Source organism: Podarcis bocagei (assembly GCF_964188305.1).
Source record: "Podarcis bocagei genome assembly, chromosome: 6".
Taxonomy (NCBI): domain Eukaryota; kingdom Metazoa; phylum Chordata; class Lepidosauria; order Squamata; family Lacertidae; genus Podarcis; species Podarcis bocagei.
Window position 1 is genome coordinate 4,295,639 of NC_138130.1, and position 72,089 is coordinate 4,367,727.

At 44.2% G+C, this 72,089-nt stretch overlaps 1 protein-coding gene and 2 long non-coding RNA genes across 3 annotated transcripts; 2 read left to right on the plus strand and 1 right to left on the minus strand.

Annotated features, from left to right (window-relative positions):
• Window positions 1–15,639: 15,639 nt before the first annotated feature.
• On the plus strand, window positions 15,640–24,110 carry LOC308589520. Its single transcript, XR_014009347.1, has 3 exons — window positions 15,640–16,074; window positions 16,347–16,487; window positions 23,789–24,110. It is a non-coding gene; the product is annotated as an uncharacterized lncRNA (long non-coding RNA).
• A 5,845-nt stretch (window positions 24,111–29,955) lies between these two features.
• On the plus strand, window positions 29,956–33,000 carry LOC308589928. Its single transcript, XR_014009562.1, has 2 exons — window positions 29,956–32,145; window positions 32,204–33,000. It is a non-coding gene; the product is annotated as an uncharacterized lncRNA (long non-coding RNA).
• On the minus strand, window positions 32,537–39,501 carry PCDH20 (protocadherin 20; the record flags this gene model as incomplete). The annotated part of the gene is made up of 2 exons (XM_081199480.1): window positions 32,537–37,468; window positions 39,337–39,501. The coding sequence occupies 2 exons, from the start codon at window positions 39,499–39,501 to the stop codon at window positions 34,739–34,741; spliced, it is 2,895 nt and encodes a 964-aa protein (XP_081055606.1). The 3' UTR covers window positions 32,537–34,738.
• Between the last annotated feature and the right edge of the window lie 32,588 nt (window positions 39,502–72,089).

The following is a 72,089-nucleotide window of genomic DNA, read 5'->3' on the forward strand; positions in this document are numbered from 1 at the left end:
TGTGTGTGTGAGTGTGTGTGTGTGTGTGTGAGAGAGAGAGAGAGAGAGAGAGAGAGAGAGAGAGGGGGGGGGGAGAGAGAGAGAGAGAGAGAGAGCGCCATCTTTAATCCCAGACCTGGTCATTGTGCTGACATGCATTTTTGATGTGATTAACTTTCCCCTTTTTCTTTATTAAACCATTTCTTCACACTTAGTCAATGCATATGTATCCTGTACTTTGTTGTAAAACACGACTGTTTGGTGGGTTGTTTCTCAAACCAGCTTCACCCAGACTGGAGTCCTCAAGCCATTCCTAATTCATCCCCAACAAGGTGTGGACAGCTATGCACAGTTTACCTTCCCTGCCCCCTCATTAATGCCCCCTGGTGTGTACACAAACAGAAACAAATCTTACACTAATGAAGCTATTATGAACAGCTAGGGAGTGGAGGGGTGGGGGGGATGGGGGGAGCAGTGAAATACACCAGGGGGGAACACACCCATAGACAAAAAATTGTAGGAAGCTCTTTGTATTGGTCTTGTCTTACACAAGATTGGGTCCTTGACCAGAGCCAGCTGCGCTCCTTGCTCAAATCAAAATATATTTTTTTATAAATTTTTTTATTGGTTTTAGAAATTTTTTATAAACAATACAAACAAATAAAAAGACATACAAACATGTATAATTTCATAATCTTTTTTTCATATCCCTCACTTCTCAGACTCCCCCAAACCTCCCCTTTCTACATCCCAATTTCCAAAATTAATTCAGCAAATCCTAAATAATTATATCAAATATATTTCTTCTTATTCTTTTCTTTAACTTAATCTTTTGTCGCTGTAATCTCCTTTTCTTTCTCAAAACCTCGACATTTTAGCATTCATCAATTTTATAATAGTTCTTAAGATAAATTTTAAATTTCTTCCAATCTTCTTCCGCCGTCTCTTTCCCCTGATCACGGATTCTGCCAGTCATTTCGGCCAGTGTCATGTAGTCCATCACCTTCATCTGCCATTCTTCCAGAGTGGGTAGATCTTGTGTCTTCCAATACTTTGCGATGAGTATTCTTGCTGCTGTCGTAGCATACATAAAAAAAGTTCTGTCTTTCTTTGGCACCAATTGGCCGACAATGCCCAAGAGAAAGGCCTCTGGTTTCTTATGGAAGGTACATTTAAGTACCTTTTTCATTTCATTATATATCATCTCCCAGAAAGCCTTGATCTTTGGGCACGTCCACCAAAGGTGGTAAAAAGTACCTTCAGTTTCTTTACATTTCCAACACTTATTGTCAGGCAAATGGTAGATTTTTGCTAGCTTGACTGGGGTCATGTACCACCTATATATCATTTTCATAATATTTTCCTTTAGGGCATTACATGCCGTAAATTTTATCCCGGTGTTCCACAACCATTCCCAGTCAGCAAACATAATGTTATGACCAATGTCTTGTGCCCACTTTATCATAGCTCAAATCAAAATAAAACTCCTCTTTATAAATGATTATTTTTAAGTTTCTGTTCAGGACATGAGAGCACTACATCTCCCAGCAGTGATAACTCTATCATTTCAATCCGTGCATCCAGCAAGTATAGAGGAATAAACAAACAAGGCTGTTTTCAGCTTTAAAAAGAATGCTTTCCTCCAAGGAGACCCTTCTTGTTCTTCTTGTATTTAACAATCAGAAACTATTGATATCTGAATTAACTAGAACAACAAGAACAAAAATAGATTTTAAAAAAAATATTCCCAGAAGAACAAGCTATGGAAAGCTCTGTCTTAATCAATGAGTGTGCTTTTGTGATAGCAGAGATGGGCAGGTTTGTGCTATTTAAAAACAAGATCATGAGAGAGGGAGGGAGGGAGGGAGACAGAATTTGTAGCATAACCAGGTCATTGGCCTCATCAGGATTTCAGTCCCATGCAACTTGACCTACTGCTTTATTAGCTCGGTTATTGTTTCTGTTCATGCCAGGGATAGAACAACAAAGTCAATGTAGAAATGTGATCTTCCTAAGAATGATACTAACAACTTGCTGTCCACACAATTAAATAATTCAGTGTAATTTCAGATACTCTAGTTTCCAGAATGCTTTGTCTGAGGTAAACTAATATTAACCCTGGGGTTGGTGGGGCAAAAATCCTCCAGAATTTGTTCTCTAAAAGTGAGATACTTTAATTATGTTGTCCCTGCCAGGGCAGTTTTCTCAAGCATAAACTCTGCAATGGCAAGGAAAGTATAACTCTGTATGTGTGTTTTAAAGCAGCAGCCTTAAAAAATCTGCTAGTTTTCCCACTGAAAATATAACACAGTCCATCCACAGCAGGAGCCGTAGCTTGTTAGCTGTAGTGTGGTCTAGGCAGGCAGGATAAGAATGGACTTGGTCAGGGAGAGGAAGCCAAGGAAGGCAAAGTCACAAGCCTCTTTAGGCTGACCTAGGGAGGAATTCGATCTTTGCAAAATACTGATTTCATACTTCTTCAAATGTTGCATTTCTTGCAGATTTAAATACCCGTTTTGAGAGAAAAGACACATTTAAATATGTGTTAAAATATATAATTACATATTTTGGAATGAAAAAGCTGAGGACAACATCTACCCTTGCATTTTATTTACAGTGATTTGATCCTTGCAAATTCTCTTAGACGCTGCCTGCCTTAATGCCCAGGCCCCCTCCGCTACACATTCTTTATATTCTTGTCAGTATCTGCACTTGCTGATATTACCATACTACTTAAATAAGACTGGATAATATACTTATCTATGTAGTGCTGTTTAATGAATTCTGCCTCCCCGCTCCCCTTGCATTTATTTTCACCTTTTAGCTGTTCAGACATATTCTCCAAAAGCGAGGATGAGACAGTGCCGCTATATCTGAACCACATGATGATAGGAAAGCGCTCGTGCAGACATATTTTGAGAGGGATGTAAAAATAATGTAGAGGTTATTGGAGAAATGTAATGCAATGGAAGTTTGAATTTAAAAGATGTGTGATTGACGTGGGCTGGAAGCAGACATATCCAACTTTCCATAGGGTGCCTGCAGCACAGCTGCCTTTTGGCCAGTGCACTTTTTAAAACCCTCTTTCACCCAGCCTTTGGAAGTGAGCTATCAACTTGGACTGCTTAATCTCAGGGGTTGTGGGTTCAAGCCCCACGTTGGGCAAAAAGATTCCTGCACTGCAGGGGGTTGGACTAGATGGCCCTTGTGATCCCTTCCAACTCTATGACTCTGTCTGTTTTGCACATTGCATGGAGGGCACTGGATGGGCCCACAGAACTGGCTTTCCTATTGGTTTGCTTTTGCTACTGTAGCTCATCCCTCATTCAAAGAATTCTGTAGTCAGAAAATTGGGAAACTGTCTGGGAAAATGTCGGCAGTATCAACAAGTTTTGTGTCCAGATTTTGACTTTTGAAATACGGCAACGCTATTGTAATAAGTCAGTACAATTGTGAGAGTCATACATTCATACTGAAGTTAAGGAGTTTCTTGAAAGTCATTTTTGGTTTGAATGAAATGTAGAAAACATTCTGGGGTTCTTTCTTTTTTTTTTAGTTCTAAATCATGTTTTAACTTTACAGATGAAAGTCATATGCATTAAAAGTCATATAACCTGGGGTGCTCAATGTCATAAATCAATGCATATTTAATCAAAACGAATTTGCTTTTGTTTTCACATTGCTGCATTATACTCCATCAATGTAATGAGGTCACTCTTGCACTTAATTAATTGTGCATGCTTATGCTCCCCCCGCCCCCCCTTTGCCTTCTGGTTATACCCGAGATTTCATATAACATTGATGGATGATCAGTACCTACTTTCCAAATGGGCCAAGCAATAAAGTTCAGTTGTAAATTGATTTTTTAAAGAGCAATTTAATTATTCTAAAATTTCAGATTACTTGCAAGCTTTCCTCATAAAAGAACATGGATATCCTTAGGGCTAAGATTGTAAAGGTAAAGACTTTCTATGATGTTCAACACGGCCAGGAATGGCCAGTTTAAGAACCACATTATAAGCTTCACAGATCAAACTGCATCCTGCCACTTTAAAGCTCAGACGCTCTAAACATTAACAGAATCTAGAAGATTTGTCAAAACTTTTCTGGAACTTATTGTATGGGATAAGAGCCTGTTGAGCTCCACTAGCTGGTCAAATATCAGCTAAAAAATGCCTGAGATATAGCAGATCAAAATGTTTGTGTGGGTCTTTGCAACCCCCAACTGCCACTCTAATTCACAGCAACTGATATTTGCCCAGGCATAACATGGTGCCATGAGTTTGGAGTGAGTTGTGGAGTTAAGACCCTTTTAATTCCTGGATCCAGCCTGGATTCAATTGCTGGACCAGCCAGGCCAGTCTGGCTCAATGATCCATAGGGGAACAAAGGGAGTGGCTCTGTGCCAGAGGGCAAATGGGTGGGCCTCCCTCCCCCAACTGTCTGTTAATTAGAAAGACTAAAGTCCAGAGTTGATGACTTATGTGAATTAGAAGCTGGAGGCAAAAGCTGCAGGTTTGAAAAGCAGAAAGAGACAGCCATGGATGATTTCTGCTGGGATCAAAGGCTGCAGCTATGGGAGAAGCAAGATCCTGCTGGGGTGCTGGTGCTATGAACCTCTCCATTGCAGGCTCAGGATGTATATATGTGTAAATAAGCCATTTATCATAAAGACGCCATGTTCTCCGCGGTGCCTCATTCACAAAAGGACACACGGACCCTGGGTAAGCGCACCTGGAACCCCTGGGATCTCTCACCGCTCGGCAATTGGGGTGGAGTGCAACAATATAGACACGTGTTTTTCGTGCTCATTTTAGCTGTGTTTAAAAATATATTATGTGGTTCTTAAACAGACCAAAAATGACAGAAATTCTTATCCTTCACAGTCTTGACCTTGTTCATCTATGATGAAATCTTGCCAAATTGCTAAGTATCTAGTGTGCTAAGTAACTAGTGATAATTTTACCAGTGCAACCCAACAAACAAATTATTTAAATCCTAACCCTTTAATTTTCTTTTAAAAATACTGTTAAGTCGTGGGTTGACATAGCAGCCGGCACAGCGATTTCTTCAAGTAGCTCTTTATTAAGATAAGCTGGAATAGAACTCACTGCGAACAGCTCAGCCGGCCTGTATTTATAGGCAGCCGGCTGTCAACATTGTAACCACAACAGCCCAGAGTTCCCGCCTAAACTAACTGCCGCGGACCTGAGTGAAAACTATCTACAGACCTGAGTGAAAACTATATACAGTATCCCCCTGTTGGCCCAGGGTGAAACTACACTACATAACACCCCTCCCCACCGAGATAAGGCGTTAGTTACAAATCGTAATGGTTTCCTTATATACAGCACTACGCGTAATGGTTCAATTAGGCACAAAAGCATATCGGTTACATTTCCCATACTTAGACCAACAGTGATACCTGTCCAACAACGTAGTCCTTTAAATAAGTTGGGCGCTTGGAAACTCTGCCAGACCGCCGGGGACTGGTAGCCAAGTCCGGAGGGCCACACAGTTCTCGCTGAGGCTGTGGTGCGACCCTAGGTGGCGTTGGAACCAACTCCCCTGGATCCGCTGCTGTGGGTGGAGCCTCCGCAAATGGAGTGGTCTGAGTCTGTTCTGAGACGGCTTGGTTCGGCTCCACGCTGGCAGTTTGCGAGGGAGGTGTAGGTGGGGCCTCGCCATCTGTACGTGTCTCTTCTGTAGCCGCAAGCGCAGTTGGGGGCACCTCGGTAGTGTCTAAGTCGCCAACCCTGCGCCTAAGCTGGTCTATGTGCCGTCGCCACAAACGTCCGTCTTCGAGTGCCACCTGGTACGAGCGAGGTCCAGTGACTCCCACTACTGTGGCTGGCACCCAAGGGATGTCCCCCACATAGTTCCGGGCAAAGACCTGGTTTCCTGGGACAAATGACCGTGGTGCGTTGGCACAGCCTGGGGGTTCAGCCACGGCAAAGTCTGGGTGTAGCCGGTCGAGCGGTGACCTGAGGCGGCGGCCCATAAGCAGTTCAGCAGGACTCCTCCCTGTGGCCGCATGAGGAGTGATGTGTTGCACGAACAAGTATTCGGCGACCCGCTCATGCCAGTCTCCCCGGTCCAGGCGCGCCAGTGCCTCTTTTGTCGAGCGCACCATTCTTTCCGCTTGCCCGTTGCTGGATGGATGAAAAGGTGCCGTTAGGGCATGGCGGATGCCCAGTCCCAAAAGATACCGCTCAAACGTGCCTGACGTGAACTGCGGTCCGTTGTCAGAGACAAGGACATCAGGACACCCATGCGTTGCAAACAGGCCTCGCAGCACCCGGATGACAGCTTCGGTAGTGGTGGAGGGCATCAGGGCGACCTCCAGCCATTTGGAATAGGCGTCCACCACTACCATAAAGGTCCGGCCGTGAAAGGGGCCAGCCAGATCGATGTGCACCCTCGACCAGGGTGTCTTTGGCGTCTCCCAGGTGTGTCCCTTAGCTGCCGGTGGTGCAGGCCTCGACTCTTGGCACGCTTGACAGGCGGACACCCAGGCAGTGATGGCATCGTCCATATTAGGCCACCAGACGTAACACCGAGCCAACGCCTTCATTTTGACAATTCCCGGGTGGCCAACGTGCAGAGCCTCCAGGACGCGCTGACGGAGTCCCTGGGGAATCACGACGCGGTCTCCCCACAGCAGACAGCCGCGATGAGCTGAGAGTTCATGTTGTCTGGTTGCGAAGGGCTGGAACTCCGATGCAAAAGGCCCTTGTGGCCACCCCCTCCACACCCAGTTGAGCACCCGGCTGATGGTGCGATCCTGGGCAGACGCAGAGGCCACAGTGGCAGCCGATACAGGCGCTGCCGGAAGATCCTCAATCAGAAGGAGCGATGAAGCTGGAGCCGGGTCTTCCACAAATGCTGGAAGAGGGCAACGGCTGAGGGCGTCGGCATGGCCCATCGATTTCCCCGGGCGATGGATGAGCCGGTAGTGGTAGGCAGCCAGGAAAACAGTCCATCGCAGCATGCGTGGTGAGAGGACCGGTGGAGTTGGACGATCACCGGCGAGGAGGCCCAGGAGTGGCTTGTGGTCAGTGATGAGGTCAAAAGTCCTGCCATAGAGGTATTCATGGAACCTCTTCACTCCAGCCACAAGTGCCAATGCCTCCTTGTCGAGCTGGCTGTAATTCCGTTCCGTCGGAGATAGTGTCCTGGAAAAGTAGGCGAGCGGTGCTTCTCTTCCATCTGGAAAACGGTGACTAAGGACAGCACCGATGCCAAAAGGTGAGGCGTCGCAGGCAAGGACCAGCGGCCTGGATTCACTGTACTGTACCAGCACACTGTCTGAAGAAAGGAGAGCCTTGACTGCGTTGAAGGCCGCCGTCTCTCGATGACCCCAGGCCCAAGGCGTCTTAGTGCTAAGGAGTCGGTGAAGAGGCTCAGCCACTGTGGCTTTGTGGGGCAGGAACATGTTATAAAAGTTCAGCAGCCCCAGGAATGCCTGCAACTCCGTTTTGTCCTTTGGGGTGGGGGCCTGCTGGATAGCGCGGATCTTGGATGTGGTTGGATGAAGGCCGGAGGCATCGATAAGATAGCCCAGGAACTCTACCTGTGGAACGGCAATCAGGCACTTCTCCCTCTTTACCTTGAGCCCGGCCTCCTGGAACCTGGTCAGCACGGCACGGAGGCGCTCGAACAGCTGCTGGTGTGAGTCTGCAGACACCAAGACGTCATCAAAATATGGTACCACGCCCGGAAACCCTTGCAGGAGACGCTCCATAAGGCTTTGGAAGATGCCAGGAGCCACACTCACCCCGAACTGCAACCGGCGGCAACGGAATGCCCCCCGGTGGGTGACGATCGTCTGGGCTTCAGCAGTGGCATCATCGACTGGCAGTTGTTGATAGGCTTGGGCAAGGTCCAGCTTAGCGAAGACCTTACCCTCACCCAGGGAATGCAGCAGGTGTTGGACAACAGGAACCGGATAAGCGTGCTGCTGAAGTGCCTTGTTGATTGTGCACTTGTAGTCAGCGCAGATTCTCACTGACCCATCTGGCTTGACAGGCGTGACGATGGGGGTTTCCCACTTTGCGTGGTCAACGGGCTCCAAAACTCCTTGGGCGATCAGTTTGTCCAGTTGTTCGTCCACCTTAGCCTTGAGAGCAAAGGGAACCCGGCGTGGCTTAAGCTTGATGGGGGCGACTTGTGGATCAAGGCTAAAGGAGATGGGCGTACCAGTATATTGTCCCAAGGTGCCGTCAAAAACCTCGGCAAAGTCTTTGACCAGACCCTCAGTCTCTGTGTTAGAGATGCAGTTGATGCCGGTGACTTCCAGGCCGAGGGCATCAAACCAGTCTAGCCCTAGGAGGCTTGGCCGCTGACCTTCGACCACCACCAACCGGAGCAGGCCCGAAAAATCCTTGAAGGCGATCCAGAACCGGCCAACGCCTACCACGGGAATGTCGTTTCCCTGGTAGTCTCTCAGGTGTACGCGGTGAGAGTCGAGTTGCCTTTTGGATACTCTGGGTACCAGTCTTTTGATGGTGCTCCATGACACGACGGACAGGGCAGACCCGGTGTCGATCTCCATGTCACATGGAGCTCCTTCAATGAGCACCGTGACGTTCAGCTTGCGTCGCGTAGACGAGTCGGCTTGGCCAATCGTGGTTCCAGACGGGCAGCGGCAGTTGGTGAGAGCGAAACAACTTTCCTTGGCAGACTGGAGTGAAGACTTGAACTTGCGAGTCGATGAAGGGGGGGTGTCAGACGGAGCCGATCGGCAGACCTTAGCGATGTGGCCCCTTCTGGAACACCTCCTACAGATGGCGTCTCTGAATCGACACTTGGCACGGGAATGGTCGCCTCCGCAGCCAGCACATTCCGGTTGGCCCTTGGACTTCTGTTGGAGCTTCCTGCGCTCCCGCTTTGTCTGGTGCACGTCATCGTCTTCACTGGAGGATGCCTCATCACTGCTGGCCTCTTCATGATGCACCGGAACTGGCCCCCTAGCAAGACGCGGGCTGCTGGACTTGCGGATCTCCTGGGCGGAGCGTTCAGCAGCTTCTGAGGCCACAGCCTCCTCAATGGCTTTCTGTAGCGTGAGGTCTGGCTTGGCTAGGAGACGCCGTTGCAGATGGATGTCCCGGACCCCGCAGACGATTCGATCCATCAGGGCATCGTCTAAGTCTCGGAACTCACAGTGCATTGCAGCCTGTCGCAGGGCGGTGGCGTAGTTGTTGATTGACTCCCCCTCTGCCTGGTTCCGGTGGTAGAACGCATGGCGGGCAGCAATCTTGGACGGCTTTGGTGCGTAGTGGTTGCGGAGCTTCTCTTGGATCGTGTCCCATGGTGTTGCCTGGACTGCTTCAGGCGCAACCAATGCTCGGGCCGTCTCAAACACCTCAGGCCCACAGAGGCTGAGGAATAGGCCCCGCTTCCGATCCACTGATACTGCTGTCAGCTCGTTGGCTTGGAGGTAGCAGTCGAACCGAGCGAGGTAGGAGTCCCATGACTCAGAGGCTGGCGCAAACGGCGGTAGAGGCACAAGTGAAGCCATGATTCCGATGCCGGCGTGAAGGGCGATGGATGGAACACAGTGCTCTAGCCAGAACAGTCAGCTCTGAATTGGTTCTGCCCAGTGATTTCGCTCAGTGATTTCGCTCAGTGATTTCGCTCAGTTCAGAGGCTGGCCGCATCTGGCTGTGCTCTGATGTCCATCAATCCCATCCTCGTCGCCAGTGTTAAGTCGTGGGTTGACATAGCAGCCGGCACAGCGATTTCTTCAAGTAGCTCTTTATTAAGATAAGCTGGAATAGAACTCACTGCGAACAGCTCAGCCGGCCTGTATTTATAGGCAGCCGGCTGTCAACATTGTAACCACAACAGCCCAGAGTTCCCGCCTAAACTAACTGCCGCGGACCTGAGTGAAAACTATCTACAGACCTGAGTGAAAACTATATACAGTATCCCCCTGTTGGCCCAGGGTGAAACTACACTACATAACAAATACAAATATGTAATTTGCAGTATGCTATCTTACGATGAACTGTGGCCAGGGATTACTCCTCACTAATGACAGACAAGCTATTAAGCAGAGCTGATGTTTTGTGATTTTAAAAGGGCAGTTTATTCAGTCCTACAGCTTAGTAGCCAAATCTGTCCAAAATATCTAAAGCTACATATCACAAAAACACATAAGATGACATATCAAGGTAACAACAGCAAAATTGTAAATTCAAACTCTGCCTCTATTTGCCCACAACTCTCCCTCAAAAGTCTTCCTAAATGAAAGTGTTTCAGCTTGTTGGCAACAGTAGAAAGATGGAGCCCAATGTACCTCTCAGGAGTCCCCAAGGACAGTGGCATAACTGTATAAAAGCAGCAGCAGCAAGCCCAAAACAAAGGTTCTCAGAGTATAGAGAGGTTTGTTTTTCCTTTTTTGAAAAAGGCTAAAACACAAGCTAATGAAAGGTCTGCTCATGCATTTAAGCTCTAAAATGAATTTGGGGGCTTTGGAACAACCCTCCATTCTGAGGTGCCATGTGGTGGTCTGGAAGTTCCTTTAGGCAATGCAGCTTTTGCTATTCAGAGCAAGACAAAACACAGCGTGTGGAGTCTATGTTGAAAGGCAGCTGCAATCTGTTTCCCTGCAAACAGATGAGATAGGCTCTGGCACACTGTCAGTATAATTCCTGGACTGATAGTTCTCCTTACCAGGAGACCAACTAGTACCGTATTTTTCGCACTATAGGACGCACTTTTTCCCCTCCAAAAATGAAGGGGAAATGTGTGTGCGTCCTATGGTGCGAATGCAGGCTTTCGCTGAAGCCTGGAGAGCGAGAGGGGTCGGTGCGCACCGACCCCTCTCGCTCTCCAGGCTTCAGGAGAGCCCCACCGCCAGCCCCACAAGCTCGGGGGACAGCGGGAGAGGCGCAGTGCGCCCTTCCCGCTGTCCCCCGACTTGGTTAGAAGGCTGGCGGGGGGGGGAGCCTGCTCCTCCCCCTCGCCAGCCCCGCAAACTCGGGAGACAGCGGGAGAGGCGCAGCGCGCCATTCCCGCTGTCCCCCGACTTGGCTAGAAGGCTGGCGGGGGGAGAAGCCTGCTCCTCCCCGTCGCCAGCCCCGCAAACTCGGGAGACAGCGGCAGGGGCGCAGCGCGCCTTTGCCGCTGTCCCCCGACTTGGCTAGAAGGCTGGCGGGGGGAGAAGCCTGCTCCTCCCCGTCGCCAGCCCCGCAAACTCGGGAGACAGCGGCAGGGGCGCAGCGCGCCTTTGCCGCTGTCCCCCGACTTGTCTAGAAGGCTGGCGGGGGGAGAAGCCTGCTCCTCCCCGTCGCCAGCCCCGCAAACTCGGGGGACAGCGGCAGGGGCGCAGCGCGCCTTTGCCGCTGTCCCCCGACTTGGTTAGAAGGCTGGCGGGGGGAGAAGCCTGCTCCTCCCCGTCGCCAGCCCCGCAAACTCGGGGGACAGCGGCAGGGGCGCAGCGCGCCTTTGCCGCTGTCCCCCGACTTGGCTAGAAGGCTGGCGGGGGGAGAAGCCTGCTCCTCCCCGTCGCCAGCCCCGCAAACTCGGGGGACAGCGGCAGGGGCGCAGCGCGCCTTTGCCGCTGTCCCCCGACTTGGCTAGAAGGCTGGCGGGGGGAGAAGCCTGCTCCTCCCCGTCGCCGGCCCCGCAAACTCGGGAGACAGCGGCAGGGGCGCAGCGCGCCTTTGCCGCTGTCCCCCGACTTGTCTAGAAGGCTGGCGGGGGGAGAAGCCTGCTCCTCCCCGTCGCCAGCCCCGCAAACTCGGGGGACAGCGGCAGGGGCGCAGCGCGCCTTTGCCGCTGTCCCCCGACTTGGCTAGAAGGCTGGCGGGGGGAGAAGCCTGGTCCTCCCCGTCGCCAGCCCCGCAAACTCGGGGGACAGCGGCAGGGGCGCAGCGCGCCTTTGCCGCTGTCCCCCGACTTGGTTAGAAGGCTGGGGGGGGAGCCTGGTTTTGCGGGAGGCGGGGGAATCCCCCGCCTCCCAGGAAAGCCAGGAGAAGCCGTGCAGCCCTTTTAAAAGGCGCGTGGCTTCTGCCGGTTTTGCGGGAGGCGGGGGAATCCCCCCGCCTCCCAGGAAAGCCAGGAGAAGCCGTGCAGCCCTTTTAAAAGGTGCGTGGCTTCTGCCGGTTTTGCGGGAGGCGGGGGAATCCCCCCGCCTCCCAGGAAAGCCAGGAGAAGCCGTGCAGCCCTTTTAAAAGGCGCGCGGCTTCTGCCGGTTTTGCGGGAGGTGGGGGAATCCCCCGCCTCCCAGGAAAGCCAGGAGAAGCCGTGATCTCTTTAAAGGGTTTGCACGGCTTCTGCGGGCTTTGGGGAGAGGTGAGGGAATCCCCCCACCTCCCAGTAAAGCCAGGAAAGCCCTGTGCAGCCCCTCCGCCAAGGAGAGGCTGCACGGGGCTAAAGGGGAAGCCAAAACAGCGAGCGGGATCCATCCCGCTCGCTGCCTTGGCTTGATCCATAGCTGCACGCAACCCCTCCGGCAGGGAGAGGTTGTGTGCAGCCTGTACGCTGCTCTTTGGGGCTGCGGGGGGGGGGAAAGATTTTTTTTCTTGAATTCCCCCCCTAAAAACTGGGTGCGCCCTATGGTCCGGTGCGCCCTATGGTGCGAAAAATACGGTATATAGCATACTATCTAACCTGAATTGTATTACAGCACCTTCAAATTGGGATGTCTCCATTGGTTAGCTAGTTTTAGTGCACTTTAAAGTTCATAATACTTTGAGATTTACCCATTATGATTTCAGATTTGAAGGTTAGAATTGTACTTATTAGAACCACTTTTCTAGAACTGTCTCCTCTTCCCAAGCCATAGTCTATCCTAGTTAAAGAAACAAAGTTATAAAGCAGGGGTCAGCAAAAAAAAATTAGCCGCTGGCCGGTCCACTGTCCCTCAGACCTTGTGGTGGGCCAGAGAAGCTGCACTGGGGGGGGGGGGAGCTGGAATAAGAGGCAAGGGGGGCAAGTAGTCCTCCTCCCCACCCCCCAGCCTCAGCCACTGCACTTACCTTCCCAGGGGCTGCCACCACCGCTGCTGCTGCTTCTTGTGGGTAGGCAGAGCGAGCTTGTCTGCTCCGCTCTCTGGCCCACAGGAGCACCGGGCGGAGGAGGCGGGAAGATGAGCAGCGCGAAAGGGCTGGCTCCAGAGAGGGGCTGCTTAAAATGGGGCTCAGCCAGGTCAGCCCAGCCCCCATCCTCCTCTAGGCAGGGCGGGGAGAAGCCAGGAGGAGGGAGGGAGGAGGCACTGCCGCGGTGTGTGTGAGGGAGGGGGGGGAATGCAATGGCACAGGGAGGATTGGCACAGGGGACAGTCTGTGGAATGGAATGGCACAGGGGACAATCCGTGGGCAGGATCCTAAAGGCAATTGGGCCTGATCCGGCCCGCAGCCCTTAGTTTGCTGACCCCTGTTATAAAGGATTATTTCAATCGCATCTCTTTTCATCTCATTAATTAGATTTCTTTTTGTTCTCAAACATAATGATGAGGAAGCCAATGGTCATATTTATTTTTTAAAAAATCAGAGGCATTTTTAAAAATGTGGAGACAGCGGCCACCAGCAGTGCACAAGCAGCGCATGGAGGCAGCCACAGAGGCGATGCATGGAGGTGGCTGGTGTGGTGGCATGCATGGCAGAGGCTGCAGAGGTGGTGTGGTCAGCCGCAGCGGGTGGTGTGTGGAGGCAGCTGCGAAGGTGGTATGCAGCTACAACATGCAGCCACAGCGGGGGGGGGGGGGAGGCACTCACACAAAAAAAAGAAATGGAGCCTGGGCACCCAGGGCAGTGGGGAGATGGTGCCTATGAATCTCTCTGTGCCAGCCTTTTATCCAAAGTTCATCACAGCGCAAGAAACGGAACTGTCAGTTTTTCTCATGGTCAAGCTACATGCTGCAAGAAGCATACGCCTTGTCACCAACAATGGAGAACAAGAGATAACTCCGCACAGAGGGTCCTGTTAGGTCCTTATGGCAGGAATAGTGTTTTAAAAGATCAGTATTATTCCCATGGAACTTTAAGCATAGGTTACTTAGCTTGCAATTCTATACCACCTACTTACTTGGGAGTAAGCCTCATAAGTAGAACTTATTTCTATGCAGTTTGCCTCCTTTACTTGGTGGGATACAGCAAAAAACTTTAGCTTGGTACATTTTGATCAGATAAATGCAACACCTAACAACTACTTTACTTTAATGTGTCTTCTGAAGAGCTACTGCTAGCCATTTCATACAATCCTAGCCTGACACCCTTTAATTCTGTTGCATTAGATGTATGGCACTGATGTAGTAAGTGAAGGATGTCATTGTCCTGACAATGGAATAAAATGAGGGATTATTATAGCAGGAAGCATTACAAAGCAAATTCGGTTGTAAATTATTTCTGATTATCTTTATCAAGGTGTAGAGCTGACATACTTAAGGAGATATTTCAGTTCTTGTTATCTTATTACTAGCCCTTTGCGAAAATGAATCTAATGTTCATAGAAGATTAAGTTCTAAATGATAGTATTAGAATCCGCTTATCTTATTTTCCTTCAGTCACCTTCAGATCTCCTAAAAGGCAAGTGCTGCGTTGCTGCTGACTTTCAAACAGGCTTCAGGTGCCATTTTAAGTAGCCATGACATGTAAGCTGGTTTGTAAATTTAAATTATGTCTAATGTAAAAGATAGGAGGAATCTCTTAGAATGGTAGTCAAAGAATTCTGCAACAATTAAAGAGAAAGACATTTGTGACATTTGTGGAGTTGCTGTTATTTGGTTAACAATACTAGTCAAGCTGCTTAGAATTCATTGTCATAACTTCATTGGAAATTGGAACATGGAGTGAAGCAGTGAGCTGTTCATGCCCTTTGGAACTCAAAAAGAGAAGCTTCAGACAGAGCAAGAGAATGCTCAGCTGATTTTTGTGGCTCTATAATGCTGCACTTTTGTAATCTTTTTACTTTTATTTGTATTCTTTATATCACATCTTCATACTTCTCAAAATTTTGTGGGTGAAAATGGGGGGAGAGCATGTTTAATTATAAAATTTATGCTCAGGATTTGTTCCCACCAGCACCTTCCCATTGCTGAAAGTTGCTTCTTTTGCTGTCTACATAGCATGCATTTACTTTTCAACCATGTGTTCTGAACAGATTTAAAAGGCTGGAGAGGGTGGCATTCAACCAAGTTTTTCTCAGAGTAGACCCAAAGATACTCCCCAGTAATTTACTCACCCCAACTGAAGTTGGCTGAAGGGTTGTTCCAGAGGTGTAATATGGTGGGACCGGGGGGGGGGGGTAGGCTGGATCATGTGACCTGGCAACCTGACATAATACACAATTTTAAAGGCTTGTTTTCCCTCTGCCAGCTTTAGGCAGCAGTAGCCCCAGAACTGAATGGGGTTTAGATCCGGTTTCAGCTTACATTGCAACAACACCTGGAGGGCACCAGGTTGGGAAAGGATGACATTGGGCTTTTGCCTACAAGATAGTACTTTGACTTATGCTCAGTTTCTTTTCACCTTTAAGTTTACTTACCCATCAGCTTCCCCCTACCTTGTTCTTGCTAAATTTCACAGCCAACCCCTCCACTTATTTTTGGATTTTTAGCTTAGCCCAAAAACTGGCTACACCATCTGTGACATAGATAAATATGCCACCTGCTCTATGAAATCCTATTTGTTATGGCTCCATTCTGATCTTGGACCATTCAACATCTATCAGCATGGACTTCTTCAGCCAACTGGTGTCCACATTATTGTAGGGTTTTTCTTCCCTAGCTTCTTGGTTTTGTGTTTTAAAACTCATTACTCAGAAGTAAGCCCCTGTGGGTTCAGTGGTGTTGGCTTCCTAGCAAGTGTGCCCATGATTACAGCCCAAGTCAAATGTGGATTTGTCTCATCTTGAGAACACTGTATGGAATACATATCCTAATGTTATATGGTACTTTTCTGTCTCTATGTGTCCTTACTTCTGTTTCCTTCTCATCAACTATGTAATACTGCCCACTGGGAAATGAGAAATGAGACAAATATTGATCAGTTTCAAGGACAGAACTACGCAGTTCAAGGACTTTTGAAGGGAATGTCTTAGAACCGCAGTGTTGGACTGAATGGAAGTGACTCTCTTACAACTCACTGAGTAAGTTTTGCTTACCTTAACAATATAGAGGTAACAGCCTGTGACAGGGAGCAAATCAGGGATCAGCCATGACTGGCACTAAAGTTAATTTTAAAATAGACTTAGAAAATTAACTTATTAAATATTAAGGGTCAGTATTATAATGGCTTTAAAAGATCAGGATCTATTTCATGTCAATTCAAAGTGGTGATTTATTTGTGATGGCTGATGAAAGGTTAAAGCCACAGTAGTTTGAAAGATCGTTTCAACCTTTATTTCAATGTTGTCTCCAGGGAGATATAAAAATGTATGTAGGAGGAAGATTGCAGCAGAGCAGTGGAAAAATAGTCTGCCAGGAGGACTGGGGTTTCAAAGGCTTGCTAGTGAGACAGTTAACCTATCACCCCTGGGTTTTCTGTTCAAAACCCACTCAGGTCAATAGAAATCAGGCATTATTCTTCAGTTCTTTTCCATCATACCACACTCTCAAGGCAATCTGCCCTCCCATTTAAGTCCATTGGCTGCTTTTGTGTCCTGCTGGACACCCAGTGCCTCTGGAAAGTTCAAACAGCTACAACTTTTGCCTTTGTTAAAGTGACCCATGTGGTCCTGCCATCCATACCTGATAAGAACATATTTTTATACTTGAAAATATATCCATACCCACTGACACCTGAAAGTAACTGTTGTGACTGCTGTATGCATTGACAGTTCCAACTGAGACCCAGGGCCACTGACTCAAACTTCACACCAGTCTGTGGACTGGTCCAAATTACCACGGCAAGTTATGAACACAAAGCTATTCCTGTAAGTGCTTCCTGTCTAAGAAATGGTAACATGAGAAATAGAAATAGTTTAGGAAAGCTTTTAATGTTTGATGGATTACCGTATTTTAATATTTTGTTGGAAGCCGTCCAGAGTGGCTGGGGAAGTCCAGCCAGACAGGTGGGGTATAAATAATAATTTTTTTAATTATTATTATTATTATTATTATTATTATTATTATTATTATTTGCAAAAAAGTAGTTTGTAGGCATGGAGTCACTTTTCTGTGTGGATTAATACACAACAAACCCCACTTCCCTCATTGTAGTCAACAACAACAACAACAACAATTTATTTATACCCCACCCACCTTGCTGGGTTTCCCCAGCCACTCTGGGCAGCTTCCAACAAAATATTGAAAATACATTAAAATATCAGACATTAAAAACTTCCTTCAGATGTCTTCTAAAAGTCAGATAGCTGTTTAAAAGGTTGTGGCCTGTTTCAGCCACACTTGGGTCTTGTGTGTTATTCACTGCCTTCCTCAGCGCCTTCATGGGTGGTTTGGACAGTGCAAAAAGCCAACAAACAGGAAAACAGTTTCCTCCTTTGAACTAAGCCTAGTTCAACTTAACTCATTTCCCAGAATCATTATGCTGTATCTATTCCTTTTGTGTTTCATTTTCATTTTACTTTTAATTTGTATACCACCTTTCCATATTACTGTGCACAAGGCTGTTTACAAGCTGAAGAAACAACAAACAAAATATACAACAAAGATCACATATGTTATAACAATCTGATCCAATACAAAAAAGTCCTAATAAAAAAACTTTAAAATAAACAACTGATATCAAATAAAGGTATATTCAACAATCCATTAGAGTATAATATTACACAATAAAATTAAATATTGATAATTAATAATTAAACAGACAATTAGCAATTACTGTACAATAAATAATTACTAAACTATAATAAATAAAAATAACAGTAAGTCTCAATGCATAAAATACCACAATACATGCAAACCCATGTAAAAGGATCAAACTGAGAAACAAAGACACACAACTTATAAATTTATTATCTCCCCCCCCCCCCGATATCCCTGAACTCTTCTATCTTTCCAGCTGCTTCTGCTGTTCCTGAAGTCATGATCTGGGAAGTGTTCCTAGCTAGGGCTGCAAGGTGGAGCAAGGCAGGTGGAAAATGCCACGGCCTGATGACCAGCACAAAGTCTCTTTCCCCTCACCCCATTAGTGGCAGCTGCCATTACTCTGGAGAAAGAAGTAGGGCAAATTCTTACAGAACACAATGTGTGGTGAACTAGGCAATTGCACTGGCTGCAGTGAGGTCTCACTGTTAAGACACGTATTACTGGAGACGAAAAAGAATGCTTACTAATTGTAGATCATGTTTACATTCAACTATAATATTCCTTCCGAATTAGATTAGTTGCATTCATCTCAACACACATCCTTAGAGCATAAATTCTGTAATTGCTCATCATCAATTCTGTTTCCTTCTTTTAACACTTGGTGGGTGGTTTGCAGTGTACAAGCTGACAATTAAAGTCAGTTCTATTTCACAATTCACACCCTGTGTCAGTTCACTGCAACGCTGTGTGAATACTTTCGCTTGTGATTAAGTCAAAATGTTGTTGAACTTCCTTTGATCTATCAAGGTTATTTCAGTTCTTGTTTTCAAGTCTACAAATTACTGTTCCAGCCATGATGATCTTTTAGATTATCAACCCAGATTGTTTAGCCTGACTTGTCATAATGGCTTGCAGGAAAGCCAAAAGTTTTACTAACCAAGATGTAGAGAATGTGCAGTACTTCTTTGAGAAGGTTGCATTGATTTCAAATTTACAGAAGAGCACAGCGGAAAATACACTATTATGGATCTGGCTATATTCAGGTTATTAGGAGTTCTGGGTAATAGAGGCACAAAGAACTATAAATTCTTCCTTCCAAGAAATATATATATTTCTGGGACTTCCAAGCATGCCTTCCGCTTCTCCTTTGAGATTTATTTCTCACCTCCATTCATGGTGTTGGTATTTAGCCTTGGAGCCCTAAATGACTTTGGCCCAGGGAACACAAAGGGTCCCATCTGTCCATATAAGGGCTTAGATCAGGTTCAGGGGTCGTGCTCTGTGTTTACACCTGAGAAGTGACTGTGGCCTGGTTTGCTTGTCATGGGTAAGCTGAACTATGGCTTGCCAGGACCAAGTGCATGTGTAGCTCCTGGAGAGGAACTTATACCCGCTTTGATCCTCTCCTGTCCTTTTAGCTCAGTGTAGTGCAGCAGCTAAGCCCAAATTTTCTGTTGGCTACAGCTTGTGGTTAAGGAGGAGAGAGTTTAACTATGATTCTTCTTTTCATAGCCTGAAGCGCTGCGTCTGCGCACGCGCATGATGCAATTCAGTGCTTCTGCGCATGGTCATTTTGTGCTTCTGCGCATGTGCGAGCACCAAAACCTGGAAGTAACCTGTTCCGGTACTTCCAGGTTTGGCACGGTCCACAACCCGAAAACGCGCAACTTGCAGCGTTCGTAATCCGAGGTATGACTGTAATTTCAATTGATTTTATCTGCTATATGCTTTTGGTAATTTCTATGTACACTTCTTAGAAACTCGGATGCTTAACTAGCATATAAACAGCTGAAATAACAAATAACTGCTGATCATTGCAGTTAACATTGGCCAGGAGGTAACAAAGAACTGTAGCCAAAACACCAGATATGGAATCTGCAGACACACCTGTCATACAAATCTTTTGCCTCCATCCATATCGGATTCTAAGCATGAAGAGGGGAAATCATGCCAGATTAATATTCCATCACAACTGTGAAGTGACCATTGGCAGGAACAGCTGATCTGCAGGAAACGGTCTCTCCCAATGTGCTTGTGCCATCTAGGAGCTCTTTTGCTCTTGTCCTGAAAGTGAATATTAAAGTGCATGCTGAAGAGTTTGACACAGAACCATAGAGAAATCTCAAAATTGTGGACTAAGTAGATGCCTCTTGAGTTACAATAATTTTGTGTCCTTTTTGTCTTTCTGCGCATGCACAGATTTATCTATTTCATGCCAAGCAGTATTTGTGGCTGTTGATGAGAATGGCACTTGCAGCTGCCCATCCAGTTGGTAACTTGGTTAACCTGTCTGGAATATATTGGAGCTAGAAAAAACTCCCCCCAAATCTGCAAAATGAAATGTGAAAGCTTTCGATAATGTGGCCAGTGACGCATGACTGTGTGAACCAGCCATTTGCATGACAGTCATTGAAAAGAAAAAAAATGAATGTAGTATATAGCAGGCATGTCCAACTCCCTGAGATCTACTCCCAGTATAAAAAACTGACAATGATCTACCCACCCTTCCCCCCATTCCATCCAGCTGCAACATTTGAGTTATCAAAACCAAAAACCCACTTCATCCCTCCCTTATCATCATTGGGCCTCACTACAACAAGGGACACAGGTGGCACTGTGGTCTAAACCACTGAGCCTCTTGGGTTTGCCGATCAAAAGGTCGGCGGTTCGAATCCCCACAATGGGGTGAGTTCCCATTGCTCTGTCCCAGCTCCTGCCAACCTAGCAGTTCGAAAGCACGCCAAAAAGTGCAAGTAGATAAATAGGTACCGCTCTGGTGGGAAGGTAAACAGTGTTTCCATGCGCTGCTCTGGTTTTGCCAGAAGCGGCTTAGTCATGCTGGCCACATGACCCAGAAAAACTGTCTGCAGACAAAGGCCGGCTCCCTCAGCCAGTAAAGCGAGATGAGTGCCGCAACCCCAGAGTCGTCTGCAACTGGACTTAACTGGCAGGGGTCCTTTACCTTTACCTTTACCACAAGGGAAGATGGAATGGTGGGGGGGGGGGAGTTCACATGCCATTGGAACAAGTGGGTGAGCTGGTGTGAGGTAACTATCCACCACCTGGCAGGTAAAATTGTGGGTGCCACCCCCAGTGCCACAAGAACTTGGCAGAGATTGAGACCTCCTACCAAAGTGATTTCCCCCTTTGCAAGAAGATGTGAGATTTAAAGCTTCTAGTGTTCCTAGACATTTAAAGACTTTCTTCTCAGACAAGATGGCTCTATACAAACCTTTATCCACACAGTTCAAAAACAGGCACTGTTCTCCTTATTTTAACCTTTATTTATAAAATATATTCTTATATGATAATAAAACAGGATAAATCAAATGTCAGTAGTCCACGAAAATGTAGCACATTGCCTTCTGTGTTAAATCTCAATATCTATTTTGAAAGCCAGCAGAACATGGGGGGGGGGCTGAAGGAAATCTTCTCTTTATCCCCCCTCCCCACCTTTATAGAGCTCAAAGTCTTGGTTATTATCACACTTGGGAATCCAAGGTCAAGCTGAGCTGCTGTTTTTCAAAACAAGCTCTGAGATAACATCCAGATGGAAAAGTGTCTACAAAAAGCATTCCCATAAAATTCACACTCTCCACTTGTTCACAAATTGCCCTCCTTGCATGCTTTAGTTCTCTGCTAAGTGGCTAAATACAAGGTGGTCCCTCGTGCATCTGGGATCTATTTCAGCTGTTGATATCTCCACCATGATCCAACAGCCAGTCTAGAGGGAGTGCATTGAGTCCCATGGCTCACAGATTGGACAGATCTTTAGGTGAGATGGGGTTGTGATGCTCTTGTGCTAGCATTCCCAACTGGCATTGCAAGACATTGAAGACAGGTGCACCAGAACATGATAAGTCAGTGTGGAACTCTGAAAAAAGGGATATTATGTGAAGGACGCTCATAATTAGTGGCTCAAATAAAACTTGAGCATAGTGGGGTCCAATCATTACTATTTAATTAATTAATTAATTAATTAATTAATTTGTAAACTGCCCTTCATCCGTGGATCTCTGGGCAGTTAACAGCAGAAAAATACAAGATGAAAACAATATATATATATAATAGTGGCTCTTTCAGTCTGGAATCAATTTCAGAAAATAATGTCTACAATTCTGGAACTCTACAAGTATATATGTCCCTTGCCTCGTTTACCAAGTCTGCATACACACCATACATTTATAGCACATCTGCCTCCACCAAAGAATCTTCAGAACTGTAGTTATCCCTCACAGAACACTCTTAACAAAATACAATTCCCAGAAGTTTTTTTTTGGGGGGGGAGGAAGGGGTGCTTTAAATGAATGGAGTGTGTTGTAGACGTGCTCTGTCTTCCAGCCTAGAATGTGGTTGAGTTGTTGCAGAAATCTAAGTCACTGCATGAAACAGAGGCAACACTTTTTTAAAAAAGAAAACAAAAGGGGGGAAAGAACCAATTATCCACCTTGTCTTAAGGTAGGAGACCCTCAGAAAGGCCTGAATCAATCTTTGGGACATGGGTGTAGCCAAGGAGGGGCAGGGGGGCAGCTGCCCCCCCAATCAATAAAAATTAATAAAAATCTGAGGTTCTGCTTCCCCCTAACAAAAGCCTGCCCCCCAAAAAAGTCCTGTCTTCGCCCATGCTTTAGGAGGCATTTTAGCCCCACTTCAGCCCACCTTTCATCCATCAGCCTCTGCTTTAGCCAGCCATCTCCTGAGCTCCCTCTCACTCAGCTTCCTATAACATCCTTGTTCAGCTTTCCTGCTTTTCCTTCCCCTCTTGCCTCTGATCCCCTTGGCTTGCTGCCAGGAGCTGGTGGCATCCACAGCCCTCCATAAATCACACTTCGCTTCAGTCCTACCACACTGACCTCTCATTTCTGTCACAAAAGTTGCACTGTTAGCTGATTGTCTGACAGACCCTTCTCAATGAACCGCTAAGATGTTTGTGAACACACCATTAGATCCATGGCTGGCCCTGCCCCGAGGCAAAGTGCGGTGCCCACTGCACAAAGCAAACGTTAGGGGTGGCAAATTTTGTCCACAGGCTAAGGCTGAGTGTGATGATCTTGGAGCGGATGCACTCTTGAGAGGCTTGCAGGCAGCAGAGAGGTGATGGGGTCTCTAACACGACTCACTTGTTTTCCTTTCCTGCTTCATTAGTAGTAAAACTTGGGCAGGACACATCATTAGATTAGATTTACACTGATGATGCAGTTTATTTCATCCCTTTTATAAAAAATAAAATAAAAGAGAAACCAAACACATCAACATCAAGTCAGGAATACATAGTTCTCCATTTATAAGCTTTTCAAAAAAAGAAACAGGATAATATTCCCCTGGTGCTTGTATAATAAAATGCAACAGCACAAGGACACCAGACTGGTAACCATTGCATGTTTCTTTTAGTGCCACTGTTAAAGAGCTCCTTTCTTTCTTTGTTAAGCAGTTTCTTTGTGCCATGCTTGTGCCATGTCCATCCACTTGCTATTGTGGGTTTACAGGGATTTCTAATAAACTCAAAAGCCCCAACAAAGGAAGAGTGCTTGCTAGAGTGGCACGTGCTCAAATGCTTATGGCCTCTACTGCATATAACACAATAACTTCATTCAATGCCAAATCCTAGATCTCACTGAATTCTCATGTTTATTTCATATATCACCATCTACCTGAACTGCAAACGCCGCCACCTCCTCAGGATCAGAAATGAGAGACCGTTGCTTGAGCTTTTTTGTATATGTTTGCTCTAATTCAGAGACAGCTCCCAATAGTACTTAATAGACAATGGGGTGTGTGTGTAAGAGAGATAAACATGGTACAGAAGCTGCAAGGACAAATTTCTAGTGCCTGCATAATTCCATTGAGTTGAGTCTGAATTGTCTCATATTTTGCTCCAAATTTATGTCCAGCCCTGCTATTTTAATGATTCAGTTGTTCTGCCACTATTCAACTTTTCACAACCTTGGAAAATATATTTGTGCCTATTTGTTTATTTTCCCTTCTCTTGCTCTCAGTCTTAATTGATTTCACTTACTCTCAGCAACAACATAGTGTTGCCAAATCAGATTGGCTTTATAAAATAATGACTTTGGCACCTTGTTTTCCTATAAGATTCCAGATTGGCTGGGATTATGTAAGCAAATACTCCAGGAGGGTGAAAGAAGCATCAGTCAGGTGTGTGAGGTGCCACTCAAGCCAGAGGAGTTGGCAGGATTTAGCAGGATTTTTTTAAAAAGGTAAACATTCACATAAAGTATTTTTCAGAAACATTTCACCATTTTCTACATGCAGATAAAAACTGGGCAATATTCACTGCATTGCTTATTATCTCCTTTCACAAGGGTCTTGCAGTGGAATTCCATGCAGAAGAATTTTTTTTTTTTTTTTTGCATAATACAGAGTAGATAGCATATGTGACAAAGGAAGTTTAAAAAATAGATTACTTAAATGGTTATGTCAGAATTGAGGAAAAAGCTGTTTTCAACACTGATATTGTACCTGGCTTGCAAGAGATATTTCAGGAGCTATAAAAGATTTAAATAATGGATTCTTGGCACATTTAGTTCTAATGTATCAGTATAAAAAGCCCTTTAAGCTCTCAGCATCAACCAAGGAAGTGTTTCCTAATGGGATAAGTTTGTTTCAGCCAATTTCTGTTTCACCATATTGCAAAATATTTTGGTGAACTCTTCTAAACCTTTAAAAATACTCTTCAGCTTCTACTAAATACAAAACAGGGAGAGGAATGTGAAACCAAACATTTAGATATTCTACAGTTAGTGTCAGGTTGTTCCAAGGAAAAGGCAGGAAATTGACATTTATTAAAATAGTTATGAGAAATTATAAGTGACAGCCAGTGTTTGTCAGAGTAGGCCCATTGACTTGGATATAATCCTACAAGAGGGATATGCTGTGCATTAAGAAATAAGTATAATTTTCTCTCTGTGTACTAGAAGAACCAAGCCATATTGTATCACTTTATAATAAACTGGAATGGGATGATTATTTTAGGCTTATGGTATTTTGGGAGCTGCTAGTCTTTAACCACATATTTAAAATATTGCTGCTTCTGCAGAAACTCTCATAGAATCAGCATTTGATTGAGATTTTATATTTATATATATCTAAAAAGCCTTATATTAGAAAAAGCAAGCAAGGGCAATTTGAAGGAGCTATCAGTCATCAAAACATTGCCTCTGTTATAGCATATGAGATCATTAACATTTCAGATTTCCATCTTTTTACAGGCAACCTGTGTTCATTGAAACTATAAAGTTTAGTAAAGACTTTGACACCTGTAGGCAATCATCACTTGATAGCTGCCTGACTTCTTACCAGACAACTGTAAAACCAAAAACAACACCCATCTTATATATGATTGTGGGTTGGCAAAGTTCTTCTAGATAGCAATGGTTTGGCAAATTTATTCTACTGTGGTTTTGGAGAGGGAGAATGTAAGTAAAGGAGTGCTTGCTGAAGGCTGTATTGTCATTAAGTAAGTAAACGGCTCCCAAGGAACGACTTCCCACTCAATTAAGCCAAATAGTGTTTTCTTTTTGTAAATGTCTGATGACTGTATGCAGGTCAAACTTTTAGTCCTTACTTGCAGCTGGAGATCATTCAGATTGTTAGGTCAGCCTCTAAGACAATGCCTCTTGCACATGCATTGCTTAAGCACAGCTTAGCTATGTTAGCTAGAAAAAAACTCCATGTTTAAAGTTAGTACTGTATACCTCTGAATGTCAGACGCTGGGGACAAACAACAGAAATGGTGTTTTACCTTCATGTGCAGAGGCACCTGTCTGGCTATTAGGTGAGGGGAATGCTAGAATTGATGGTTATTTAGTCTGATCCAATAAGGTTTATGTTTTTATCCCAGTTAAATATTCAAAGGGCCATGGACTGGCTCAGCTGTATGCATACCAGGTATAAAGACATAATTCTTTATGCCTATGAAAGTCTTGGGCAATGTAGCTTGGACCCAACGGCCAAAACATGGGTAATGGTAGGCTTCGGGCATTCACTATGGAATGCACAAAGGTGCCTCTGGGAATGTGTGGGGCTGGGGGATGTCATGCATGCACATAGTGCTCCCAAGACAATGTGTGAGCCTGAAGAGGGGCTGGTTCATCATTGGAAAGGGGTTTCAACACAGGGATGGGAACCCTTAGCAATCAGAGTTCCTATAACGAGATTGGGCAGCCTTCACACAATGAACTGGGTAACTCTTCAGATTGACGCAGAAGTACTGCTGGCACATGTGATCTCAGATGTGGGGCAGCAGCTGGCTCCACATTTTCCAGTTGGCACTCTTGCATATTATTTGGTGGGTGCCTGAAGAAAATGTGTGGGAATCCAGGTTTTGAATTACCGGTATGTTGGTACAGTCATACCTCAAGTTGTGAACGCTGCGGGTTGCGAACGTGCCTCCTGCACGGATCACGTTCACAACCTGAGGTATGACTGTATATAAATGCCAGTGAGTTTTAGAAATTTTGATTCCATGGCCATTACAGGTCAGTTCTGATAACAGCCCAGCTTTGTCAAAGTATCATCACTGAAATAAAACCAGTGTTCTATCAGGCAGTGACCAATACCCTTAAAACACACAAGTGTGATTTATGTTCTGCTGTGTCAAAATTGCAGGCTGATTTTGTGATACATACCAGTGACAGCTACAATGAGGATAGATGAGAGCAAAACATATTCCTTTAGAATCACTTTGAATCTTGATTGTTCAGATGAAATGCTAGTTGCAATTTAACCTACCTTTCCATTGGCCTATTTTTCCTTGACAGCTATTTACCCTGATTTTCCCCATTTGATTCTTTCTTTCCCCTTCCTCCCTAATGTGCACTGTCTTTTCTTTAAAACGTATGACTGTGTCATTTCTAACTTTTGTGCCTAACAATTTTAAATGTATTTACTATTATTCGTATTGCTATCATCAGATCTCTCCATGTGAGTGACTACTTCTCAGCAGGTCTACCCAGGGGATTCTCAAAATTATGCCGCTGAGTCTTGGTAAGTACAGTAAGGAGAAAAGTTCTGCTTGAGTTTCTGTAAGTACAGTGGTACCTCAGGTTACATACGCTTCAGGTTACATACGCTTCAGGTTATGGACTCCGCTAACCCAGAAATAGTGCTTCAGATTAAGAACTTTGTTTCAGGATAAGAACAGAAATCGTGGTCCGGCAGCGCAGCGGCAGCAGAAGGCCCCATTAGCTAAAGTGGTGCTTCAGGTTAAGAACGGACCTCCGGAACGAATTAAGTACTTAACCTGAGGTACCACTGTACGTATCTTTAGGAAAATTTCTAGCTAGGTTGCATTCTGAAATATAGGTACTTTGCCACTATCATACCTGCTGCAGTAACTCCCAGTCATAAATGCTCAAGGAATTTGGTCTCCTGTGCTTGACCTATCTGCACTATCAAGCTTGACCTTGATGACACAGAGATCTTCATCATGGGTGTGTGCATGTGCATGTTCAGTTTTATCTGAGCACAGGTTCACTATATCTAGGACCTCTTACAATATATAAACCTCTCTGCACTTGCTTGTATGTGAGTCCATCACAATGACGAATACATTTCAGAATGTAACTCTTGTGTAAAGAGTTGGGGGCAGAAAACAACAATCCAGAGGATCTGAACTAAATTTCTGTTGTCCGCTATTACTTGGTTTACAGCCTACTGCTTGTTGTTTCTCTTATTTAATTAAAGATTCTGCTTCAGATAAATGTTGCATGGGAGTCCTATTGTGTGTTTTGCAGTGCAAAGATTGACTCAATCCCATTTTTTATTAAACGAGACAAAAAGCATGCTTGGTAGCTCTCAGGTTGCTAACTGGATATTGTGATATTTAATGTATGGTGTGCTTAGTTTTGCGTCAACTCAGCCAACAAAATTGCTTTGGCAGATGCACTTTCACAAGGCATCCTTGAAAGCAGGGAGTGGGAAGATTTTGAACTTACATTACCATATCTGTGCTCTTTTGACAATAACATTTGGACAATAATTTCTGTCAGGACACCCTGGACTTTATCAAAGTCCAGAGAAATGTGGTTTTTATTATTGCATTTCACAGGCAATTGAGAATGCCGGGGGGGGGGGGAGAGAGATAATAATTTGAGTTGAGTTTGAGCATCAACCTATTGTGAATTGCATGGCCCCACTTTATAAAGCATCTGAGCATGTATGGAATGCACCTCCCACATTGCTGTACTCATCCGGCCTCAATTGTAAATGTTCTGGTGACTACTGTAAAGTGTACAGTATTGGGGTGGCGGTGTGTGTGTGTGTGTGTGTGTGTGTGTGTGTGTGTGTGTGTCACCCTTGAAGATGGTCCTGAGGCTCCAACTAGAGCAGAATGTGGCTGCTAACCGAGGCAACCCATGTGACCACGTGTCGCAGGTCCTGAAAGCCCTGCACTGGCTGCCAGCCAGCTCCTCTGCCATTCATGGTATTAGTACTAGCATAGAAACACCTTAATGACTCAGGAGGACTCAAGCACCTAAAAGAGCACCTTCTCCAGAATAAACCATCTCAGCCCTAAAATCATTCAGAGAGGCGCAGTTGCCATTCGCCCATCAGAGAGCCTTCTCAGCTGCAGTTTCCCCATTTGTGGAATGCCCTCCTTAGTGAGGTGTGTCTGTTTTCCCCATTGTTAAATTTTGAGAGGAAGTTAAAAATATTCTTGTTTACTCAGGCATTTGATAGCTGAAAGTTTCTGTTCCTGGCATGGAAATCGATTGAAATTTTAAGCTGGGAGAGTGCATTATTATTTTACATGTCTTTTAGATGATTTAAATTGTTTTAAAGTCATTTTTAGATTATTTAAATTGTTTTGAAACAATTTTTAATTGTTTTATCACTGATGCATTTGCTGCCTTCAGCTCCTTTGGGAGGAAGGGGAGCATAGAATTCTAATAAATAAATACTTTTAAGGTGAAGGAGCAAGAATTCAGGATTTGAGGGTAGAGCTGCCGGGCAGTTTGAGCCCCAGGACCTCTCTTTTTCATTAGAAAAAAGGTCAGTTTATTTTTAGTAAGGTCAGAATAATAGATTTCCACATCAAAACAAAACAAAATGTTAAAGTACATTCAATGCAAGAGCTATACATGAGTAGGCAGACATAGTCACGATGACCTTCCTCTGTTAAAGATCACCATAACAACATGCTACATTTGATTTAACAACATTAACTTTGATCATTGCTGCAGCTGATGCAAACTGAGTAACTTTTATGGGGTTACAAATTTGCCAATACTGTTTAAAGGAGATTCAGTTTTCTAAAGAAACTAAACATTAGAAACCTGATTCAGCACAGAAGCAACTAGTTCCCCCACAATTCTTGTTTTTATCTGTAAACCACCCTGAGTCCCATCAGGGAAAAAGGTGGAGTATAAATAAGTTATATAGTTGTTATTGTTTTCATTATTATTAATAATAATAAGTCCATTGTTTGCATGACCTGCCAGTGCACTGCTGTAAATGCTTTTCTTAACTCGTATAGATTAACAAAACAAAAAACAAAACCCCAGCCTCACAGCCAAAGCAGTCTGTCTGATCAACTTATACCTTGGCAATAAGTGCAATGTTCACACTACCAACAGATTTGATTGAACATTAGTGTACTGAAGTTTGCTTTTGGACTGGTATTTTACAGAAGAGAACCCCTGCATCTTCAGATGTATAATTATTGTTGTTGTTGTTGTTGTTGTTTCTATAGAATAAGCACAATTCTCCATTTTTGCAGATGCAGGGGTCTCACTCCACTCACATCGGAGTCAGCCTTTGACTGAGTCAGACCACTGGTCCATCTAGTGCAGTGCCGTCTGCATCAGGGACAGTCAAGCCCATGCTCCCTGGATGTTCTTGAGCTTCATCTCCTTTCACCTCTGGCCCCTGGCTGTGCTGGCTGCAGCTGATGGGAGCTGTAGTCCAGCACTATTTAGAGAACAGCACACTTGCTACCCCTGGTCTCCATCAGCTGCAGTGGCTCTGTGGGATTTCAGGTTGGAGTCTTTCTGAGCCTTAACTGGAGATCCCAGGGAGCAAAGCTGGGAGGTTTTGCAAGCATGTTCTCTTGCATTGAGGCACAGCATTTCTGCTATTGCTTTGGCTCAAAAAAGTGCAGGATCCCTTGCTTCTCTCACATGTTTCTGTGCTGTAAGAAATGCCACAGTCCCCTAAAAGGAGACGAGCACTTCATGTAAGTGTACCTTTGAAAAACACGGGTAAAATCAGCAAGAACATTTGACAGAAGAGCTGCCTTGCAGGTCTAGTAGTCATGTCCATTTAGCACAACATCATCCCATCAGTACTCATGCCCATTTTTAACCAAACTATTCCCAGAGGAGATAATTTTCACAGCTAGGTTCAATGCTTTCCTATCAGCAGTTATGAGATCGATTTACTAGACTGCCATGGAACTGAGATTTCTTACAAAAGAAGTTCAGTTGAAGAGTTAGACCATGTTCTCCTGAACTGCAATTTTTATAGGGATTTAAGTTTCCCCTTTTTATCTCCCCAGTATTTTCTCTCTACTTGAAGAACTCAGCTGAATTCTGTATCTTAATTTTAATGGCAAACTCCAACCCTGAGATCACAGAAAAATAGGTTACAATTATTAAAGAGATTTCTGAATCAAAATTGTCTGAATATTTATTTCTGATTGTTCACTGGTTCTGTTATACTCTCATTCTAAAGGGAAAAATTTGCCCTCCCTCTCACTAGGGGTGCCTTGATAACTGTGCGCTGTATTGGAGGTTTATGGATTGTTGACCAAGTAAACTGAAATAGCCATTGCTTAACAGAACTGATTATGAAATAAAATATCATACAATTGACTCTGAGCTTGCACTGAGCACACTGTCACCATCAGAGAAATGTCTAAACTGTACAATTTAGGGTGGTACTTCCACACCACTACTAAGACATGCATGCTGCAGCTCTGTACCTTGTGGCCATATGAACTCATTGTCACCATGGGATTTAGGAGAGGGTAGGGAACACTGGGAAGCAAACACAGTTGACCAGGACTGGGGAACCTCTGGGCTTCCAGATGTTGTTGGCCTTCAACTCCCATTAGCTGCAGGCAGCATGGCTGGTGGTGAGAGATGATGGAGTCCAGCTACCACCTGAGTGCCACAGTTCCCCCATAGACCACACAACAGACTATTTACAAAAGCATGCCAACTTTTAGAGACAGCTTCTATCCACTCTATCTGCACATTTTGCTCCATTTTAGCCAAGACATCGTGCCTTCTTTGACACAACTTTGCTATGCCTTGTTCCCTTGGTTTGAAACTTGCATTGTGGATGGCCCCCAGCATTTTAACACTCTCTCCAGCATCTAGCAAATGCTGATACCAGGAACAGCTGTATCCCAATGCAGGCTATAGCAGGCCCTACCAACATTCTCTTTAGCGTAAGAGCTCGTTGCCCTGGATTGAAAACTAGCTAAAGATCAGTTGATCATCTTGAATAGTACCTACAAAAGGAACAAAGACAATGCTGCCGCCCAATGCATAGCCGTAAGCAACAGTGCAATCCTAATTACATGGAAGCTCCTCTGAGCAGAGTGAGCCTTATTCCCAAAGTAAGGGAATCTAGGATTGCCAAGTTAGAAAAGTTCCCTTTACACATTATATGTGTGAAGAGGGCTCTATGCACTGAAAGAGCCTTGCTGCTCGCTCTGCTCTGTTATTGGGTGTGGTTCACTGACCTCAACCCCAAAGTCCACATATCAAGACCTATGAATGTAGAGCTTTGCATAAGATGGAACCCTGAACAAGTGGAAAACCAGTTGCGTGGAAGCCTCCCAGCACACAGAGTTATCCCACAGTCAACATATGTGACGTTTATAACCAACTGATGTCATGACCCATGTAGAATAATAGAACTGAAAAGGACCGAGCAGCAATCTATCAAACTTAGGCCCATTGCTTAACATTTCATAACTGCAGTCTAAACCAGTGACTTAGATGTGTGAACTGAACCATCAGAGTCCAAAACTACAGAGATAACTTCTGAATTATCTCACTTCATTTTGCACACAATTCCTTTTCACTGGAATCAATTCATACTTCCAGCTTTGCATTCTCAGGTGATGGGAAATCAAGGGGCATAGCTGAATGTGTGCACTGGCTCTTGGAAAGATCCAAACCTTGTGCTGCTCCAGCAGCTGCTATTCCTACCAGTGTTTCAGTGCCACCCTGCACTCATAAGCCCCACATGTAGGATGGTGTAGAGAGATGACTGACAAATCCAGTTTTCTGCATATTTATATTTTCTTTGCTTGATTTGTCCAAGACCATAGTAAATATTCTGACAGTTTATCTAAACCTAGCTCTTTGATTTCACAGATTGATGTATAAGAAAATAATATTTATGGAAAGTTACATTGGATTGCATTCAGTGACATTTCATATACTGCAAAGTACATTGTAAACACGTGTGTGTGTGTGTGTGTGTGTGTGTGTGTGTGTGTACACACACACACACACACAGAGAGAGAGAGAGAGAGAGAGAGAGAGAGAGAGAGAGAAAACAGGAAACATCTAGGGCTGTAAATACAAAAAAAGGGAGATGTGTATCTCAGAGATGCTGGAAAGGCTGAATGTTCACTATTATGGTAGCCCAACATGTTTCCGCTCAAGGGAACCTATAAAGAAACAGATGAGCGAGTCCCTGAAGAGGCTCCCTTGAACTTAAACATGTTGAGCTAACATAAGAACAAACTTTCATCCTTTCGAGCATCTCTGAGATACACATTTCCCCTTTTTAATGTATACATATCCACATACATAGTGTGTAGGTAGGTAGGCATCTAGGTTCCATAAAATAACAGATAAATATTATGAAAATATAGAGTTTTTATTTGCAGACATATAAACACTTTTGGTACAGTACAGACATATTGTCAGAACTCAAGAAAAGTGTCAGTTCTAAGCAGAGCACTCATTTGCCTTGTTTTACACAGCTAGATTTGATGGAGACATCTGGCATGAAAGTTTTGCAGCTTTTGCAATCATTGTTAAAGGTGTGCATTGCTGATAACCCCTCTGCTGTGTAGCTGCAGAGACAGGCAGGTGTCATTTCTGGGAAGATATGTCACTGGCTTTAGGAAGGAAAGTTATGGGCATGATCGAAAAGACTAAGCTAATGAAAAGGAAGGGAGCCAAGAGTCAGTAATTAGCTGCTGTTCTCTCACACAAAATACCCATTGAGCAAGAGCCCAAATTTTAAAAAAACCAAAGGTTCATATGACCAATAATTTTTGTTTCAATATGAGATATCTAATTCAGAAACATTGCTTTTTTTAAAAAAAAGAAAGAAAAATTATACAACCAAAGTGATGGAATACTACTGATAGATCATTGAAACTACAAAGCATTATTAACAACAACTAGGGATAGAATCATAGAATCATAGAGTTGGAAGAGACCACAAGGGCCATCGAGTCCAACCCCCTGCCAAGCAGGAAACACCATCAGAGCACTCCTGACATATGGTTGTCAAGCCTCTGCTTAAAGACCTCCAAAGAAGGAGACTCCACCACACTCCTTGGCAGCAAATTCCACTGTTGAACAGCTCTTACTGTCACTAGATCAACAACAACAACAACAAAATTAGTTGGGGTGGTGGTAGATGGAACTATAATATTCTGAAATGGAGGGATATTGATTGTGGGCCCCAATCCAGAGATATTTGCAGGCAGTGGGAACTGCACACAAGGATCTCTCCTGCAGGCCTCAGTAGATGAGAAGGATTGTAAGCTCTGCCTCTGACACCGTTATTCACCTATTTGGAGCAAGAGGGGTGTCTGGAATCAGCAGTTTAGTAGTGAGTGGATGAGCGGAATGTAGAATTTCTCCCTGTCACATCTTTTTGTATTTAAGGTTCAGGGCCCATAAGGACAATGTATGCATGGAAACCATTTTCCACATGCAGATAGTCTTGATGGAGTCAGCATGGTGGTTATCAGGCTCTCTTACTCTCACGTAATAGAAATTAATCCTTAGAAATAACTGGCATTTCACTGTTCCTGCACTTTGCTGCACTTAGTCTACAGCCTTGTGCACTCTTACTTGAGGAGAAAGCCTCATTTAGCTCAGGTAACTATGCATAGGAACAGGCTGTTGTACTTTAGATTCTAGTGGCAGGTACTCAAACCTCTTGAAGGCTTGGGGAAATCTTGCACAGAGGCATCCCAAAAGTTTCAAGAAGTGTTATGTCAGGGAAATTGGCAACAGAAACCCTTTTCTGCCCTGTGTACACCAGGACTCATTTGCATCCCAGATAGCATATTTCTTTTATTTGTTCCAAGAGATACTGATCAAAATATTGCTGAAGCAATTTATAATGTTTGTTCTCCATATTGAGGTGAAAGTGAACATCTAATTTCTGTCCATAACCTCACAAGGGGATAATGGGTACCCTCAAGAAATTGCACTTCTTGTTAATGCCGTTCCTATATAGAGGGAGATTTATATATTTAAACATCTGAGGTAATAAAACATTCTGTTTGATTTACCAGTGCATATTTTCTTCTTGTATATACAATAGAGCATATAATTATTATACCTCAAACCCATACTTTTATTTTGTTTATTTTTCCCTTTAGAAAAACAATGTTTTAAAATATACTTTTCATTTTCTTTTAAACAGACTCATTTACAGGAATGGCAGATGTTGCCCTCTTGTGGTAAAAAATGACATAGGAATGAAAAAGAATTTAACAATGAATTTGTCATTGTCTTACCTTTCACTTTATGAATACTGACTTAATTTATGGGTGGGTCTTGTGATGACCAAGTCTACACAGACAAGTTATGAGCTGTTAGCACTATGGTTTCATAAAAAAGCTGTACAATGAATTTGATTTTCTTTTTCTTTTCACTGAAAAAAAGCTGTAGACAGCTACAGTATTTACAATTATAATAAGTTATAAATCAGTAGTCCTTCATTGTAGCTACTGCTGACAATCCTGTATCTGGGAACTTAATCACTATTCAGAATTATTAGGTTTTGGTTGAGATTGTCCATTTAAAGTCATCAGATATTGGAAATTTCCACAGGCCTTTTCTCCAGCATATGAAGATCAATTCTTCCATTTAATGGGATTTGTACTTCCAAAGTTTCGTCTCCTCTGTGGTACTTTCTTCCTCTCCTTAGGCAGATGTAAATACCCATTCCAGTTACCAATGTTATTGAACACAAGCTTATTACTGACAGGACCACTAAGGTAGGCATACAAGATGCTGATTCTACTCTTTTGTGTGTGGGTTCTATAGAGATTTGTGGTTCTTTTTCCTCGACGTTAATATCAGGTTCCTTTCTTAAAAGGCTTTCAATGTAGCTCTCGTTGCTCACAGTGTCATTGACAAAGAGGTTCACCATAACTGTGGAATGCAGAGGTTCTGGGTAACCATGATCACTAACCTTAACAAGAAGCCGATAAAGGCCATAGTCGTTTTGCATTAGTGACTCTTCCAGAGTGATGTTGCCTGTCTTGGGGTCAATCTTAAAGGAGTCTGGCCGGGGACCTCTTCTCCCTATGATGCTGTATGCTATGACTGCATTCATGCCGGTATCATTATCTACAGCATAAACTTCTGTGATAGGAGATCCAGGTAGAGTAGAAGGGAGGACTAGGAGGTAAGACATGTTGGACTGCGGAAACAAGACCAAGGGTGGGTTATCATTGATGTCCAGCAAAAGGACAGTTATTTTTGCAGTCGAGGACAAAGCAGGATCACCTCCATCGACTGCTTCAACCCATAAGATGTATGAGCTCTGCTGTTCCCTGTCTAGAGAGACTTTAGCTCTTAGCACTCCTTTGCCAGTGTCTATAACAAAGATGTCACTTCCATTTACAACAGAAAGTGCTACCCAGCCATTTTGCCCTATATCTGCATCCGTGACACTTATAACTCCAATTTCCCCAAAGCCTGGAAAATTCTCTGGCACAAAAAAACTAAAATCCTTGTTGATAAATCTTGGGCTGTTGTCATTTTTATCCAGTACAGAGATGGTAACTGTGGCTATTGATTCTCGGGCTGGTACTCCAGAATCTACTGCTTTAACTGTGTAGCGGTATTTCTCTCTCTCTTCTCTGTCCAGCTGGGTGGAAACTGTCAAAACTCCTGTGACTTTATCTAAAGCAAAATATGAAGGGGCTTCAGGTCCCAGGAAATAAAACACTTGCCCTCTTTCTCCACTGTCAGCATCTGTTGCATGCAGCTTGGTCAAAAAAGCATTGGGGACATTATTTTCTTCAATTGATAATTCTATCAGTGTTTGAGAAAAAACAGGTGAATTGTCATTATCATCCAGAACCTGCACTTTCACTATTTTATTGACATGGAATCCTTCAGTATTCCATGCGATCACTGATACTTCATAGAACTGTTGAGCCTCATAATCCAATGGTTTTGCAGTCTCCAGCAAGTACTCATTGTGATATGGTTTGTATGGTGACAACCTGAATGGGCCGTCACCATCCAAATAGCAATCCACTTTGTATTTTTCGTCTGGATCTTTTATGGTAAAAAATGCTATCGGTGTGTTAACAGGCTCTAATTCCCTCAGGTAAACCACCCCTTCTACTTCATTCGCTATAAAACGAGGAATCACTTCAGGAGGTCTCATTGTGACTTTGATGATGGATATTAACACAGTGATCACTGCAGGGATACAACCGGGACCGTTGGCTAATACGCTCAACCGATGGAGACGAGGAGTGTCACCATTAATCCTCTTGGAGAGCTTGATAACACCTGTGCTTTCATCAAGGTGAAACAAAGTGCGGGATGACTGAGAAACCTTCTGGCTGTAGGAATATGTGATCTCGGCATTGATTCCCTGATCCACATCCACAGCATGGACAGAGGCTATGGGCAACCCAATACTAGAATTCCCAAAAACTGTGACATTGATCTGGGTCTCATTGAACTGTGGGCAGTTGTCGTTGATGTCACTGATGCCAATAGTGAGGGTGGCACTGCCCACCAGTGGAGGGACTCCTCCATCCTCTGCAGTTATGAGGGTAATATATTTGTCTCTGGCCTCTCTGTCCAAGGCACCCATGACAATCAGGTAAGGCGTTCTTTCTCCACTTTCATTTTCCTCCACATCCAATGTAAAAACCCCAAAGTCATCTTGCAGGTGGTATGTCTGGACTCCATTGCTGCCCATGTCTGGGTCAACTGCCGGATGCTCTATAGCTAAACGGGTGTTGACTGGTGAGTTCTCAGGCACAAAGAGGTGGATCTGTGGCATGGGAAAGCACGGGGCATTGTCATTGACATCGTGGATGGCAATCTTCACCTTGACAAGGCGGAAATACTCCTGAGGCAACACCATAACATCCAGCAACAGCAAGCACGACTCAGAAGATGGTACTGGGGAGGAGGAGGAGGAGGAGGCAACCACACTAGAGCCAACATTATCCTCTGTGCATAGCGCCTCCCGGTCAATCTCCTTTGTGGAGGTGCGCAGTTCTCCAGTCTGGTTGTCTAGGTTCACATACTGACCTCCTAATCCCTGGGAGGCAAGGCTGAAGGAGAGAGGGGTTTTCCCCCATTGCTGAGGCTGCTGCTTCCCCTCTACTGTGGCCTCTCCCTCTCCCTCTGATGTTGCCTGGACCTGTAAATCCTGGGCTAGATTCCCGATCAGGAACCCGGAGGGCAGCCCTTCATTGATGCTGTAGAAAAGTTCAGTGGCACGACTATAGCTTGCAAAGCAGTTGAAAGGTCCAAGGAAGAGCAGGAAAACGAATAAGTTCTGAGGAAAGAAATGCACGTGAGGTTAGCAAATGGCATGTCCACCTGAGAGCATCAGTTTAATCACCCCCTCTCCATTTTGCCCCCCAAAAGAGGTCTTTCTGTGCAAGACCTTGCATTGGACCATTATCTTCAGAATTCCTACCGAATTAACAAATCCACCATCTGAGTACATCCTCCTGAAAAATTTCCACCTGCCTCATATTTTTGACCTCTACACCCTCTCAATACTTAGTGCCAGTCTTCAGTCTAAATAGATCACCATCTCCTTCTGTCACACACAACCACCAGCCCTGAAACATGAAGTCCTCAAACTCACCATCAATAAATGAAGAGTTGTCATCCCATTTACCCTTAACTATTAGTTTCCTCAATAAAACAGTCAAAGAATTCGTTAAAAAGAAGCTCAAAACCACATATGTTTGTGCTTATAAATCCCCATGCTGCAGTCTAGATCACTATACAATGCCATAAAGGGTGGGAGAAACAGAAGCATATTTAAACTTCATCTTCAGTTTCCTCACTGTCTCAAATGTATTAGCATCTTTGTCAAGCCATAAACAGATTGTGAGTGAAAACAAAACAGTGGGCAACCATCTAGGAACAAAAGCATAAACCATCGTTCTCTGCATAAAATGCATCACTGTTTAATTTTGTATTTTTCACTTCCATATATATATATATATATATATATATATATATATATATATATAGAAGTGAAAAATACATTATACTGTGCATATATATATATATATATATATATATATATATATATAGAAACATTGCTTTTGATTATGCAAGACTGCAGGTACCACCCTCTCTTCTTCAGATTAGTAACAGAGTTGGCTCCGTTTGTCCAGCAGATCTAGGAACGGCTGTCCTTTGCCAGATATGGTCATCTAAGATGCCTTTGCCACAAATTAACCCTTTCACCTTCCCTACTGGGAGATGACACAGAGCCATATGCAGCCACAGCTCATCACAGCTTACTGTGCCCTGACAGAAATGTTAGCCACTGCTGCTTTGACTTCATGGGTCCTTCCCCTGAAGTTAAACAAACATGTCTTCAACCCAAAGAACAATTTCTCGAGAATAGGATCCACTGAAATAAGCAAGTATGTGTGACTAGGAATGGCCACACATGTGCATCCTCCTCGCTCCATTTTAAAGCCACAATACTGGAAACATTTTGTCACACATGGTCCCTTTCATTCTCTGTTAGAGCTATCACACTCCTGGGAGCTTGCAGACCTAAATTTAAGGGCTGGGTGAAGGGGGGGGGGAATCCTTTTTCTGAGTTCCTTTGAGCACACACAGTGGTCCTCCTGGCCTCAGCTGTTTTTTCTCATGCACAGCTCTGATTGTATGCCCGCTGACTCTCAAGAAGGGTTGCGCGAATGTGGGTCTTTCCCCAGTGCGCACACACTTCTAAGTAAATCAGCATAATGGGATCCTGCTGCTGCTCCATCACCACCTCCCAAATAAATGCACAGGGTTGCAGCCTTGAGCTGTTGTTATCAATCCTCCTCTCATCACCATCGTGACTTTGGATAGCTACAGGATCGCGCCGTTAAAAGACAGCTACAGAACTAGCAGCCTTTCCTCCTGAAACTGTTGCTTCTGCCGCCTCTCTCTTTACACCTGCCCCAGCGCCTCCCACCCCCTTTTACCATCATTTCTACACTCCTAAAGTGCTACATTTGTCGTGCCGCTTCCCCACGAGCGAAGTTTCCTTGCTCGCTCCCGCCCGACTTCGGCTCGAAGCGTCCGATCTTGCGCACCTTTCCTCGAAAACGATCCCAGAGAAGTGCGGACAGACGAGCAGGGCAGCCCCCAGACCCCCTCCCCTCCCCCCCCCGCTTAGCGTACCGGCAGGTTCCTCTGCGTGGCGCTTGTGCTGCTCCCAGGGCTGGATCGCTGCCCCATAGCCAGCGGCCGGTGCCTCTTCGCCAGCGGGAGCCAGCGGGATCCTAGGGCCGGGGCCGAGCTGCGCCGCCGCTCATTCCCTCGGCTGCTCATTCCAAATGCGGGCATGGAGGGGAAGGGAGGGAGGGAGGGAGGCGCGCCGGGGAGGGAAGCCGCCAGAAGGGGGAGAGGAGCGGCCAGAGCCTCCCGCCCGCCCGCCCCGGCTCTGGCGCTCATGCAAATGCCTCCCGGACTCCAGCCAATCGCCTCGCGGGGCGCTCAATTAACCCCTGGCGGGCGGCGGGCGCTTTCGAGCGCCGCCTCTGCCCGCCGCGCTGCGCTTTCCGAGGCCGGCCGGCACTCGCTCCAGAGCCGCCTCGGGAGTCTCCGGCTGCGGAGCGCGGGGCGGAGGCTTGAGCGGCTTCTCCTCCCTCCGCTTCTTTCTTCGAAGCTTTCCCAGAAGGAACCCGAGACGGCGAAGAGAGGAGCCCCGAAGGAAGGAGCGGGAGACGCGGCGATCGGCCGTCCCCAAGAGTCAGCCGCTGGAAAGTAGCGCGCCAGGAGACGAGCTCCACGTGGGGATGCGCTCGTGGGCAGTCCTGGTCCAGCGAGAGGAGGCTTCGGGGTCCGGGCATCTGGAGCGGGGCCTCTTAATCTTGGGGAGCCCTCAAAACGGGGGCGGGGGAGGGAAGAAGAGGAAGAAAGGAGCCCCGTTGCAGCCCAGGCATGGGAACCAACTCCTAGGAGCCCCCCCCCCCCCAAAATATGGTAAGGGGCTGCCCCCCCCAGTCGGTGGGTGTTGCCATTCACATGGTGTGGGTGTGCTGCTTCTTGCGGTCCATTCTGTGGGGTGGAGCTTGCCTGGCCACCCCCAGTATTTTATTCAAGTTGGTACCCCTGATCCCGTTCTTCGCCTGCCTTGCAACCCCTGCTCGGTTGCTTTCCGACTCGTGCGCTCCAACCTGAGGCATGGAGCAATTCCGTGGAACAGTTGTAGGGAAGAAGAAGGGGGTTGGGGAACGGGACAGCTGCCCCCCATCAGTACAAATCAATACAAATTCGAGGTTCTACCCCCTCTAACAAAAGCCTGCGCCCCCCATATCTGTGACCAAGCTGTCCTTGGAGAATGGACTCCTCCCTTTTCGTATGCCGTCTGCACGTCTGAGGTTTAGCTGCCCATGAAAAATGCACCTTCCAAGTGCATTGGGGCACGTGTTTGTTAAAATTAATTAATTTATCACATTTATTTCCTGCCTTTCCTCCCAAAGGAGCCCAGGGAGGTTGATTATACAGAGCCAAACTTAAATGTCGTCTGTCCCAATCGTATCTGAAATGGGGTATGAGTCTGACACAGTGCCGGATTTACATATAAGCTAAAAAAGCTATAGCTTAGGGCCTCACTCTCTTGGGGACCCCCCAAAAAAATTGAAGGAAAAAAACCCTGGATGCCTATTTCCAAAATATGAGATAAAAAACAAATAAAACCTACATACAGCAACATTATGTATCAATAATTATCTCACAATTAATATACTTCTTCTTAATTGTATTTCAGTTCAACAGTTACTTTGATAAAATACATATTTTGTTATGTGCAAATGGTTTTAGATACCTATTACATCCATAGATTACCATATGGCATATATTCAACACAAAAAACAGCGACAATTTGTTGTTGGCAAAGGACAGCTGGACATATAAAGGGCCCCATTACCTTCAGTAGCTGAGGGCCTCATCAAACCTAAATCCGTTCCTGGTCAGACATATATTGAATGATGAGACAAGACATATATTGAAAGATGCCATCATGTATAGGCCACGCATATCAGAAAGCCAGGTTGGCTATGGCACTCTGAGTGTATGCTTGGAGAGGAGCCCAGGTTTTCTACCATGCATCAGCACCGGGAATAGGGGTGCAAGGGGCTCCAGCCCCCTAAATATTTTGACGCATGGGGCTCAGCCCCCCCAGTATTGAGGGGGCTGACATCCCCTGCTGCCTCCGGGCACCCTCTGTGCACCCCAGCCCCCATCCGGGAGCCAGGAGAGGGCTGGGATGAGCGAGGGCAAAGATCGACCTCCGTGTGTCCCACCCCAGCCCAGTGCACGCCATGGGGAGAAGGAGGTGGAGCACGGCAGCTGGGCTCCGCTCTCTGCCTCCTCCTCCCTGCCATGCGGAGAAGGAGGCCAAGCATGGAGCAGCTCCGCTCTCCCCATTCCTCACCCAGCATGCAAGTGCCAGCGGTGGGACATGTTGCGTGACATCACATGATGCGGCCCCCTAATGTGGGGGGCAAGTAGGCGCCCCTGCTACCATGTAGCCCTAAGTGACCACAACGTGTTCACACATATCTGGGATTGAAGGGACAACCTTGAATTTGAGTAGGGGTCTTATAGTACCATCACACTGTAAATTTTGAAGCGAATGGGCCTCATCATGATAGCTTCCAATGTCCTCAAGGAGAGACTCAAAATGTAGGCTGCCATGCTGATGTTCATTCTCTCTCTCGCAAACACACACACACACACACACACAGAGAGAGAGAGAGAGAGAGAGAGAGAGAGAGAGAGAGAGAGAAATGGCAAATATCCATAGCATAATATCCAATTTATTAAGATCAGCATGATATGCTTCCTTTCCTGGGAGTAAACTCAATTTAACTCAGTATTGCTTCTGACTGCATAGGTTCAGCTTGTAAAATACACTGAGCTTTAACAAAAGACCTTCAGGCACCTGAAGTATAATCTGTGGCTCTTAATTAGAAATGCAAACCATTTTGCCAAAAAAAAAGGGTTATTATTTAAATTGCTAGTATGAGGTGGGAACCGCATCAGAGAAAAGGAAATAAGTTTCCTGTTTCTGTTTGCTTGTATTTCTCATTCTTCAACTTCTTTTATGTTAACCTGTACCAAACGTGACGTGGCATCCTCAGCCCCTCCATGTGGTCGTCCCTGGCAGACGACCGCAGTGCCTGGAGACAGACAGTCAGGTCATGTATCTATAGCAGTTACCAGAGGAGGAATGACTGTTGGGAGGAGTGCAGGGAGAAGAAATGCCATGGTACACCTCCATTAGGACAAATGGATGTCTTCATCTGCTCCTGCTGCAACAAAACATGTCTCTCCCATATCAGTCTCTACAGCCACAGCAGGCACTGCAACCTTAACAGTTTGACTTCACCACCAAAGATGTTTGCCTCCATTGTCTCCTGAGACAGATGGATGCCAACCAATCAGAAAGCAAACAAATTTGGAAGCCTCACTGTCACCTATTTCAAGGAGGGCCCACCAACAAGCAGACGCCATAATTACTCCTGCTCAGGGAAAAAGTCCAGAAGCCGCCATTTCCTTCCACTACACCAATGCTTTATCGTTTCTCTCTCTCTTATTTTTAAAATGGAACAATTCTCCCACACCAATACATTGGTTAGTGGAATTGTTTCCAGCAACTTCACAGCAACTGCCTGCTCCAATTAATGTTCAAGACTTAATGTAGCAAAAGATTAAAGCAAAATAGTTGTCGCTGTTCAAAACTAATGTACAGCCTGTTCCATAATCCAGTGAAGCTGAAGTGCTTGGCTTAACTTCAGTGATGGGCCTGAACTAGCTTTGGGCCAAGAATTTCACTTTAACCAGGTCAGTGTGGATCAGTTCCACTAAAGTTGGGCAGCTGGATTCAGACAGCACTTAAAAGAGAGTTGCTTAATTTAATCTGGCTTGTTTTGTGGGTTGCATACATCTATATGTGGTGCACTAGCACGTGTTGTTTATAGGCTACAACTACAAACTGCATTTGTCCAGGCAGAACCTCATATGCCTCTGGTGAGCATAACAACAATCTTTTTGGATCAGACCAAAGTCAGTGCTCTGTTCCCAGCAGTGGCCATTCAGATACCTCTGGGAAACACCAAGCAGGGCACAAAGGCAAAAGCTTTCTCTTGGTGATTTATTTCCAGAAGTTGGTGTCCCTTTAGGTTCCATAGAACTATTATGGCTGTTATCATCCTCCATGAAATATCCACTTAAAGTCATTAAAGTTAGTGGGTGCCACTACATCTTATAGTAGGAAGCCCCATAGATTACAGTGGTACCTTGGGTTACATACGCTTCAGGTTACATACGCTTCAGGTTACAGACTCCGCTGACCCAGAAATAGTGCCTTGGGTTAAGAACTTTGCTTCAGGATGAGAACAGAAATCGTGCTCCGGCGGCACGCCGGTAGCAGGAGGCCCCATTAGCTAAAGTGGTGCTTCAGGTTAAGAACAGTTTCAGGTTAAGAACGGACCTCCGGAACGAATTAAGTACTTAACCCGAGGTGCCACTGTAGCTGTATCTTGTTTGAATTTGTTGGCAGTTAGTTTGATTTGGTGACCCTGAGCTGTCCTCTTATGAGAGGGGGCAATTATGCATGGATAAACAAAGCTAAATCTAAATCTGTTTGAGATTCCTACACCAGACCAGCTCAGTTGCTGGTGTGGTCATTCTGCAAATATCCAGAGAAGTGTTTACAGCACACTTTGCCTGCATAGAGCAATAATTTAATGAAACAATAATACTTTGCAGTGCTTTTTGAATGTGCAAGCATTTCTCAGTAATTTCCATCCCAAGAATGAATTCCAAAGCTTTACTGCAGAACATTCTTAAATCTAGGTACAAGAACAAAATACAAAGTAACATATTGTACTAAGGTAGGACACCCTGAAAATCATTGAGCTTTTTTTTAGGAAACCACCACTGAGCTTTTTTTGTTGAGCCAAAAAGACACAATTTTTTAATTGACTTGCTTAAAACATTTCAGAAATTCCCCACAGGTGTCATTTCTGCCTTTGATATCCCGGTACTGTCTGGGATGTATGACAGCCCTAACTAAGGAGTGTGGTTCAATCCGTTGCGCAGTTCAGTAAACTTTATTCTCTCAGGTCTCAGAGAGAGCTGGGTTTCTGGGTGCTAAGTCATCAGGTGGTTTAGTTCACTGAAATGGGAAAACACCAACCTTCCACTTTCATCCCGAGTGGAACCTATTACTGAAGGGAAATTGACCTTTACAGCATTCATAATACAAGGCTCTCAAACACAGCTTTTTATGTACATTAAACTTAGAACTTTAACAGCTCTATGTGAAACACAAAGTGCCTTCAAACTACTTAGCTTTTTCTTGCTATCTCGAATTAGTGGGAGCAGAAGATGCAAGTGTAGTTTTGTGATTTAATAGTACATGTAGGATAAGTGTCCTTGGAAATGGATGGCACCTTTTCCTGCAGGACATTCTGAAGTCAGCTCTGCAGTTTGCACAATCCTGCACTGATCCCCATGACTGCCTTGTCAGTTATATAGATGAAGGAAGGGGAAGAGAAGACTCAAGTCTCTGGCACACTGAATGCAGATACCAGATGATCAGCATGAGTACATCTGAACAGACTCAGTCCATTTCAAATGAGCTTCACATAAAATGCCTTGCCATTGCCATCGCCGTGGGATGCTGCTTGTACATCTGGTACAGTACTGAATCCAGAGTGGGAAGCTTTCATGTGAACAATCAGAGATTTCTCATTTTGTGTTGACTTTGGTGATGTAAACTGCAAGTTCATCTCAGGGCAAGGGAAAGGGAAGAGACACATCATGGTGGAGCATTCCTATGGGTTATGCCCACTTCTATAACCTTATCCCCAAAGTCACAGGGAGAAGTACTTCCCACTTCCCCAATGGAACACTTCCCACTTACGTATATATGAAATTATGTTATGATCTTCAGGCCTGTGTTACTCATGTAAATGCTCAAATGTGCACAGGTGACCTAGGAATATTCATATGCTTTCTCTTATGCACATCAACGTTCTGCCTTATTTCTTGTACATTTGGATATTGTCTCCTGTGCAGTAAACCTGGATGGCGGCTAACATTACTGAGGGAACTATCCGGCAAGATTTGCTATGCCTAGGGGCTACCTATTAATGCCACCAACTGATCAAGAAGGACCAGCGTTTAGTGATCTGTGAAGTGCCACAAGATTCTGTTGCTGGTGCCTTGATTGGCAGACCTATTTTTTTCCAGGGCACCATTTGTCTTTCTTCCACAAGAAGACATCTGCTATTTTTGCTGCTTCTTGTTTCCTCTCCCCTTCTCTGGGCCTTTCTGGTGAACCGTTTGTAGTGCTGGTGTTTAGCTGATTCAGGGCTCCAAATGTCTTTCTTCAAGGAACTGCTTCTGTTTTGGAATATAACTTTTTTTCAGCCACTGAGGTAAAGGTAAAGGACCCCTGAATGGTTAAGTCCAGTCAAAATTGACTATGGGGTGCAGCTCTCAACTTTGCTTTCAGGCCAAGGAAACCAGTGTTCGTCCGCAGACAGATTTCCATGTCATTTGGCTGGCATGACTAAACCGCTTCTGATGCAACACAACACCATGATGGAAGCCAGAGCGCACGGAAACACCATTTACCTTACCTCTGCTGTGGAACCTATTTATCTACTTGCACTGTTATGCTTTCTAACTGCTTGGATGACAGGAGCTGGGACAGAGCAATGAGAGCTCACCTCATCATGCAGATTCAAACCACCGACCTTTCGATCAGCAAGCCTAAGAAGCTCGGTGGTTTAGACCACAGCGCCACCTGCATCCCATCAATTCACTTCAGCCACTGAAGTTTTTGTTGTTGCAGTGCAAATGCAATTCCCCTTGATACCCGCCACAGCCCCGCAGTTTGTTAACATAGATATTGCTTTGTCCTACAAATGCCACAGATGCTTATTCAGTTAATGCTGTAACATCACTGGTGGCAAAGAAGTTTGCTTTACCACAGCTATAAACAAAGAAAGTAAAGATGGCAGCATATTTTCCTAAACAAAATAAAAACAACAATTAAACACTAACAAATATATTGTGGCAGAAGCTTTTGTATATTACTGTCCACTTTTCAGATGCAAAATGTATTGTCCTAAGTTAGGGTAGGGTGGATGGGTAGTAAAAAAGTGAGGTCAGGGAAATGAAATGCAGAAAAATACAGACATTGATAATTATGTGTTGAATGTTTGTGACCAATAACCTGTTGGGTTACTTTGTGCGGTGAGAAGTTCAGCAAAGCTATTAAACTTCCCACAGTGGACAAAGTGTAACAGAGGTTGTTTTATTTAGTAAACACAAAATACACTATACACACATTATACACAGTTGCTTCAAGAAGGCTTCCCTCTCTGAGCCCAGAGAGGGTTTCTAGCTTTCCTAGTCCTTGCTTAAAGTTCACAGCAAATCCAAAGTCACTTCAATCTTCTGTTTCTTTCTAGTTTTACCCCCAGCAATCCTTCACCACAATTCTCCACAACATAATGCTGTAATTGGCGCTTCAGATATAGGCTAACACTACATGCCAACCTGCACAGCAACAGAGATAAGATGCTCATGAGTCCTCTGCATCTACATCCTGGGGAAAAAACATTTTATACTAAAATATGGAGAATTAAAGCAATATTGAACATTCCCTACCTAAGTGGTGATAACATAGACATCCTGGCATTGTTAAGCCAATTAAAACTTACAATGTGCTGAAAAATACTTTGCCTTGCGTCAATCCACATAAGTTGCTTGGGATGTATTTTTTATTTTATACATTTATACTCCAGTTTATAATAATTTATGACTAAAAACATAAAGCAGAAAATGAAATAAGATGTCTAAAAATAAAAGCAAAAATCACAGCTAAAACATTTATCAAATTATGCTTCCAAGCACTAGCTTCTGTGGTGACAGTGGAAGAGACCAGTGTTTTCTGCCTAGAACTGGCATTAAAGTGGTAAATGAATTAAATTATGGCTAAATGTATTTAAATTGACAAATGAGATCTGCAGAGGTGACTGCAGGAAGCTAACTCTTAAAGGCTCTGACAGGTGACCAGCCCTCATGTTACTCAGGTGAGCCTGCCCAGGGAGAGGGCACCTCTTCCTTTAAGGCACACCCTTCAGACCTGTGGGAGCCTCTTCCCTCTGGGTGCAGCCAGGTAGAGGTGGGCGTAACTGGTATAAAAAGGCTAGTCACGTCATCATCTCTCTCTCTCTCTTACTCCGTTTTGCTCTCTTACTCTATTCATCTTGCCACTGCATCTGTACAAAGATGTACTGTAGCTAGTTCTAGAGTCTGAAGTCAAAAGCGTCAGACTCCATTGTCTTATAAATATATACAATTGTACCTGTAACTGCAACCTTAGCCTGCCTCCAGATTGCTGCTGAATGTGAACTGTGAAGACTAGTTTTGTGCTGTTATTGTTTTAAGTGGGATAAGGGGGGGGGGGGGATGCCAAGAAGAACCCAGGCGGCACCGAGGCATCCTGGATTGCTTAATCAAAAAGGCTGTAACCAGCTGAAACAACACCTGCCTGTTTGGTGCAAAGGGGTGTACTCTGCTGTACTCACAAGTGTAAGGAAGGATAATACATACTAATATATCCTCTCCTACCTTCCATACACATCCCTAGGCCCCACCCTCTGGCATCAACATGACTTCCATGCCCTGTCTCCCTCTGACTTGGCCACAACTCTAGCCCCACTACTGGGCCAGGTAATGGCATGGCTGTGTCACTGGAGAGGAAAGCACATGAGCTGCACATCAGTAGGAGCCCAGTGGCAAGTGCTGATGATATGGGGTGACCAATGCTAGCTCACGGGGGCACAGTCTAATATAGGAGATCCTTTCATGATCCACCCACCTTGCGCACTTCTTCTTCAAATGGTGGCTTTCATTCTAGCCCTTTCTGATTCTATGCCAAATGATGACATTCTAGCTCTTCCTGTCTCTATGTCATGGGTAGGCAAACTAAGGCCCGGTGGCTGGATCCGGCCCAGTCACCTTCTCAATCCGGCCTGTGGACGGTCCAGGAATCAGCATGTTTTTACATGAGTAGAATGTGTCCTTTTATTCAAAATGCATCTCTGGGTTATTTGTGGGGCATAGGAATCTGTTAATTTTTTTCTTCAAAATATAGTCTGGCCCCCCACAAGGTCTGAGGGACAGTGGTCCGGCCCCCTGCAGAAAAAGTTTGCTGACCCCTGTCATAGAGAATATGGACACCACGGGGATTGCAACTTCTGTTGCTGGTTGTGTGTGACAGTTGCCGCCCTCCCCCATGGCCAGTTGCCTTATCAATATATGTAAACTAGCAGCAATCACCACAGAGGTTAACGGGACTGACATTTTTAAAATGTTTAATAATTATGTTGCTGTCCCATATAAATTAATGCTCAAAGCAACTGACAATGACAGTAAGACAAAAAATATAGTGGTGCAGTAAATAGGTATAAAAACCATAAGTATATCAAATGCATTTAACATATTTCATGAATCACTTTTATATTCATGTTAGTCAGCTAAGAAATTACAGCATTCCAACAATTAAGTTTCCCTAACCATATAGAAAACAATTCCCTCCATTACTGAGAACAGTTATTACCACATGTAAGTAATTAACAAATCTTTCACATATACCCGTATCATTAAAATAGCTGCAGCAGAATATACATTAATATCAACATTTTACCATTTTAAGTGAGGCTTGAATTGTATACCCACATACTAGGGAGGATGCCTCACTAAATTCAATGGGTGTTACTTCTCTGCAGACATGCATGGTAAATCCATCAAAAACTATCAAAAATTTCTTGCTCGCACATGTCAATCAAGCTGGCATGTGTCAGACCTTACTCCAGTGAAGTAAAGAGCAGAGGAGAAGGAAGAATGTGATGGTAGCCTGCAGCCAGTAAGTCTCATTGCTCAGAGCTCTGAGGCAGCCAGAAATTTTCATTAGGCATTGTATAATCCAAACTCATTTGGCCTACTAGAAGCTGATTTTGGACAGAACTGAGTTGTGTGTGGGGTTGGGCAATATATTGATATATTGTCCAAAACCAGTTTGAAGTCCATATTGTGATATGGGTTTCATAATTTTTTACTTGGCAATATATCATGAATCATGATGTGTGTATGTGTGTGTGTTATGCAAAGATTATGATGCAGGGGAAACTGTGAAACCAGCCAATGCCTCTACAGTACATAGTTCCATCCTGATTTCAGACATCATGATATATCAGTATATCATGAAGTTTATATGGTGATATATCACGATGCTGAAAACCAGATACTCCCCAGCCCTTGTTGTGTGTCACACAGAGGCTGAACCTGTACGCTGGCCACCTGCAAAACATTACAAATGTTGAAGAAGTTTGTTGTCTCTAACTATTGCTGTAAGATATAGCATGTGATCCAAGTAGACTGGACATTATGGGGTGGAAAGCCTGAACTTGATTTGAACCAGTGAACCAGTGACTTAAACTGATCTTACATCCAGATACCCTGTTCTAACTGAGTGTGGACTGGGCTGTATATTTAGGTTTAAAGCCAATAAAATGCAATTAGCTGCAGACTGAACCTGACTATTAAACATCCCTAAAGTGTGTGTTTGATTGAAAGAGTATGTTTGACTTAACCTCGCACTAACGCTGAAAAGCCACATTAAAGCCAATCATAAACTTGTTATTTATTTTAGCCTGTAACATTGCATGCCAAACTTCCTCAGGTTTCATCTCAAGGAGGCAATAAGGCTTTTAAGGGTGATTCTTTTATGTAAAATCAGATACTTGTTCACATTTGTGAGATACCCTGAACTTTTAAACAGTAAGCATTCAGAAAGGTAACGGTCTTGCTCTCCATTTCTGGCCATTTCAAGCTACAGGAGTTTTACGTTTCTCATCTCACTGAAGAGGGATATTGGCTACCTTCTATTCAGTTTAGAATAATGAGTGCTGGTAGTTTGGGAACTCTGGAAATTTGTAGTGAATTACTTTTGTTTTACATTGATTTTTTGTGTGTTCTAGGCAAAAAGGTTTGTTCAAGTTTCAGGGTGGAGAGTTCAAATCCCTCTCCATCTCTTCTTATCCCCCCACCCACTCCTCAGGCAGGAAAGGCAGCCTGATTCATTGGGTGGCATGGAGGTGGGCAGCTGTTGTGCTTAACTACCCGGAAGAAGAAGAAGAAGAAGAAGAAGAAGAAGAAGAAGAAGAAGAAGAAGAAAAGTTTGGATTTGATATCCCACTTTATCACTACCTGAAGGAGTCTCAAAGCGGCTAACAATCTCCTTTCCCTTCCTCCTCCACAACAAACACTCTGTGAGGTGAGTGGGGCTGAGAAACTTCAGAGAAGTGTCACTAGCCCAAGGTCACCCAGCAGCTGCATGTGGAGGAGCGGAGACGCGAACCCAGTTCCCCAGATTACGAGTCTATCGCTCTTAACCACTGCACCACACTGGCTCTCTAGAGGAGGAGATAAGGAAGGGTTTCGCCTGGCAAGCTAGAATGTGCTCCTCTTTCCTACATGCTCCCCAACCAACTCCTGCTTTTTCATATAGCTCCATCACTGGGTCACACATAATCTTGGAAACTGGCTTTGTATAGAGAGATTTGAGTTAAACTTCAGTTGACTTTAAAATGCCATCATTCGTTTCCCTCCCCATGCCCCTTATCTTTGTCCTCTATAAAAAAACAACTCATGTGCTCATGGGCATAGCCAGGATTTATTTGGTGTGTGTGTGTTACATTGAGGGGGCAGAACTGAGTTATCTGCAACACAGTTGGTCAGTAGCACCTTAAAGACCAACTAAGTTAGTTCTTGGTATGAGCTTTTGTGTGCATACACACTTCTTCAGATACACACTGTGTATCTGAAGAAGTGTGCATGCACACAAAAGCTCATACTAACTTAGTTGGTCTTTAAGGTGCTACTGGAAGGATTTTTTTTTATTTTGACAGTTGGTCAGTTAGTTAAATATTTCTATTTATTTACTTGATGGGAGGCAGCTGCCCCCCCCCACCCTCTGGCTACACCCATGCATGTTTCCTTTTCCCACTGTATCCTGTTTCGCTTGCTGTTCCCCTTACTTCAAAGTGCTTTTTTCTTGGCTATCATTTGACTCCTGTTGATGTGTACTCATTTTTAAAATACATCTGTCCTTTTCTTTTTAAAAAGCAACAACCCTTGGTTCTTCTCCCTTGTATTCTAAAAGAGATCTTCTATCTTTACCTTTTGCATTTCCTTGTGTACCTAGACTTTTAGATTGTAATCCTGAGGGCAGTGGTTGAATCTCTTGCTTTATAGTAGGTGCAGCATTTAGTTACTGCAAGCACACAAGAAATAATGTCTAAAACAGTGCCAGGTTAAGAGGTTCTGCAATGGATTTTCTGTGAGTTAGAGGCTCATCCATGCTTTTGCTTGACCCACATTTTGATTTATTACCCCATGTTTCGCTGTTCCACAGCTGCACCATAGGTTTCTTGCAAAAATCCAATCTTGCCAGATCTGCAGAAAATCCAAATAGAGATTGGGCCTGCCTGATAAACCGATTTTGAAGGGCTCCTGAACAGCTTTCTCTAAAGTTTCCATGAATCTGCAGGTAGGGATTGTTTCCTTCCTTCCTTTCCATGCCACCCTCAATGGTCAGTTTTTCATTACAATTTCCAACTATTGAGCAGCACACTTCCAATTATTGCTTGGCTGGGACCAAGGATTTTCTGCATGACCCTGTTCAAAGAACCCAGTCATACTCTGTTCTGATTACATCATATGTTTGCAGAATCACAAAACCTGTCATCTAAAAAATACAAGGAGAGGCAATGCAAAAGTTTCTCTTGGCAGCTGCAGAAAGAACAGAGTGAAAGAAAAACAGTAGCATATTCCCTGTTCTGAGCAATGCAAAAGTTAATCACATGAACACAGGAATTTTATCCTCCCCGCTCCAATTTGCTGATAAACTTCTAGTGATTGTGCTGACTGCCCTATAATACTGAGTATTTACATGGAGGCTAATTATGACAATCATTTCAATCTTCTAAAAGAGATAAACTTTGAAGAGGTAAGCTAAGAAATAGCATGTTTTGCCATGTTAGAAACATAATTTCCCAGTTTTAAAATGAAAGTCCTTCAAGTAATCAAAGTTTGCAGCTGTACTGAATATATATATATATATATACTATCAGTGGATACTTTTATCTCTGTGAGTGTACTTTTCCCTCAGAACAAAGTATGTTGCATGATGCCTTCTGTACAACCAGCTTCTTTGGGTGAGAGAGTTTATTTGAATATCAATGATGCCAACTTACCCTGCAACTTGCAAGGCGCATATTTTGAGGTGTTGAAGACAAGGGGTGGTTTGTGTGGCTATCAGTTGGCTATTGATAGCATGAAAGAAACAGGTCCTAGGGAGACAAGGTTTCCATTTGTCAAACACGTTTCCAGATTTCAAACAGATAAGCAGCTATGTGATTTTTAAAAGACATCTGAAGGCAGCCCTCTTCAGGAAAGTTTCTAGTGTTTGATGTTGTATTGTGTTTTTACTATTTTTTGTGGGAGCCTCCCAGATTGGCTGGGGAAACCCAATCAGATGGACAGCATATAAATAACAAGTTGTTGTTGTTCCTGTTCCTGTTGTTAGCAGTGTTGTTTTTAGTGCAAGAAAAGAGGATTATTTCTTTCTGTGCCCTGTGTCCCATAAGCTGCCCTGCTGCCCTCAAGTGTGTTGGAAGATGCTGTCCGGTCACCACTGTTGAGGTCATATTCAACTGCCAGCCTAGGTGGCTTCTGGACATGGAACGGGAGGAGAGTGCAGTCTTGTCCTTCATCTCATGCAGCCTAAGGATTCAGGCCAGCTCTGTTCAGGTGCCAAAATAATGTGAGCTGGCTCTTGGTCCTGTGCATCTTGACTGGAGAAGCCCAATTTTCTAATCCTCTTGTGGCCTAGCACTGTTCACATGGGAATCATCTGGGGAGGCTTGTGCTGAGAGTACTGTACTTGAACAGAGACTCTGCAGAAACAGGTCAAGCTGTCTTCCAGGGAAACTTTGACTGTCATTACTATTCTTATTTGTTGAGGAACTACTAAGAGGCTGCCAAGAACCTTCCTAGAACATATTTTGAACAGCATTGCCTTAGCTTGAAAGCAGAGGAACATTGTTCATTAAACTAGAAGGTGCCTGCGGGTTGGTAATTACCATGTTTCTTTTAATTAGGGCATGCATGCAGTCTTATGAATCATGATAGTGCCTGAAAATATGAGAAAATGTGGGAATTACTATACACAAGCATCAGTTTCTAAGATAAGGCAAGTAATTTAAAGAATGGTTTTTTGGGGGTGGGGTGATCCTTCCCTTACATTGGTGCTTACTTAAGAGAGATTAGAGAGGATCATGACACACATGTAAGGCTTTAAAAAAACCACCACCTGCATCTTAAAAATTCTTGAATAGAAAATGTACTGAAATTAAAATACACAAACTATATGATGATGTCCTAACATAACCAATGATGACAAACACAGAAAAAGCATAACTGAATAGAATAGTTCAACTAAGCTTGCAATCATATACTCACTTAACTGGGATGAAGCCCTATTAAACTCAACAGAACTTAGTTCTCAGTAGACAAATGTGTTCCTTTTTTTGAAAAAGGTGATGTACTTTGGTGATGTGAAGAAATAAGACACATGCAGAATACAGAATTGGGATTCAAGATGACCTTAACAGATTGGAGAACTAACAAAATGAGTTTCAGTATGGACAAATGCAAGGTTCTGCACTTAGGTGTCAGGCTTCTCTGACATTAGGCAGGAATAACCAGCTGCACAAATTTAGGATGGGGGAAACCTGGCTTACTAGTAGTGTATGTGAAAAGCATCTTAGGGGGCTTAGTGGACCACAAGTTTAACATGAGTTAACAGTGTGATGCAGCAGCATAAAAAGCTAATGCAATTCTAGGCTGCATCAACAGAAGTATAGTGTCCAGGTAAAGGGAAGTAATAGTACCACTCTATTCTGCCTTAGTCAGATTACTCCTGGCATCCTGTGTCCAATTCTGGGCACCACAATTTAAGAAGGCTATTGAGAAGCTGAAACATGTTCAGAGGAGGGCAACCTAGATTATCAAGTCTAGAAACCAAGCCTTATGAGGAATGGTTGAGGGAGTTGGGTATGTTTAGCATGAAAAAGGGGAGACATAGAGGCCATATGACAGCCATCTTCAAATATCTCATGGGCTGTCGCATGATGGAGCAGGCTTGTTTTCTCCTGCTCTGGAGGCTAGGACCCAAGCCAATGGCTTCAAGTTACATGAAATAAGATTCTGGCTAAACGCCAGGAAGAACTTTCTGACGATAAGAGGATTGGCTACCAGGATTTGCTATCTGGATAGTCAGCTGGGAAGAATGAGCAGAAGAGAAGTAGCACACACACACACACACACACACACACACACACACACGTCATTAGACTGTATTGAAAATGTTAACTGCAGAACAATCTCCCCTGCCAAAACCCCAACAACAAAAATAGAAGTACACTGATAAAACTGGAAGGTAATTAGCAAAATTAGGCCCAAGTGATATGGTACACAAAGCAAAGATAGATGCATCTCTGACTATACCATTTAACAGCTTTTTAATGCTATGGAAACACTGTGTGTTTCTGCTTTTCCATTAAAAATCCAACCAGAAAATGAATAGGATGGACTGAGTCCCATCCCTCCTGAGAACTGAGATGGAGTGCACTTTAATGGGTCTGTCCATCCCTAGGAGCAGGCACCCTAAAGCGGGAACTGTCCCCCAGTAAATAGGGATATTTTTAACATGTTAGCACTTTATTATGAAAAATCAAAATTACTCTCACTGCAATGGAGAGCAAATGTGATTCAGCTGGGAAATGGTTAAATTTTTAAAGGCTTCTTGTTAGCACAGGGTGAGAGACCCCTTCTAAGAGCTTACTTTTCTTATGCACATTGCCTGCAAGTGTCAGAGACTCATGAATACGGAAATGTTTGTGAATAAGGCTTTCATTGACATTAATCCCTGACTTTGGAGCTGCAGTTGCAAGACTCTTGAGGCAAGAAATCAGATTTCCACAATGGGCAGTCTCTCATTAGCCGCGAAACACTCAATTTTATTTTAATTTTGAAAAATCTGATCGGTGTTTTGTTTTGATCACAGAGATACATCTAACTCCAAAATCCACTGCAGCTTGCTGAGTGACTGCTCAGTCCTATTGACTGTCCAGTTAAAAGCAACTGTGAGAGTGGACAGACATTTGGTAATACAGTGATACCTCTGGTTACAAACTTAATTCGTTCCAGAGGTCCCTTCTTAACCTGAAACTGTTCTTAACCTGAGGTACCACTTTAGCTAATGGGGCCTCCCGCTGCAGCCGCACAATTTCTGTTCTCATCCTGAAGTAAAGTTCTTAACTCGAGGTACTACTTCTGGGTTAGCGGAGTCTGTAACCTGAAGTGTCTGTAACCCGAGGTACCACTGTATGGAAATGGAGTAGACTACTTCTGTTTGTTTTTTGACTGTATACCTTTAGTACACCATAAAATGTCTAGTCACTTGGTGGCTCAGGCAAGGAATTATGATATCAGGGTATTTCAAAAGTCAAAGCTCATATCTACCACAATCAGTTAGGTGGCCATAAATAAGCTGCTATCACTGTGACAATTATGGAGAGAATGCATGTGAATTGCTGTATAAATGCTAACATCTCTTCTGTTATTCTTAGCCCATGGAAACGGGACCCATGGTCTTCTAGATGTGGTCATAGTCAATCTCCAACCAGCATAGCCAAGGCCAGGGAGCTGTGATTCAAAACCATATAGAGTGCACGAACTTGAGATTTTTATCTGTCTATAGCAGCAGGTGAGCTCCCGTTGCTCTGTCCCAGCTCCTGCCAACCTGGCAGTTCGAATTGCGCCAGAAGCGGTTTAGTCCTGCTGGCCACATGACCCGGAAAGCTGTCTGTGGACAAACACCTTTGGCCTGAAAGCAAGATGAGAGCCGCCACCCCAGAGTCGCTTTTGACTGGACTTAACCGTCCAGGGATCCTTTACCTTTTTTACCATACTGGTCCCGCTATCTAGGGATGATGGGTGCTGTAGTCCAACGACATCTGGGGACCCAAGGTTGAGAAAGGCTGTTCTGTAGCTTCTGTCAAAGCAACCCTTTCTGTCTATTCCATTTCATGAGGTCCTAGAGGAGAGCATAGAGGTCTTTTGATTTAAACATACCATCAGTTGCTCATTTGTGGATGCTGCAACAAAGCATAGAATCATAGAATCATAGAATCATAGAGTTGGAAGAGACCACAAGGGCCATCGAGTCCAACCCCCTGCCAAGCAGGAAACACCATCAGAGCACTCCTGACATATGGTTGTCAAGCCTCTGCTTAAAGACCTCCAAAGTAGGAGACTCCACCACACTCCTTGGCAGCAAATTCCACTGTCAAACAGCTCTTACTGTCAGGAAGTTCTTCCTAATGTTTAGGTGGAATCTTCTTTCTTGTAGTTTGGATCCATTGCTCCGTGTCCGCTTCTCTGGAGCAGCAGAAAACAACCTTTCTCCCTCCTCTATGTGACATCCTTTTATATATTTGAACATGGCTATCATATCACCCCTTAACCTCCTCTTCTCCAGGCTAAACATGCCCAGCTCCCTTAGCCGTTCCTCATAAGGCATCGTTTCCAGGCCTTTGACCATTTTGGTTGCCCTCCTCTGGACACGTTCCAGTTTGTCAGTGTCCTTCTTGAATTGTGGTGCCCAGAACTGGACACAGTACTCCAGGTGAGGTCTGACCAGAGCAGAATACAGTGGCACTATTACTTCCCTTGATCTAGATGCTATACTCCTATTGATGAGGCCCAGAATTGCATTGGCTTTTTTAGCTGCCGCATCACACTGTTGGCTCATGTCAAGTTTGTGGTCAACCAAGACTCCTAGATCCTTTTCACATGTACTGCTCTCAAGCCAGGTTTCACCCATCTTGTATTTGTGCCTCTCATTTTTTTTGCCCAAGTGCAATACTTTACATTTCTCCCTGTTAAAATTCATCTTGTTTGTTTTTGCCCAGTTCTCTAATCTGTCAAGGTCGTTTTGAAGTGTGATCCTGTCCTCTGGGGTGTTAGCCACCCCTCCCAGTTTGGTGTCATCTGCAAATTTGATCAGGATGCCCTTGAGTCCATCATCCAAGTCGTTGATAAAGATGTTGAATAAGACCGGGCCCAAGACAGAACCCTGTGGCACCCCACTAGTCACTCTTCTCCAGGATGAAGAGGAACCATTGATGAGCACCCTTTGGGTTCGGTCAGTCAGCCAGTTACAAATCCACTGAGTGGTAGCATAGTCAAGACCGCATTTTACCAGCTTCTTTACAAGAATATCATGGGGCACCTTGTCAAATGCCTTGCTGAAATCAAGGTAGGCTACATCCACTGCGTTCCCTTCATCTACCAGGCTTGTAATTCTGTCAAAAAACGAGATCAGGTTAGTCTGACATGACTTATTTTTCAGAAATCCATGCTGACTATTGGTGATCACAGCATTCCTTTCTAGGTGCTCACAGACTGTTTGCTTAATGATCTGCTCCAGAATCTTCCCTGGTATTGATGTCAGACTGACTGGGCGGTAATCTTTCCCCCTTTTTGAAAATAGGGACAACATTTGCCCTCCTCCAGTCTGCCGGGACTTCGCAATCCACAAGCAATGGCATAGGAAGGGGTGTGCGGGGTGTGTGGGCCGCCCGGGTGTCATTACTGAGGGGGTCACAAAATGGCAGCTCCCAGGCTGCTTCCTGGCAGGGGGGGGGAGCTGCGCTGCTTTGCCAGCGGCCTTCCCCCCCTCCCCCTTCGTTTTGACTGCTCGGGGGAGGCTTGGGAGGCTCCCCCCCCAGGAAGCAGCCCAGGAGCATGGGGCAAAGGTCCGCCACCTGACCGCGACTCCCAAGCCTCCCCTGAGCTGTCAAAACATGAGGCAGGCGGAGCCGAGCTGTTCAACACTGGAAAGAACTTCCTTGGGAGGAGGTGGCCTCTCCTTCCTTGGAGATCTTATAAACAGAGGCTGGATGGCCATTGGTCAGGGATGGTCTAGTTGAGATGCCTGCATTGCCCCAGGGGGTGGGCTAGATGACCCTCAGGGGTCCCTTCCAATTCTACAAATGTCTGGTGCAGGTTTGTGCAGATTTTTAGGTAACAAGTTGGATGCAAGGGGTGCATAGGATTGCAGCCCATCTTATGCACCGTCGGCTCGGGAAAAAGTCCCACGGATCATGATGAGACTCGAAGGTGAGTAGATTGCTGCTGTTCAGTCTTGCTTTTAAAATAAATGTTTTCCTTTTCAGATAATATAGAGCATGGTGAAATCACAATAAATAAAACGTCCCCTTCAGTAGTTTCAAGCACTGCTACAGGTTCCACATACTATCTGTACTACATTGTTTGGTGAGGCAGCACCTGCACTTTGGAACTCCCAGCTTCTTGCAAAACAGTTTTTACTAGACTGTTTTCAGGCACCTGCTAAAAGCATTCTTGTTTAGGCAAGCAGACACAGATGCTTAGGAAATTGAAGTAATTTTAATCTGTTTAAATATTTTAGTAGGGTTGTTAATTTTTCTTGATTTTACTGCTGTGGGGTTTTTTTTTTTTTGGTAAACCACTTTGCAGGTTGTTTTTTTAAATATTTTTGTTAAATAAACAAACAATAAATATAAATAAAATAACACAAGCCAAAACACAAGCCATCCTGTAGATTTAAGTATCTTTCCACAGTCGCCTACTTGTTATCAGAGACCCAGAATCCACATTCCTTTGTAAGAGAATATGAAATAAAGTCAAACCATTTTTACAGGCAAATAATAATGATAATAATAATATCAATGTTTGTGGCGGTGACAAGAAAATTTCAACACATGGTACCACCTGACCTTGCTACGCCACTGTCCACAAGTCTTGTAAATATGCCACCGAACATTCAGTGACAGAATGTTTTGGGGGTTTTTTGGAGAAGATTGTGGCTGAAGTGGGTAAAAGCAGGGAGTGTAAAAATAGAAATGACCAAGGGAAAATATAGGATTCCTGGGGAGGGGAAAACATTTCACCAATAGATTCCATGAGTCCTCCACCCACCACACCTCCAGGATTTTGAACCAGTCAGCTCTGCAGGGTTGAGACCCTTAAAGCCAGATATTTTTCTTAAGAAATAAAAGTAAGCCAGATCTAGAAATGCTTGCTCAGCATAATCCCTTCCTTGTCAAAACATTTTCCTAATCAAGTACTGAATAAAATCAGCATTAGGATTTAGTCCAAATTGCTTATTTCATTTGAATAAGTGATTGACTGGGTTCCTGGGTGATTTATGCAACTTGTCCAACTGCACAGGGAGGAAGAGGGTAAGGGAAGGGGAATCCATCATTTTCTCCTTCAAAAGACCATCTGTCTTTCTCATTTCTCTTTTCACATATGGGGTCATCTAAAAATTGGCAGTGTTTCTGAGCCAGTGGCATTTTGGGGGTGCTTTGAGTGCTAAGACCTTCCACCAACTTCTTTGTGGTACATTATCTCAGGGGTGGGAAGCCATTTGTATCTGGCCTGACTCCTGTTAAATTGAAGCCAATATATAGCGAAACAAATTAATAGTCAGCAGAAAGATGTGAAGCTGCTGCTTTAATCCTGAGTAAGGCCACAGGTCCATCTAGTCCAATGCTCTCTACTTGAATTGGAAGTGGCTTTCCAAGGTTTTAGGCCAAGGTCTTTCATAGCCCATCAACTGGACACCATTTTTATTGGAACTGACAGGTGTTTATCTCAGGATTTTGAGAACATAAGCAGAGCTCTACTAGATCACTCTGTAGGCCCATTGGGTTCAGCCTTCTCTTTTCACAGTGGCCACCCAGATGCCTGTGGGAAGCCCCAAAGCAGGACCTGAGTGAAAGAGCACTCTGCACACCTGCAACTCCCAGCAATGGCTATTCAGAGGCCTTCCACATACAAGGCATGTGTTGTACAACTGAGCTATTGCACTGTCCCCACAAGGGAAGGTTCATGGACCGGTTAGTTCTACGTTTTACCAATAGCTGGCGGGTGTTGTGCATGCTAACTCCCCACCTGAAATCTCTTGAGTCATCAGTGCTAACACATTGCCATTACACGGGGACAGGAATTGCACTTGTTCCTGAGTGATGTGATCTCCCACCCGCCCCAAACTGGCGGGGATGTCTCAGACGAAAGGGGGTGGCCTGCCATACAAAAGTTCAAAGGGTGATAGTCTCAGTCTCTTGGTTGGAGTGTAGTCCTGACTCCTGGGTCAGCTTGGCCAAGTGGGTCTTCAAGGTGCGATTCATACGCTCAGGTTTTCCCGAACTCTGGGGTCTGTAGGCTGTGTGTAGCCTTCAGTTTATCTGCAGCGCCTTGCACACTTCTTGCACAACTTTATCAATGAAGGCAGGGCCATTGTCACTGCCAATACTTCTGGGGAGGCCAAATCGGGGTATGAGTTCATGTAACAGTTTCTTGGACACTTCACAAGGTATCTCTGTTCTAGTGGGGTATGCCTCTGTCCAGCCCGTCAGGGTGAAGACAAACACAAGCAGGTATTTGATACCCCTAGCTGGAGGCAATTCAGTGAAGTCCACAATCAGGCTTTCCATAGGGGTAAAGCCCACGTGTTGTACACCCGGTGGGGGGAGGTGGCCTTGTCTGGGGGTGTTCTTGGCGCACAGGACACACCTCTGGGATATAGCAGCAACTAGTTGAGAAAGGTTAGTGCTATAGAAAAGTCTCCCAAGGTGTGCTCTGGCAGCTGGACCCCCTAGATGAGTGGACTCGTGGTAATTCTTCACAATCACGGTAGCCAGATGTTGGGGCACAAAAACACGGTTTTCTGGTAGACGGAACCATCCCTCCTGGAGTGTTGCTCCTTCCTGGCGTGCCCACTGTTGCTCCTCCGGTGTGTAGCGTGGTTCCACATCGTCTGGAGTGAGTTGTGGGATGAGGGCTGCGTTGAGTGCTGGTGGAGGTTTCAAAGCTGCTTCACGAGCTGCGTTGTCTGCCTTCCGGTTGCCCCTAGTGACCATGTCCCGGCCTCTCCCATGGGCTTTGCAGTGCATCACGGCAATCTCTTCGGGACCCATACTGCTTCCAGTAACGTCTCAACTTCTGGACATTAGCCTTGCATCCTGCTGCCAATTGCAGGGCAATGCCTTTTGCTGTTGGACTTCGCCTCAAAACACAAACAACTCTTGGAGACTTTGGCTTTCTTAGAGCTCTTGGAACGGCTTGCCTGCCTTGCACCCCCACTTCTGGGTGCTCTGCTGCCTGAGGAACAACTTATTGAAGCGTAGAAACAGCTTCCCAAAACAGCCTCAGCCCCCTCTGGGCTCGGTACTTTTTCTGGGCATCCTCTAGCCCCCTCTGGGCTTTCTGGGCGTCCCACAGCCCCTTCTGGTCTGGCTGCCACTGTGGCCTGACATGCTGTCTTCAGTGGCTGCCACGCTACCCAGGACTTCCTCCCTTGGAGTATTGCCAACAGCCAAGAATCAACGCTGGCCCTTAAAATGGCTAGGACCCTTTGGTCTCTCTAGAACATCAGGCACGTCTGCTTCACAAGCTTCCACTGCGCCTGCAGACTTCTCAATGGGTTGGGCAAAGCCTGTTTCAGCCTGTGTACCCCTTATATTCCATAAGGGTGAGAACCGAATGGGGCACATTCACATGCATCTCCTGGCCAAACATGAACTTGTCTGCTTCTTCCACTAGTGTGGCGGTGGCAGTGACAGCGCGCAGACAGGGTGGCCAGCCTTTCGCTGTGGAATCTAATTGCTTGATAGTCTCAAAGGCTTCTTGTTGGGCCGGTCCCCACTCAAAGGGGTCTCTTTCCCTTCCTCTGGTAACTTCATTTAGAGGTTTTGCTAAAATACTGAAGCCTTGGATCAGGATTCTGCAAAAGCCTACTGCTCCACAACTTTAAGCTTGTCTTTTAGGGATATCACAATCTCTGCCTCTTTTTTGCAGTGACCTTTTGACAATTTCTAGATGGTCAGTATGTTCAGCAAGTTGTCTGGATAAATTAGCTAAATCTTCATCCCTTTTTTTTTTTGCATTTTGTAAAGTGAGCTGGTTGTGTGAATCTTTCACTGATTTCAGCTCATTCACAAAACTTTGTTCTTTGTTTTTCTTTTAATTTTAGTAACTTGTTCAATTTCTCCTTTACAGAGATATGTTCATCGACCTGGGATTTAAGATGGTCTGTTTCCTCCTTACATTCTATTTCTGTTTCTTGCAATTTTTAGCTGATTTACTTATTTGTTCTTTAAGCAATTTAATTTGTGACTCACACTCCATGAGTTTGTTGTTTTAAGTAACATCACAAGTATTGATTGTAGAATGAAGATCTTTAACTGTTTGGCTAGTCTCTTTGTTTTGCCTAACAAATTCTTCATTCTCTTTTGTTTTACTAACGTTTTCAATTTTTTTTTTCCTCAGCCAGTTCTGATTTTATTGCACTTAACTGTTCAGAAAGTTCTGAAAACTTTCTGCCTCCACTGTTCACACCTTTGGTTTGTAGATCTTTCAGTAACTGGACTTCCCTTTCAGCCTTAGACAACACTATTTCCCTGTCTTGCATTTCATCCTCTTTGCACTTGATCTGACATTTCAGAATATTAATCTGCTCAGAATACACATTTGTATTTGAAATAATAGCAGAAATTTCTTTGTCTTTCTCAGCTAAAACCTCTCTGAGGTTGTCAAATTCTCTTCCATGCCTTGTGTTTAATCTATTAAGTCCTTCATTTGTCTGTTCAAGATCCTGTTACATTAATTCTATAGCAGCATCCTGTTTCATGCTCTTTTCTTTTATTTTCCTCTGTTAATGCAGTAATAACTGCTTACTGTTCTGTACACTCTTCTCCATAAACACTGCACTTCTTCTGGACATCTTCCCTCTCCAAAACCTGACATGAGGGAGTGACTTTGCAATGTTCAGTCCTGCATTTCTTCAACCGGGGGGGGGGGGGGTGATTGTCATCTACCACCTTCAGCCAGTTGTCTATATAGGGAATCTGGTCAGGATGTCCCCCCTGGTCTATGCTGATTTTGGTCCTTCCTTGAAGTTGTTTAACATACATTGAAGGGGGATTACTGGACCTTTCAAGCCTTTCAAGCCTCCCCCCTCCCATTTTCAGTATGGCCCTGTACAGCGTCCCCACACCAATCACTCACACATTCATTTCGCAACTTTTCTCACCCAGGTGCAGTCGCCCGACTGGGAAATGGAGTACTTGTTGCTACGACCCCAGGGGAATGCCCCGGGGTAACACACATACATGCACAAAATGCCTCTCTCGTTGGACACTTGCACGACACACTATCCACCCTGTGCCCCCCCCTTTTCTCCTTCCTAATACCAAAGCGTGGGTGGTTGTCAGGAATCAATCCTTCTCCTTAATGCCACTATCCACGCTGGAGATTTGATCAGGATCTCCCTTCTCCTTAATTAAAAGGAGGATTTTCTATCCCCTCAGGGCTTGTTGCCATGTACTCACCCCAGCCGGCTCTTCTCTGCCCTGTCCTCCCAACCTCGGCTCTTCAAATCCGTTGTCCTCTGTCCCAGGATACAGCAAGAGGGTCAAGTTGCCTTCTGTCCCCCTCCGAAAAAAAGGTTCGGTGTGCACTTGGAAGCCAGGAAGTCTGTTGGCCCTCCGCTGCCTCTGCCCAGAGGGCAAGGGAGCTGCCTCCTGGTCTCTGAGGACACTTAAAGTCCTTCTGATCCGAGTCACTTTTGGCACCAGAAATGAAAGGGACATCGGTATTCAGACCAGGAATGTAAAAATCAGGCAGCAAAGTTTCTTAAAGAAAAAGTTTTTATTTGGATTTTTGTCCGACAAAAAGCAAATAGGGTGCATTCAGGAAAATGAAGAATGCCCGCCCCCCCTTTGGGGCAGTCAACTTATATATCTTTCTGCAAAGCACAGTTCAGCCCCTTGGCATCCCTTTAGCCAATGATTGACAATTTCCTATGGTCATTGATACATATTCATTAAAGCTCAACCAATGAATAAATTTGGTGTGTCCTTTTGGTTCCAAGTTGCCTATTCCACTAGGTGGCGCTACTGGCTTATAATCTACTTAACCTCTGTACTAGTTCCAGGAAGTGCCCCTGAACCCCCCGCTTCCAAGAAATGTCCTTGTGGTTTAGCAACTTCACACCTAAGCGTTATATCTGGAGCCTGGCGGTCAGCAGACATCCTGCTACTTGCCTTTGTCAGGGGTCGTTTCTCAGAAATGGCTTAACCTCAACTAGCAACTTCCTGCAGGGGCAAGCTAGCGGCACCCACAAGCTTGCATGCTTGCTGCCTCTGCAAAAGGTGGCAAAGTGACAAACATGAGAAAGAGAAATAGTCTTTAGCTTTCTAAAATGGCTTTGTGCTTTTAGCTTTTTGATGGCCCTATAATATGGCTTTAGAGGTTCTTAGCCTGGCTCTCTATTGGTCATCCTGACCTTCACCCCTGCACTTATAAGCCTCTCTATTAGAATGATTCTGGGTTATTGGGTGGCAGGGGCAGCGGGGGGGGGGGGGTAGCTAGGACAGTGGTAGTATTTTTCCAAGGCATATTTATTGGATAAACAACCATTTAAAAGCATGAATTTTAATGCTGCTTTTTTGGCATATAACAAGAGCTTCTGTACTTTGTGCTGCTATTTATTATTTGTTCATTTGTTAAAAATGTGTATCTTGCCTTTCCAACAAGTGGAATGGTGTGATGTTATCTAAAACTGAAGTGTAGGAGACAAAATTCCATTTTTATATAATATCATTTCTCTCCTACATGTGGATCCGTTTCAGAAGAAAAGAGTTTCCACTCCTTTGTTCTGTGATTGAAAATCAATCTCTTACAGCCCCCATGGAGTTTTCAAGTTTAGTTATGATTCCCCCCACCCCCCTTGTGCTGTCCTGGGATCAATGCTCTGCTGGTAATATTGAGTACAGAACATCTCTATCATCAAGCTGGCAATGATTTCCTCCACTCGCCATAATTCCCAGTGTGCTGAGGTGCTTGTTATAAAGGGGGGGGGGTTGTTTGATATTTCATGAAGTTTAAAATCAACATGCAGCTGGTGAGGTTATTTTAAGCTCTAAAGTATGATGACACATTATGATTTTCAAGGATTGCATTCCATTGCTTTTAAATCATGTGACTAGATCCAAACTTTAGCCGGTTCTTGAGAATGAGTAGAAAGTACTTTGCACCAGAGATGGGCAAATCTGTCCTTTCTTATTTCTTTCACTTTTCTCACCTTAAGTGTCATTCATGACATTTCTGCATCCATTTGCATTTTTTTAAAGGCTTCACAAAAAAATTGTCAGCATTTTAGCACACGTTTCTCATCATATGCTCATTTTTGCAAGCCTAACCCCCAATATAAATCATTTGTATATGTTATTTTCATGAATATATATATACACTTCCCTAATATATCCAATGCACTACCGATTTTTGGGTTAGAGAACTGCAGTGCAGAATTTGAGGAAGTGAAAATTTTGAAAAATAGCTACATTTTGATGCAAGTATTGTTCTGGGAAGTGCAAATTAGGTAGATGTGCATGAAAATGCGAACTGAAATTAATTCCCCCCCATCCCTATTTTTGTAGTTATTTAATAAGTACTGAATTACTTCTCCATTCATATTCAGACATTCTAATAATGCTCAGTTCAGATTGAAGTTGCACATTCCAGAGTGCATACGGTCTAAGCGCCCTGATCAGAGGCGAAGCTAGCTTCTCCGGCACCCGGAGTGGCGCACATGCTGTGTGCGAGGGCGGGGAGAGCGTTCCAGGGGGGCGGGGTGGCAATGTTACCCCCCCTCAGGGATGACACCTGGGGCGGACCACACCTACCGCATCCACCTTCCTCCGCCAGTGGCCCTGATAATACTGGGATAATCACAACCCCCTCTTAAGCCATCATGGCTTGCTCTTTCCCACAGAGTCCCAAATTCCCAAGGGGCCCTCCATTCATACAGTGTTCCAACTTGACTGGCAGTTCAGATGTGTGAGTCTCTCCAATACATTTCTTAGATCTACGCCTCCAGCTCTGTTTCCCTCCCCATATGGTTTCACTTCCTGTCTTTATGAAAACGGATCCGGGTCACTTGAATGTCCCTTATTACTGTGTGTTGTTGTTGCTTTTGTTACACCACCCATCTGGCTGGTTTTCCCCTGCTACTCTGGGCGACTTCCAGCACATAAAAACATAATAAAACATCAAACATTAAAAACTTCCTGAGATGTCTTTCAAGACAGTTAATGTCGGGTTTGGGGGTTAGTCTCCCCACTTTTACCTCCTTCTTCATGGATTCCTTCTCACTCCCTAACATTCTATCTATCCAATCCCTTGTCTTCTCTGCTCCCATTTCTATTTATTTCCTCTTTAGGTCATTCATCTTGCTATGGTGTCTTCCCATTCTATGTAGCTATTAGTTATTTCTTCCAGCTTTACCCCTCATTAATTACTTGGGCATCTGAGATGTTCCTAAGATGCCTGTCAGCAAAGCATCCATCATCCTGTTCATTCATCTATCTTCTGCAAAGAGCTCACCCACATTCAATTTCTCTTGTTTTCCAGCTTTTCTTTCTAAGATTTATATTTACTTCCCTTCAAGCCTAATCATCCAGTTAGTAGTAAGCATTAGAAGAAGAGATAGATACCCCAATATTTCTACCTAAGCACTCACTAAAACATGGACAGTGTATATCTTGCAGCCTACTAAGTACAGGTTCCACTTAATGTGCCTTATTCAGGCATTCAAAAGACTCCATGAAAGCACAAACGGGGGGGTGGGGGGTGCCTCATGCTAGCCCGACTCCTAACGTATGTGCATCAGCTCTGCCCTCCACTCCTGATTTTTCTGCACTGGGTGTGAAGATCAAATGAATGAGTGTTCAGTTCGTTCCCATGCTCCAGAATGCTGCACAACCAGAGTTCCTGATTATAGGAATGAATCTAGGTGTGCTCAGCAGAACATGTTTAGATTCCCCCTTTCAGGTCTTCCTGCTCATTGCGGGAATGTTGTGGGTAGTGTAAGCATCAGCACAGCATATGGGATAATGTGGACAGGGCCAGTAGAGTGCCTCCACACCCCCAGCACATCATCATCATCATTATTATTATTATTATTATTATTATTATTATTATTATTATTATTATTATTAACCTGCCCTTTACCCTAATGTCCCAGGGTGGGTTACAGCATTAAAATACAATATTAAAAAGTCACAAAAGTAAAGTGAGCCCCTAAAATTTAATAACAACAACAACAACAACAACAACAACAATAATAATAATAACAAAAATAATAATTTATTATTTCTACTCCACCCATCTGGCTGGGTTTCCCCAGCCACTCTGGGCAGCTTCCAACAAAAGATTAAAAATAGACACCTCAAGTGTTGAAAGCTAGCGTAAAGTGTAGGGGTATCCTCATATGTTCTTTGAGTGCCTGAATGGAGTTATACAGTAAGTTCTATTGAAACTAAAAGAAACAAAAATCATGGGACACAGGTTTGTATATATGTTCCACAGTTGGAAAGTTTGAATAGGTTTTCAGAGGATAAAGGGAATGTGAGTTGTGTAGAAGTCATCAAGCTTTCTGTTAAAGTTTCCAGTGAAAAGTCCTAATTAACGAGATAAGGGTTTTATGTTGGTAATACCTACTTGGAAACATTAATGAGAATGCATGTTCACAGTTCTGATGAAATGTTCCTGCTGGTTTATCCCTCTTCTTTAAATATGAGTCACACAGAGTGTCATCTTAACTGTTGGTTTAGATCACTCAGCAGGTGTGAAATAACACCTACATGGTTCATTCTGCAACTTTTGAAGATGGTGATGATGATGATAATAACAATGTTGTAGCAACCTGGTTGTGGAACTCCTCCAGATGTTGTTGGATTACAACTCTTGTCAGCCTTACCAGCATGGCCAAAGATGAGATGATGGCAGCTGCAGTCCAATAATATCTGGAGGGCCACAGCATTTCTACCCCCGACTTATACTTTAGAGCTATACAAGTTGAGTGGTGTGTGTGAAGGGTAGGGAAGGGGAGGGAGAATGCAAAGAGCCAACTACATAAAATAAGCCCTGGTCTTTAGCAGCAGTTTGCACACATAAACGCCTTCTTATGGCACCTCCCTCCACTACCAGGATCAGCTCCATGGTTAAGCACTGTGACATGCCCACTTCAAGCAGTACATTATGGGATATCATCAAAAGACAGCAAAAATAGTCAATTATCTAGTTGATTTTATTACTACACCCCTAACCTTCCCCCCAAAAAACATTTCCCAAGGTGGTTAACACAGCAATTCTAAACAATACACATGTGAATATATATATGAAAAACCAAGCACATTCAGCAAACAGCCTATGTGTAAAATCAAATAAAATCAATTTTAAATTAACTTAAACCTGACCTAAAACTTACCAGCAGTTGAGAGTATCCTAAAAGCAATTATCCCCCTTTGCCTTCAAAAATATAACCAAATAAAATTGTGTTTACCTGTTGTTGTGGGTTGCCATTTAGATTTTCTGCCTCAGGCACCAAAATGTCTTGGGCTGTCTCTAAGTCGTACTGTGTGTATGTGGGGGAAGTGAATGTCTGTTCATGACAGAATGTAATAATGCATCATTCATAAGAGAATCAATAGCATCAAATCAAGATACTTCAGAGCTAGTCCAGAAGGCAGCCAGAGACATTCAGACATTAAGCGCTTCCATTTGCTGGCATTAAAATCAAAGAGGAGCTACAGTTGTTAGAGATATGAATGAGAAATCCAAGTCTGGCAGCAGGAGAAAGAGAAACAGGGAAAAGGAAATCATAGAATTCTATCCTATCAAAGCAGTCTGTTTTGACATTTTCTTTTAACATGCTTATTACTGTGTGTTGGTAAGGGGTCTCCCAAAGCTCTTATTTCCCATCCTGCCCATAGAAGCCGTGACTCTTCTCCACCTCTTTCTGCATCAATTAACATTTCAGTCAACAAAAGTAGACAACGTGATATTTGAAGAGCCAATATTTTGAGATGAAAGGGAAGTCAAAAGTGAAAATCAAGCCACAAAATGTTTATTTTGTATTGAAAGATTGGTAGATGTTAGAGGGAGGAGCAGAGAGCCATCCCAGTGTCTAGATATGATGTGCTTATTAAACAAAGGAATGGGTTGTTCCAGTTTTATAGGTGACAATTTTGAACTTCAAAGACCTAAGACTTAATTTTGATCCATATCATACAAACATATGACGATCTCTTATACTGCTTTAGACCACTGGTCCACCAGACTGTTTTCCCACTCTGGCTGGTGATAACTTTCTGGCGTCTGACGTATCTTTCCTGGCCCTGCTGCCAGTGATTCTGTTTGGATAAAGATACTGTTCAGTATGTAGAATCAGAAATATAGTTGTTCCATATCCAGTTCTAACTGTAGCTTCTTGTCCCACATAGAGATTTCTCAGGAGACAGATGAGGTGATCAGGCACTCCCATTTCTTTAAGAACTTGCCATAGTTTGCTGTGGTCGACACAGTCAAAGGCTTTTGCATAGTCAATGAAGCAGAAGTAGATGTCTTTCTGGAACTCTCTAGCTTTCTCCATAATCCAGCGTATGTTTGCAATTTGGTCTCTGGTTCCTCTGCCTCTTCTAAATCCAGCTTGCACTTCTGGGAGTTCTCGGTCCACATACTGCTTAGGCTAGGCTGGGCTAGATGGACACATAGTCCAAGCTGGCATAAATCAGCCTCTGGTGTCCTTATGTGTAGCCTATTCCACTTTGACCCATTGTCTTCAGTGGGATCCACAAACAGCTAAGCCAGTTTCTATTGACATAGTCCTACTTCCTCAGCTGAATACTTCCATCCTGCAAGCAGTTTCTTTGGTGTGAAGCATCCTCTGTTGGTGGAACTTCTACAGATAGATTTGTGTAGCTGCTGCTTTGAATGTCAACCTATACGGCTAAATGGAGTGTTCCACATCCAAATCTGTCTCATTAAAGCACAAGCAACTCTTGCTAACCCCTGTAGATCAACCCCTGTAGATCAACCAGTTACTGAGTGTGCTATCCTGCTAGAAGTCCGAGAGCAGAAGAGGCAACCTGTCAGGCCCTGGTGCAAGGGGCCAGAGCACCCGTGTTGCTTGTTACCTTCAAATGTTGTTTGAATATCTCCAAAGGGTTGAGGTTGATAGTCAGGTCAATCTAAAATTATTTTAATGGAAGATGCAAGCAGCCCTCAGAAACATTTGTTTCTTCTGTATGCTGTAGTAAAAAGAGAAAGAGTCATTTCCTTGAATTCTGATGGCACATTCCAAAAAACACACCAACCAACACAATTTAAGCTTTGATTTAATAATATAGAATTGCTCCCTTTTTCAGTGAAATGGCTTGGAGATATGAAGTATTACTTAGTCAATATTACTGTCTCATTTATAAATGACTAAGTGGAGTTATGCTTAAAGGCATTTCTATGTGTTTCTAAAAACAAATACATGCAACATTGTGAAATGAAGACTGCAATCTTTTCACATGCTTACTTGGGATTAAGTCCTATTGGATTGGCTTCTAGATAAATATGCATAGGCTTGAGTCTCTTTGAGGAGCATTGCTGACTTTGGAAAAATGGTTGAGAATTGGAAAAATTGCAACTATTGCCACTGGATACCAGTCCTAATTCAATCTTTGTAATAAAATAAAAAAATAAAAACATATGTGTTTAAGATTATGAATGATGTGGAGAAAGTGAGTAGAGAGGGGTGTTGTTGTTTGTTTACTTCTCTCATAATTCTAAAACTTGATGTCCAATGAAGTGCGCTCTCTCTCTCGCTCTCTCTCTCTCTCTCTCTGATAAATTTCAGACTGATCCATTTTTATGTTTGCAGGTGATTGTTTCTTTATTATGACAATAGTCAGAAACAGAGTTGTTTTTATTGACTGAATAGGTCACCTGTAACCTTTAAAAGAGTTTAATTTGGTGTCCTGTCTGTGCACATGACCAGGCCACGCTATGTGAATCGACACGATGTTTTTAAGGATAGGTAGCTAAATGTTCAAATACTGAAGAGATACAAACAAGTTGCAACTCATTTTGTATCATGGTAGAAGTAGGTTATTAAAAATATATAGCTGCAAATTATTATATTTGACTGATTGGCTGCTGACAAAGGATCTTTTGGGATCAAGGGTGGTCTAGAAATATAACAGTAAAAATAACAACCCAACAATAATAATAATGCTCATTAGGACAGGAAAACTTAGATGACCTCAGCTTTATGTCACCAAGCACATGCTTTAATTTTACCTGTTACCTAACCTCAGTCACATGGGAGCCTGGTTTTTCCATGCCATTCCAGTATGATTGGATCAGGGGCACAATGGCCTTGCCGCCTGGAAGCGATAGTGCCAGCAGCAGCCCTGCTGAGTACCAGGGGGCTGGCAACTGCCTGAGGATGATGAGTGGTGATGCCAGGCCTGGCAGCCACCTAAATTTACCCCCTCAGTTGAATGTGTGAGTTGGTCTAATGCTTCAAAAGGCAAGCAACAACTTTTTCATCCCCTTCAAGAAATTAATGCAGCACTTCTTACTTCAATTCAAAAGACTCCTCTCATGGGGAAGCGAACTGCTCACAACCACCTTTGGAAACAAATGCTTTCTGTGAAGGTAGAAAATAAAGTGTGAATTTTCAAATGAGCTTTGCCATTTATGTCACGCATCACACACATTCTGCACAGAACCTTGATACAACATGGTGTTTATGTCTCCTGAAAGTAAGTATACTTCCACTTAGGAGGTTTGTGGATCATTGGCATTTAGCGCTTAATGTCAGCTCTTGCTTGTAG